This window comes from Polypterus senegalus, chromosome 10 (genome assembly GCF_016835505.1).
Source record: "Polypterus senegalus isolate Bchr_013 chromosome 10, ASM1683550v1, whole genome shotgun sequence".
Classification (NCBI taxonomy): domain Eukaryota; kingdom Metazoa; phylum Chordata; class Cladistia; order Polypteriformes; family Polypteridae; genus Polypterus; species Polypterus senegalus.
Genome location: NC_053163.1, coordinates 82,354,582 through 82,426,670, shown reverse-complemented (window position 1 = coordinate 82,426,670; position 72,089 = coordinate 82,354,582).

The window sequence follows — 72,089 nt, the reverse complement described above, 5'->3', positions numbered from 1 at the left end:
CATACATAGTTTCTGTGCTCGCTGTAACATGTTTTGCATTTAGATGGTACCGTAAGGTTGAAGTGCGTCTGTGGTATGCAAACTCCTTTTTGCACGGTTTGCACAAAACCATGCTTTTATCAAGGCTTCCGTCGGGTAGTCTTTCGAAATGAAATTTGCCTCCAATCAGTCCTAGCAACGCGCTTTCTTCAGACTCCTCCATTTTTGTAGCTCTGATGTGTGCCTCAATGTAATCGATGTACCAGGAAATCATGCATTGACAAAAGTTCCCCTTTGCTTGGAATGCAAAGTGTGATTAAATGCGTTAATTTTTTTAACGCGTTATGGAGCACATGCATCGAAGCTTCTGAGCTGTGCTTGTGCTAAGAAAAGGAAACATTTTAAAAATAACGTAACATTATTGTCAATGTAACCTTTTGTAGGGTCTGTCCCTGAGACTTATCAATTGTCATCGCGAAGCAGAGCCTTACTGGAAATTGGAGGCATTTGAATTGAAATGGGAGATCAGAGGGTGCGAGGAATACAAACTCTCTCCCCTGAGCAACCGCCAGTAAAAATAGTTGCCTCAATTAGGTTCTTTTGCAGACACGTGACCTGAAGTCTCGTGCCGTTACAAAGTCTCAGTGGCTATAAGGTTTTCAGTAATATTATTGGTGTCCCAACCCTCAAAATTAGATTATGCTCAGTAGTGCCTGGAGGATTCAGAGTGTGGAGAAGCCCTAGAGACAGCGTGTGTATTAACTTATGAATTTTTCTGTGAATATTTGGTGGCGGCGTCACAAAGTTGCTTCCGCAAGACTGCGTTAGCTGCGGAGCTCAGCTCAGAGCGAAATGAAGTGAATGGGAGGGGAGATGCTGTTGTAACTTCCCCCCCGCCTTAACTGTCAACCCCCCCCCCCACAAACACAGTCTCTTGAAATTTGCATAAGCACAGTCCTTCACCAGCAATTTTAACTTAGTTAGAAAGCGATCAAAACTTGTTTATACCCTGTGTCCTCTCATTAAACTTCTTTTTCTGCCTTCTCAATTGTGTAAAGCGCCTTTTCTTCAGCGCTCTTTGGAGCTCTGCCTTGTTCTCTACGTACTGCGGTCACAGTCAGTTCACGTGATTACGTGGGAGGCGTGATGATGCGAAACACAACTCCGTCTCCCACGACCATCGAGAAGCAGTCTATTACAGTATATGGACGACAAAATAGGTTCCAGTTATGACCATTACGCGTAGAATTTCGAAATGAAACCTGCCCAACTTTTGTAAGTAAGCTGTAAGGAATGAGCCTGCCAAATGTCAGCCTTCTACCTACGCAGGAAGTTGGAGAATTAGTGATGAGTGAGTGAGTGTATATGTAGATATGTATATGTATTTATGTTTATATGTGTGTGTTTCTGTGTGTGTGCATGTGTGTGTATATATATATATATATATATATATGACAGCAACACTCATAACAATGACAATACAATTACATTGACAATCATGTTTCGTTACTTTTAAAATGTTTCCTTTTCTTTTTCTTAACTTCTTTAACACACTACTTCTCGCTGCATGAAACACGGGTATTTTGCTAGTATTTAATAAATATACCGCAACTGAACTCTCAAATGTACATTATACTAGTGAAGTTAGTGTGGTGAAAATCAAAATTAAAATTACAAAGACTAGTCTTGCTTTCAAATATTTTCACATTTTTATTTAGTTATAGTTTTCAGATATTTTTTCCTTTTTATTTTAGTTTCAGTTAACAACATGATTATTTTATCAATAACTTGAGGGCTCCGCCCTCTGCCTGCTTCGCTCGCCCACCCCCGGGTTTGGTTTACCGGATATACAATTTAAAAAGATTGTTAGTTCATGGGAATTGTTACATATGCATTATTTTCACTTTTATTTTAAAACTTTTGTAAAAACAATACTTTATTTCCAGCCCCAGGCGTGATTACATCTCTTTCTCGCAGGACGTATAACGCTGTTCGCGTTGTGACGAGGGTACGGCTGAGCGCACGCTAAGGAGATGCCGTCGGATCATCTGCTATATTTCTGCTGCTGGCGAGGTGCCTGTTCTGCTTGTCTCGCTGTCCTATCATTTCAAAGCCTGCACAGTAGCTGTCCTTTTGCCACTTCGCATCTCTGTTGCTCATATTGTGATGGGGGTGGGGGTGGGGGGAGCTGAGAGCACAGGATCTGTGTGTGCTACGTGCCTTTACACGACTGAGTGTTTTGCTGGCCGTGCTTTTATTTGATATTGTTTGCGTCTTGTGAGTCTTTTAAGTGTCTTTCAAAAATTTCCGTGAAGATCACATCTCATTGCCCTGCTTTTCTTTTCAAGGATTTTTTTTATAATAGAGAGATGAGATGTTTCCTTTCAGTTTTCGTTAATGGGAGTAACACTTATTTCACATCTGGAATAAACTAAGATAGATAGATAGATAGATATCTGTTTAATTCCCTGCAAAGAGGTAACGATATTGTGAGGTACCAAGAACATTGGCAGAAGAGAGGAAGATGGACTTGTGTACCAAAAATCACAGAACTAAATCTGGCTTATTGAGAGGTGAGAATGTGCTTGGAATGGAGAAAAGATAAAGACTAGGAAATTATATGTAAGTGAGACCTCACAGGCCATTAGTATTTAGCACAGTTGAAGATAAAACATTAGAGGGAGGATAGGAAGGAATACTGGGGCAGCCAGTTATCAGTAATGTATTAATATTAAATAAGAGTGAATAGATGTCCTATTTGGGTACACAGCATAACCACCTTTCTTGTTCTGGTGCCAAACTTCAATACCATATTCCATAATGGGTCCAATGTGAAATGTACATGTCTACAGTTTAAAAATGGCATAAACAAATTTAATTTATAAGGGAGAACAATTGCAGATTTAAGTGGAAACTAGGCCGGAAAGACAAATGACCCTCTCCAGTTCCAAACTGAATACAGCACATAGACCAAGTGATACAATTAAAATCTGGAAGAGAAGCACATATATAACAAATTTTATGGATGAGAAAAAGTGTTTCTTCCTTGCTATCTTTTGCTTTTCCTTATAAAGCTAGAGAGCAAAGACCACTGACCACTTATAAGGAGTAGTGGGTGGTGAATCATAGACAATATGAAGCTGAGTCTGGGAACTGCATCCATCTTGACAGTAGGAAAGACTTCAGCCAATTAATTTTTTTTTTAGCCTGACATAGTTTTGAAGGATATGAAAAGGTCTAAATCAGGTAGGTGAGTCTTAAGAGGCCTTACCTAAATACAGAAAGATGTCAAGATATAGAATGAGAGAGTGCCGGGTTTGTTTTATGTTGCAGAATCAGAGTATGTAGCTTTAATGTGTGAACTGGCTCAGCTAATGACTTTAACAATATAATAAATAAAAGAAGGAAGCATTATCAACATAGCTTGGATCACTTCTTAATTTGAAAAGAGCAAAATACGTCTGAACAAATGAGTAGAAACAGAACACATCCAAACACGACTAGCATGTGAATGTCACTGGCAAAAACTACATTGACGCAGCCATGCAATACAAGCACAAATTAGCAGTGCTCAGAAGAACAACAGACAAAAAGATGATGCCAAGTGACATTACTATCATAATAATGAAATACAGTGATCCCTTGCTGTATCGCGCTTTGACTTTCGCGGTTTTGCTCTATCGCGGATTTTATATGTAAGCATATGTAAATGTATATTGCGGATTTTTCGCTGATTGGCGGATTTCTGCGGACAATGGGTCTTTTAATTTATAGTACATGCTTCCTCAGTTTGTTTGCCCAGTTGATTTCATACACGGGACGCTATTGGCGGATGGCTTAGAAGCTACCCAATCAGAGCACGTATTACATATTAACTAAAACTCAATGCTATAAGATATTCCTCCTGCGCGGTGCTCGATTGTTTGCTTGTCTCTGCCTCTATCTCACCCTCTCTGACATTCTCTGCGCCTGACGGAGGGGGTGTGAGCAGAGGTGCTGCTTGCACAGAAGTTGTTTGCCTAGTGAATACGGACGCTCCTCTAAGAAATGCCGCTTTATCGAGGTGCGTCCAAAAGCACACTTATTGATTTTTGATTGTTTGCTTTAATCTCTCTCTCTCTCTCTGACGTTCTCTGCGCTTGACGGAGATGTGAGCAGAGGGGCTTTTTGCACAGAGGCTGTTTGCTTAGAAGATACGGACGCTCCTGTAAAAAATGCTGAAAGGCTACCTTCGCATTGATCCCTTCATTGCCGCTGCTTTATTACGGTGCTTGCATACTTAAAAGCGCAACAGCCCTATTGATTTTTCATTGTTTACTTTACTCTCTCTCTCTCTGTTTGCACAGAAGCTGTTTGCTTAGAAGATAGGGACGCTCCTGTAAAAAATGCTGAAAGGCTACCTTTGCATTGATCCCTTCATTGCCGCTGCTTTATCGCGGTGCTTGCATACTTAAAAGCGCAACAGCCCTATTGATTTTTCATTGTTTACTTTACTCTCTCTCTGACATTCTCCGCTCCTTACGCGCACTTTGAAGAGGAAGGTATGTTTGCATTCTTTTAATTGTGAGAAAGAACTGTCATCTCTGTCTTGTCATGGAGCACAGTTTAAACTTTTGACTAAAGGGTGTTATTTCATGTCTAGAGGGCTCTAATAATGTTAAAAAACGTATTTAGAAGGTCGTAAACAGGTTTTCTATGCTCTAACTGCGAAAATATTAGATTTATAAATAAAGAATCCTACTTCGTGGAAATTCATTTATCTGTCTGGAGCGGATTAACCGCGATAAACAAGGGTTTACTGTATAACTGTGCGGAGAATATTTATAAACAGTGTGGGAGAGTTTGTAAGGGCTTAAAATATATAAAAATAATCATACAAACATGTGGTTTCTACTTCGCGGATTTTCACCTATCGCGGGGGGTTCTGGAACGCAACCCCCGCGATCGAGGAGGGATTACTGTACTATATATTGAGGACTGCATAAACATTCCATAAATGTGCAAAGATTTCAAAAAATTTTAATTCCAAAACTCAGATTACAACAGTAATAATATGTGCATCCTAACACAAAACTAGATACATGGCAAATTATTTCAAATGTCAATAATCTGTGGGGGTGAATAGGGCATTTCAGAATACAGATTACTACAGTAATTTAAAAATCATTGCTCATTTAATCATGTTGAGCATTTTGAAAAACCAAAAAATTATTTTGAGAAAGAAACTAATGAAGGAGGAGATGAAGGAATAATACTAAAACTAAGTAAAATCATTAGCAATGACAAGCAAAAGATAAAAATTGGGAAAAGGCAAGAAGAAACTTGATGATTAAAATTTCATAAAGACCTAAACAAAACTCTATAGTGAAAGGACAAAAATTGAAGTAACCTGGGGCCTCTTGTATAACGCCATGCACGGAATTCACACTATAACATAGCGTACAGGCAAAATTGGAAATGTGCGTATGCACAAAAAAATTCAGATGCACAAAACCGTGCCTAAACCAACTTCCACACACTTCCACTCCATATATCCTGTTCAGCATGAAATGTAACACGTGTACACACCTGCTGTCTCACTCTGCCTCCTCCCATAATTTTGCATATTTTAATATGCAAATCAATATAAATATCATCTTCTGTTCTGTGTTTGGTTAAAAGACAATGGCAAAAGCAAGTGAAAAAAAGAAGGATTTCAGCGAATGTGAAATGGAGGCAAGGAAAAACATATTACTTGTTGACTTAAGCAGTGGTATAAGCCTCAAAAGCATTGCAGAGACACTCAAAAGTTCAAGTTCAGAAAGTTGCACAGTGCCCAAAATAAAAAAGAAGTGCTCAGATATCACAGTCGATGTGTAAATGCAAGTTGTAGCCTGACATTTGTTTATTTTGTTTCAGACAGTAATACAAGCGTGGTGATTGTGCTGCTATGCAGAGCACAGCAGGGCGCTGGCTGCATACCTCTGCCTTGTAAACAGCTAGGCGACCTGGCTGTGTGAAAACGGACGCTGTTCTGAGTCACAAAATGTAATAGTGGATACTGTAAAAGATGTAGCCAATGAACTAAGGAGTATAAGGGCCATACTATGTGATATTGACCAAAAATGTAATTAATTGGTTAAAAAATAAATGCTGCATCTGATTACCTGTTTCTAAATGCTGCTAATGACATTAAAATGAAGTTGTAACGCTGTCCAATTTGGCTGATCATTTGGTGGGTCAATGTCAAGTTCATCATACAGCATCTCTTCAGGTTACGAGCAAGCCATGATTGTGTGCCACATTATATATGCAGCATGCTACATGCTTGCACAATGCAACATATGTACTGTGGACTATAGAGCAACACATTAATAGAATGGAAATGCTTTCTATTTGCATAAGCAAATTCATTCTCTGAAGGCGCCTTTATTGTGTAACATGGGTGCTGAGTGTCACAATGGATCGATTCTCTGCTCTTTATCCTTAAAAGGACTGCATGCCTTTTGCTGTACTAGTTGGAAAAAGCACCTGTGAGTATACAGAGCTGCTGTTTTTATAGGCATTCCTGCTATATACGATGTAATGCCAGCTAATTCTTTTGGTGATTCATCCCCGGCTGATGTAAGTTGTACAGCACTGCTGCAATAACATTTTGCGTGCAGTTGACTGCTCCGATTACATTTGGAAAATCGAACATTGCTGCTAATTGTTCTTTGATTTTTCCCAGTTCAACCGCAGTGTAAGGAAATCTAAAATATCTAAATGACAAGCAGATAATACCATCCTATACAATTGACATGGCGTGACTCGGTGATGACTGAGAAATACCCTATTAGCAAGCAAGTTCATGTTGAATTGTGGCTGAAAACCCAAAAGTGGACAGAACTTGCAAAGGAGCAGGTAGAGTACAATTTCTCAAAGTCTGCCTTTGTAAAGCCAGTGCCAGTTCAGCACAAAGCTCCAAGATGATAGCTCTTGGAAATTGAAATCGACTTAGAAGCCATTCATCATCGTCGTCTATAAATACGTGCTCTCTTCTAATTCTTCCATTTGCTAAGTCTTTTCACAACAAAAGCAGCCATGGTAGTTGGAATAGTTATATGGTTACAGAATGATTACAATCAAATGAATTAAATTAATTTAATTTATAAACAATATGCTTGGTGAAACCTTCATCATAGATGTGAATCTAAAAAAGAAGAGCAAACCACAGAAACAGAAGCACTGCTTTGACGCTGGGTTGAAACCAAATGGAAACTTATGTACACACAGTGTGAGGCACAAAATGTTTGTGGTTTTACGCCAAGTTTAGTTTTTATACATGTCAAAGTGTATGTGGAAACGGCCGAACACAACATTTTTGTGCATATGCACCGTTTATACATGAGGCCCCTGATGATAACTTTTTTTGGCTAAATAATCACATACAGTAGCTCTTCAACATGTCCTTGATCCACTGTGAGATGCTAGGTGCTGCAACTTTTTACAGAAGCCCCAATGATGCCATGGACCAGATCATACAATTATGTCAACACAAAAAAGTCCTGGTAGCCAAAACAACATGGTGGTCTTCAGTTAACTAAAATGGTGGCTAAACAAGATTTAAAATATTTTAATATATTTAATAATAATAATAAATGTAACAATTTTTTTAAGAAAAGAACTTTTGTTTTCAGTTTTTAGCAGTTTTATCTGATTCGGTTTTAAAGGAAGAAATCATTTAAATAATGCACTAACAAAGGGACCAATAGGTTGCTGGGCTTAGCCCAAACGATTTAATATCATTACAATATGAATGTATTAAACTTAGTATGAACACGTTAAATTTACATTTTTGCCCATTACATGTAAATCTGACTCCTTCAACAAAGAAAGCAATGACTTTACTTCAATCCCAGTTTTAATTTTGAAGCCATGTAAAATTCATGCAAAAGGGATTGAAAAATCTTGAATACATCCCATTGTAGCTTTCCAAAAAGTGCCCCCCAAATCCTCTACAAAGCCAATATTATTTTGAAAAAATTAATTTACTTTTAAATATTGTTTATTATTTAACAGCTATTTTTTGATCTTCCATCTGTTGTTACAGGTTTTAAAGTGACAACAACTGATTTTAAGAATAATACTGTTATGATCAGGAAATACACAGAATGTATTGGGAGAAGCCTAGAAAAATGTGAGACTAAGGCTTGGGAAATAAATATCTAATCAGTTTGATTTATGGCATGGAGAAAAGAAAGAGTTCTCAGGGTAATGAATTCAATAGACACATGTTATCAGCTAAACTAAGATAATTACAGAAATTATAAAGAGAGCAGTCTAACTGAGAAAAGCACTTGCAGAAGAGTGGGGGATCTATCAATAAATAGCTCCATAACAGGGTTCTCATCAATATTTATGCATTGGTCATATCCATAAACATTTACCATCTGGATACCTATATTAGGTAGAAAAGGGCTGTGATATGCAGTGAGTGCATAAATGCATGGAAACAATATGTTCTATCCTCCTGGCTCTGCCATAAATAACAGAACCACCCTATGTGTCACTACCAAGGCAATGAACTTCACCTGAAAATTCCACTTAACAAGAATAAGCATTGGAGTGGTGTGAGCTAAATTTTTTACAGATAAACATCACAAAGACAAAGGAACTGGTTGTGGACTTTAGAAAACAGGCTCCTTTTCCCACCCCTGTCACCATCAGAGGAACTGATGTTGAGGTGGTTGAGGACTACAGGTACCTGGAGGTACACATTGACTGTAAACTGGACTGGTCCAAGAACACCAACACGGTTTTCAAGAAAGGGCAGAGCCGACTTTACCTATTGAGGAGGCTCAGGTCTTTCAATGTCTGTAGGAAGATGCTGACTATGTTCTATCACTCTGTGGTAGAGAGTGTGGTGTTTTTTACAGCTGTGTGTTGGGGCAGTGGGCTGAAGACAGCTGAGGTCAACAGGCTGAACAAACTGATTAAAAAGGCTGGTTCTGTCCAGGGTGTCAGACTGGAGAACCTGGCGGAGGTGTCTGAGAGGAGAATGCTGAAAAAGATTCTCGGTATCATGGACAACCCCTCTCACCCCATGCATGCCTCCTTGATGGGTCATCGGAGCACGCATAGCAAAGACTCATTGCCTCCAAGTGTAGAACCGAACGCCACAGGAAATCTTTTCTACCTGTGGCAATAAGACTGTATAATTCTTCCTCATTCTGTAGGTGATCCTTCCCATCATCACATGCACCACTTGCACTAATAATCTGTAATTTATTATATCTGTTATAGTTTTTTGTTATAGTTGTTTGTTGCTTTGCATAAAAGGAGTTATATAGTTATAATACAAACTATTAGTAATAGTTATAATTATTTGATATTTTGTTGAGAGTTATGTTGTTATTCTGTTTATTTAGTTATTCTGTTTGCACTATTACTACTGATCTTCTTAACTCTTTATTACCTTATCTTTATTCCTCTTGTTGCACTGAGCATGTATATGACAAAAGAATTTCCCTCGGGATAAATAAAGTTCTTATCTATCTATCTGTCTATCTATCTATCTATCTATTTCTATCTAAGAGCTGACAACCTTTTAATTCCCATTTTCTGACTTCAGGGAACTTTAAGTGAGCTTCTTTAAATAGTGCAGTATCAATATGGCAGTGAAGAAGAATACTAAAAGATCATGAACAGATGTGATTTAGGAAACAAACGTTCAAAGAGGTGAATAGAATAATTACCCATAATTATAGTAAATAGAAGAAAACAGAACAGAAAAAAAAAACTGTTCCTGCAGTGGAATCATCACTCCCATCAAAACCCTCAGAAACACAGAACAGAATTCCAGACTCTTTGCCATGTATGTCACAAATCCACAGGGAGGGTAAATTTAAAGAAATCTGAATGAAAAGGAGAACACCTGAAAAAAACACCATCCCCTCCCAGTTCCTTGTGTAAAGACATTTGATACCTTGAGACAAAAGATAGAGCACCCAAGAAATGACAAGAGACCCTTTTAGGTTAAAGGACTTGATCATCCAAAGCAGACATGCTGGGAAATCAAATAAATAGTAGGGGGAACCCAGGCTAAGCTTCAGGGTACACCAGGTATAGCAAAAATGGTCTCAGTCCAATTTGTCTCCCTCCGTTCTAAACTGATTTATAGCACACTGCTGTCAGAGAAACACTTCATATAGAGTCCATAGAGTGCCATGGACATATATTAAAAACCAGATAGCATGGGCATGTGGTTTTGGCAAGCATGTTTATTTTAGAAAGATTCTGTGACCCCTTTCATTCTACAAATTTCAGCTTTAAGTTAAGTAATGCAATTTTGCTGTACAAACTTCACCTACAACACTGTGTCAGGAAAAACATGCACAGGAGTGCAGACAGATTACCTCATTATTAACTTGGCTTGATAGTTTCGTCTTTCAAAACATAAAAGTGAATCTGTATTTGGGATTCAGAGCATTCTTATGTGCCATGAGGAGATTCTTCATCATTTCCCAATAACCCAATAACTTGGATTCATTATCATTTGCCACAGAACTGTGGATTTCTTTGTTAAATTGAAAGTTGCAGAGCAGATTCTCTGGGCTGACTTGGGCATCTTCTACTCTGCCTGGGTAAGTGAAGCCTAAAACTGCCTCAAACAGGGAAATGAAAGGAATGATACTGAATGGGTCAAAAAGTGTGAGAGTTCAGCACTAGTGCTGATCTCTGAAATATGCGAAAGCGTTTTCACAGAGAATATGCTTCTTCACTGATAACCTTGTTTGCTGAATATTTTGCTAGCAATCTGCCATATGTCTGGCTTAGACAAACATTTTTTTTCCAACACCCCATAATGCTTTGCGATGCCAGCAGGACGTCATAGAGCTGTAGCAGCCATGTACAGAACTTTCACACATGCATACTGTAAGATCTTTGCCGATGTGTTTTGAGCATACGTGATGTCATGACCCATTCAGTATTCCAGAATTCTACTCTGCATTCATTAGAAAAAAAAAAAAACTTGCAATATTTTTATTTCAGTGTTACATTAGCTGATCATAATGAGAATATTATGAGTACTGCCACCGAATATATAACACTGATCCCTCTGCTTTCACAGTGCAGTGTTCGGTGACTAATTTGCCTGCATAATTAGCCATGTGCCACAACTATGAGTCAAGGCAAACCTTAAAAGCAGCCTCCTTCCATACTCATTGTCAGAAAATACAGTAAACCCTGTGAAATAATACTGATGAAAGATTGCTGCCATCACTGTTAGAACACCACATGATCCCCCCTTCACAGATGTGTTAAGGGTCAGTTATTGCACACCTTAAACTAGATAAAGAATATGAATATGAAGCTGCCAGCCTCTATTATTCTGTTTCATCTGTTCAAAGTACAATGGAATTTTTAGTCTGGGTGTCTTCAGTTTTCTTTTTATTGTTGTCTTGCATATAGGAGACTATTGTGTTGCATTTATTAAATATTTAATAAATCTTTTACTTTGTGTTTTGACACAGTAGCAGCCCAAAGTGTTGAAAGCAATAGCCTATACAATTTTCTGCTCTTGATAAGCATTACTAAAAAAATGACGATTAAATCTTAAAGTCATTTCAAGGCCACAGCTGCAGAGCTGATAAATCATTTCTTCTATTTTGGGCTCCATACAGTATCAACTTATTGATAGATTTAAGGCATACTTAGATTTAGAAAGAAAAAAAAACTATGTATTCACATAATGAAGTTGAAATGATGTACCAGTGCTTCGGAATCCCCGGTGTCACCTGAATGCCTCTGTGTAACTTTTTCAAAGAGTTATGACTGTTAAACACAAATACTCTTGCAAAAGCGGTATCCTTGACTAAAAAGTGCCAAGTCAACATTTCCCTTGGCCCACATTAACGTCTCATCAGGACAGAGTGTCCCAGAACGCAACACCAGCCCAGGAAACACCAGCTCAGCTCTTTCAGAATATGATATCCCTGTGCTGCACAGGATTCATTAAACTAGCATCATAAAGAGAATGAATGTCAGAAAAAAAGGACAAAAAACAAGACGCAGTGGCATCTATTCTTTGTTACTCTGTGGTAATGGAGTTTTATTTTTTGAAGCTGTAAAAATGTGAAGAAGACTATATTAGCAAATGAAATCTTCATGTAAGAAAGAAATGTCAACATAATATAACCTAAGCTGCAGAAAACTGTTGGTGTAATTAATAATACATTTTTGCTATTGTTTTAACTCTTCATAATTTTTTTACCTTTGCGAACATTGATCATATTTGCTATACATAAGTCAGCTTTTGTTATTTTAATTCAAGGTGCTAATATTAACAGGGCAGTGTGTTACACGAATGAGACAATGTTTTTCATTTTATGAATCCACTAATTCCAGTACACAGTTGTGCTAGGCCAGGTCCTAAACCGAGGGGGATATACACCTTACCCCTGATAAACTGTTTCTGAAGTATAATGAAAAATACTCAGAGTAGATAATTATTCATTATATTTTTTATAAAATATCATAGATGTAATTATAAGATAAATAAGTAGTTTGAGTAAAGAGAGGAGATAATTTAGTCCATTAAAAGAAAGTCCCCACAAAGGGATTTGAAACCAGGACTAACCATTATACCATCATGTCACTTTTATATGTTTTATTATACTCGTACCATATTTACCAACCCATTTAATCTATTTCTGTGTCATTGAGTACTGGGTGCAAAGGCAGCCAACTCATACACACAATCAATTTTATATAACCATTTAAGCTAAAATGCACCTATTTGGGATGTGGAGAGGAAAACCAAAATACCTGGAGAATAAATAAAACAGTGGACATGGGGAAAATATGGAGACTACACTCAGACAGAAACAGGATGTGGGACTCAAACCCAGGAAACTGCATCTGTGAAGCAGCAGGGCTAACCACTGCATGGAAATGTCATGTGACCCTGTGGCAGTTTTAATGGGTACATTAAGAGTTATAGATAAATACACGAATTATTATAGGAAGAACAAAATCAAAGATTTCTCATTAGAGTGTCAGGTGTCCTATTGTTGACTCACTTATTTTTGAGAAACCTTTTTTCTTTGTCTTTGGACAATGCAAAGAACTACATACTCTGGAGTAATCCTGTTCATGAAACAACACTCCAATCTCAGACATTTAAGGTTCCCAGCTTTTCATCTAACCTTTTTCTCCCCAAAAGCAGCAAACACACATAAATAGACTGAGCAGGTTCAGTAGCTCATTTCTAAAATGGCTTTTCAGCCACTCTAAAATCTCAATTTTAACACAGGTAGCTTTCTAAATCCTTGTTGTTTTACATAGGATGCCAGGCCTTGTAATGTTGGACTTAGCTGGTGTGTATTTATTTGAAAAGTATTATATGTGCTGAAAATTGCCATCAGCAGACAGGTGGAAAAGCATCATTTGAATTAACACATTTTATCATACTGTAGATGTTTTGCTGTGCTTTTTCTGATTTTTATCTACATTAGATGCTCATTCTTAAACATGCTGAAATATTCCAAATTTTATATATGGAATTTTATATACACATTTGTTTTATTTATTTTGTTTAATGCTTTGTGTGGTGCACAAGAAGGGTAGCTCTCATAGCATTCTTCCAACTCAGACCAACGTCAAGAAGGCAGTAATACACACAAACAAAATATTTTATTAAAGAAGTAACTTAACCGTAAGGTTAATACAGAGCATATATCAAGTACAAAAAAAAGTAAAAAGACAAAACTATTGTCTTTTTGTGTCTGCCTTGCATTGCACCCAAAAACTGAGTGATCAACAAAGAGCAGAACAATCAGATCTACTAACCCATTAGGTGAGAGTAAAGGAGAAAAGAAAAAACTGTGGCCAAGTGACCACCATTAATCCCTTTAAACACTGATGAACAATCAATACACAAAAAAAGCCACAAGTTATTCAAATCCAGACATAGGCATATTGTCCCAAATGGTGTTACATCACTTTACCTCCCAAAAATAGACATTCACAAACTGCAAAAATGAAGCAAAGTTTACTGTGCAAAATGGCCTATTTCAGATCATAAATGGTCTATAGTTCCTTTGGGTTCTCAATTATTGCCAGCTAAAAGATGGCAAAAAAGAAGAATGCAAAAAAGGACCTTGACCAAAGAAATATGTAACAATTATATCCAATGGCACTAATCTTCAGACCAAGCTGCAGTTCAGAGCAAGTTCACCTTCACACATCGGCCTTTCTGTACATGAAACCAGTTTGATTGATCACCATCTTGCATTAAGGTAATTCTCTTATAGATGCTGCATGTTGGTCCAATTGGTCTTCTGTTCTCCATGTTACATTTTCTCTGGACTCCTGTTTTCTTCACCAGTCCTTCTTTTAAATATTTATTGAAAGGTCAGAAACTTATGATATGCCAGTTGTGATACCTTCCTTTCAACTTAGAAGTGCACTGTCCCCCTATAACTCTTGATGTATTCAAACTGTACATCCACAATTTTTGTGCTAATCTATAAAGAGTATAAGACAAATAATTATCACCCATAGGTGCCACTGCTACAACATCTAAAGGTGTTGATCCCTGTTTTTCAGTAAAGATGGCTTTCCTACTTGCCCACTGATTCGGCACCAGAAGCATTTTCTTTTTTTTTTTCTTTTTTTTTTAATAATTTTTTTGCAATCCATACAAAGCAATCAAGTTTTTACAAAAAGAAAAATTGAGTTAAGAACAGATCGATCCCCACCCCTGAGAGAGCAAGCAAGCCAAACGGCGTAAAATTTAAGGCTTGTAAACATACCTAAATTAATAAATTCTCTGTGCTTCATGACCTTATTTTAAAATGTTACTGATTAGATCCTGCCATGTTTTGAAAAAAGTCTGTACGGATCCTCTGAGTATTTGATTTTTTCCAGTTTCAAATAATATAACACATCGATTTCCCACTGACTTAAAAGAGGAGAGTTTGGGTTCTTCCAGTTTATCAGAATCAGTCTGTGTGCCAAAAGTGTAGTGAATGCAATCACAATTTGTTTGTCTTTCTCCACTTTAAGCCCCTCTGGAAGAAACCCAAACACAGCCGTTAATGGGTTAGGAGGGATTGTGAGTCCAAGGCTGTCTGAGAGGTAATTAAAAATTTTGGTCCAGAATAATGTTCATTTGGTGCAGGACCAAAACATGTGACCCAGTGAGGCTGGGACTTGATTGCAATGTTCGCAGGTTGGATCATGCCCTGGAAACATTTTGGAGAGTTTTAGTCGAGACAGATGTGCTCGATATATAATTTTGAGTTGTATAATTGTATGCTTTGCGCATATGGAGCTTGAGTGAATTCTCTGCATTGCTACTTTCCACTCCTTTTCTGATATATTAATTGAGAGATCTTTTTCCCAGTGTCCTCTTGGATCTTTGAAAGGGAGGGATTGTAAAATGATTTTATATATTGTAGAGATGGAGCTCAGAGCAAGGAATACAAAGAAGTACTGCAGGATTTTACTTCTATTGCGGTCCATGCCTGTGTATGTTCTTCTATTTGTGTCCAGGTTCTTATCGCCTGTATATTTGCTGCCCAGTAATAAAACTGGAAGTTAGGTAGAGCCATGCCGCCTTCTGCCTTTTGTCTTTGTAGGGTCGCTCTTTTGATGCGTGGATGTTTTGAATTCCAAATAAATGAGGTTATTGTTGAATCTAATTGCTTAAAAATGATTTATTAATGTATATTGGATGTTTTGAAATAAAAAGGAGCTTAGGAAGAATATTCATCTTAACAGTGTTAATTCTTCCAGCTAGTGTGAGATGAAGGGTTGACCATCTATGCAAGTCTTGTTTAATTTTTTCCATGCAGACGGTGAAATTTTGTTGATATAGAGCTTTATGTTTACTTGTGATGTTTACCCTAGGTATTTAAACTGTTCTGCAATGATAAAAGGTAGGGTATCTAATCTAATATTATATGCTTGAGAATTCACTGGAAAGAGTACACTTTTATTCAGATTAATTCTGAGACCAGAGATCTTTTGAAATTCTGTGAGTGCTGCTAAGACTGCAGGCACAGAATTTTCTGGGTCCGATATATACAGTACCATATCATCTGCATATAATGAGATTTTCTGTTCCAGTCCTTCTCTGCTAATCCCCTTTATCTGATCAGTATTTCGACAATGTATTGCCAGTGGTTCAATGGCAATCGCAAACAGCAGCGGTGACAAGGGGCATCCTTGTCTAGTGCCACGTTCTAGTTTAAAGTAGTCTGAGCAAATGTTGATGCAAACTGAAGCTTCTGGGTTAGTATACAGTAATTTAATCCATGCACAAATGTTGGGCCAAACCCAAACTTCTCCAATGTAGTAAAAGGTATTTCCATTCAATCATGTCGAATGCTTTTCTGCATCCAATGATAATAATATTTCTGGGGTGTTTGATTTAGTTGGTGAGTATATTACATTAAACAGGCGTCGAAGATTTGAAGATAAGTGTCGGCCCCTAATAAATCCAGTTTGGTCTTGTGATATTACGAGGGAGCACTTTCTCCATCCTTCTAGCTATGATTTTAGAGAGTATTTTAACGTCGTTATTCAGAAGTGAAATTGGTCTGTATGATGCACATTGTAATAAGTCCTTATTTTGTTTTGGAAAACAGTGATTAGTGCTTGGCGAAAGGTTTGTGGAAGAGATTGGTTATCTCTGGCTTCTGTAAATGTTGCTAATAGGAGGGAGCTAGCTGAGCGGAGAATTTCTTGTAAAATTGTGCAGGGTAGCCATCAGGGCCTGCTGCTTTCCACCTTGGAGTGACTTTATAGCATCTAGTAATTCTGATAATGCCAGAGGTTTATCAAGTTCCTCCACACTAAAAGCGTCTATTTGTGGTATCTGTAATGTATCCAGAAATGCATTAGATTGTGTATTGTCTTCTTTAAACTCAGTAGTATATAGGGATTTATAGTAGTCTCTGAAAGTGTGCATTATATTTTTGTGTTCGATGATTTTATCTCCGTTCGTGTTGGTGATTACGAGATTGCGTTGCACTTCTTGCTTGTGAATTTGTTGAGCTAAAAGCTTATTAGCTTTCTCTCCATGTTCATAATAATGATGTCTGGATTTGTAGAATTAGTTGTTCAGTTTCTTTAGTTGTCAAGAGGTTTAATTCTGAATGTAGAGCCTGCCTCCTCCTATGTAGAGTCTCGCTTGGTAGTCTGGCATGTTCTTCATCTATTTTAGTAATTTCGCTTTTTATCTCTGCTACTTTCTTGGCTTGGATTTATTTCTGTGGGAAAGATATGAGATAATCTGTCCTCTTAAGAAGGCCTTAAGAGTTTCCCAGAGTATTCCTGCAGAGATCTCGGGGATGTATTTGTCTCTAGAAAGAATTTGATTTGTTTGGATATAAATTCCATACAATTCTCGTCAGCTAATAGAAGCGGGTTGAGGCCATCTGCGGGGTGAGTGTATGGGGCTTAGTAATTTTAGCTCCAAGATCATAGGTGCATGGTCAGAAATAACAATAGCATCGTATTTGCAAGATTTAATCTTAGGCAAGAAGTTATTGTCTATAAAGAAGTAATCAATCCTTGAGTAGCAATGATGTACTGGTGAGTAGAAAGAATATGTTCTTGAATTTGGGTTTAAAACCTCCAGGGTCTGATAAGTTGTGATCAGTTATAAACTTTGTAATTATCTTTGCGTGTTAGATGCGTTCCCCTGTGGAGGAAGTCCTATCTAAAAGTGGATTTAGAACACAATTAAAGTCCCCAGCCATTATAACTTTATGAGTGTTCAGATTGGGAATGGATGCAAATAAATTTTGTATAAATTCCTTATCATCAACATTAGGTGCATAAACATTTATCAAAATCATTTTACAGTTAGATAAGTCTCCCATGACCATTACATATCTCCCTTCAGGATCCAATACTACATCTGATGCTACAAATGGTACTGTTCTATGTATGAGAATTCCCACACCTCTAGTTTTCTTTGTAAAACTAGAATGGAACATTTGGCCAGTCCAGTCTTTTGCAGCGGAACTGATCCTTGCTTATTAAGTGGGTTTCCTGTAAAAATACTATTTTAGCATTTAGACCTGTTAGGTGAGAGAGTACTTTCTTTCTCTTTAATTCGTGATTCAGGCCTTTAACATTCCAGCTTACGAAGTTAACTGTCCCATCATGGAGACACTGATTCTGAGTTTTTGATGTCATTTTATAGTCTTAACTGGAAGTGAGACAGCTTGGTCTTAATTTCCTATTTCCCCTAGAGTTGTTGCCATGCAGCTTATTATTATGTTGGTAGTTATAATTATAAAGATTAATAGGATAGATTAGGTATAGATCAAGCCTGCTCTCTTTCTCTTCCCCCCTTAACCCCCACCCTCCCTTTTTGCCTCCCCAAGTGAGGCTAAAACCCACTTCACACAGTCCCAGTCCTCTGACATACCCAGAGACAGAGCACGTCCAAAGCAAAACAAGCCCCAATGCAGCGGCGCTTTAGGGTTAAAAGATAGAGATATCTGTTACCAATATAGTCTTTAAAAAAGAAAAAAAAAGAATTTTGCACTTAAAATATATATATAGTCTTCAGCAATTTTAGTGCATTAAGATGATACACCCAGATAATAAACCCGGTGATGGTGTTAAAATGTGTCCAGAATAAGCATAACAAGTCTTAATGCAGCAATAACAATGACAGTAAACCAAGGGTATAGGGTAGAGATGAAATAATTAGAAAAAAAGAAAAAGTAATTAAGCACAATAAAACATAAACAGATAGTGCCCTAGTAATACTAAGTAATAATGAGAATATATGCTGATAAAACCCGTATTTTAAAAAATAGATCAGACAGTAGATTATTAATTCTTGCTTTATCATTAACCGCCATGACTCACTATTATGTATCAGAATAGTCCCGGGATCAGCTTTCTTAATTCCTTTTCTGCTTCTTCCTTGCTAGTGAAGACATAGAATTGACCCTGCCATTCCACTTTCAGTTTTGCGGATACAAGAGGCTGTATTTGACGCTGGCTTGCCGTAACCGCTGTTTAATGTTGTAGAAGGCTGCGTTTAGTAGCTGTTGCTGGAGAGAAGTCCGGGAAGATACGAATGTGGTTATTTTCATATATAATATCTTCCTTGTTTCTGAGGAGTGCCATCACCTCTAGCTTAAATGATAATCGTTCAAAACGAACTATAAAAGATCTGGGTCTGGGTCTAACGGTGTTTGATCAGCGTCGTGTAAGCGCTGCTATCTCAGATTCTGCTTTAAAGTCGTCCCCGATTATTTTAGAAAAAGTTCAGCTGCGAATTTCACAGGGTTTGAACTTTCTCGATTCTCAGGCAGACCTTCAATTCTGACATTATACCTTCTACTTCCATCTTCCAGAGCAGCCAGTCTGTCTCCGAGTTTTTTGCATTCAGAGCTGACATTTTCTGCTTTTTCCTCAGCACTGGTAGCTAGATTTTTGGCTAATTCAATCCTAGTCTTGAATGTCTCCTTGAGATCCTCCAATTGATCAGTAAGCGTTTCAATTTTACCCAGCACCAGTCGCATCTCTATTTGCATTTCTTGTCGCAGCCTTTCCATTGCCTGTTGCAGCATCAGCCGTTGCGTTTCGTTTGCTTGTTGCAACTCCTGCCGCTGCGTTTCGTTTGCTTGTTGCCATTCCTGTTTCAATTCCTGTTTCAGTCTCTCATGTGCATATGCCCTTGCTTTCTCATTTGCCTTCTCGGTTTTCTTTATATCTTGTATGAGCTCAGCGAGCATCACCTCCAGTTTAGACATTTCAATTGTGCTTTCTTGTACTGTAGGTGAAGCGTCAGGCTCTACTGTAGCCGGTGTCCCCGCTATTCCCGGCTCGCGTGGAGTAATTGAGATCGCGGACTGTAAGGCTTTTTCCAGTTTCAGGCGTTCTTCTCCAATCAACTCACGATCATACATTCGCTCCCCTTTTCACTCTCAGCTGGTGACGATGTAGCGGACCTTAGTCCCGAAGAGTCTGTACTTTCACCCAGCTTATCCAGGTCTCTCTCTGAAAGGCTGTATCTTGAGCTAGGGCTTGCTGATCTTAGCTTAGGTGCAGCTTTAGTTTTCGATTCTTTCGGACCCCCTTTCTTGCTGGCCATGTTTATATATGCTTACATATATACTGTAGCAGTCTCCTTGGTTTGAATAGATACAGAATATCTCAGGATAATAAGCAAATAATATGAAAAATAACACCGCTGCTAGCAGAGCTCCACTCAGACGTCCATCTCTTGCATCGGACGAGACCAACCAAGCATTTTCTACACCTACCATCTGTTACACTGTCTCCAGACCATGGCCTCTTTTGTTCCTTTCTGTTAAATGTTTGTCCTAATTAAGTTCCTAAATCCTGTGCTGTGACCAAGCAAGATAAAGAGCTATTGTCAAGCTTGGGTGGTAAAGCTGCACAGGAGACAGGAAGATGGGACCAGATTTCCAAGGAAGATTAAAGTAATCCCTCGCTATATCGTGCTTTGACTTTCGTGGCTTCACTCTATCGCAGATTTTATATGTAAGCATATCTAAAAAATATAACGCATGATCAACGATCAAGTCCAAGCAAGTTTCAAGTGTTAACCATCAAGTCTCGGGTCAAGTCTCAAGTCACAGTTAAGACAAATCAAGCAAGTCCAGTCAAGTCAAGGGTTCACCCTAAGCAAGTCAAGTCGACTCCTGATAAGTTTCAAGCCAAGTCAAGTCAAGTTGCAGTACTCAAACAAACACAGGTTAATTTTTCGATACGTTTATTTTTGCACAGAAAAATTTTTACAGAAAAGATGAACTTATATACATATATTATGTATCTAATTTGCATTGCTATATTTAAATTATATGCATATCTGTGCTACATTAATATCTGAAAATAAAATTATGTTGCTTACACAAAATGTTTAAAACTAAGAAATCCAGTCTAAAATGTACAATGCAATTCAATCTGAAAGGATTAGTTTACTTTCACAACAACAATGTACAGGTAATGTACTCACCCCCTTGTCATCCAATATGTTCATGTCTTTCTTTCCTCAGTCATAAAGAAATTGTTTTTTTTTTTTTGTTTTGAGGAAAACATTTCAGGATTTCTGTCTACATATAATGGATATGTATGGCGCCCCGAAGTTTGAACTTCCAAAATGCAGTTTAAATGCAGCTTCAGAAAGCCCGAAATGATTGGTTATTTTCCAAACAAATTGACAATTTATATACTTTTTAGCCTCAAATGCCGGTCTTGTCTCCTCTCTGTGAAGTCTGTGTGATTCGGGTAAATACACTTAATAGATGTCAAAAAAACAACAATCTCTTTTATATCTTTAATGTCAAAAACATCCTGCAATGCTGTTTTTACCTTTTTTTGTAAAGGGCATTTGAGCTTCTATACATGTTAACTGTGTAAACACTGTGTCTGCACTTTTGCTGCAATCTAAGACTGTATTTTCCCGAATCACACAGACTGCGCAGAGACAACACAAGACCAGCATTTGAGGTTAAAAAGTATATAAATTGTCCATTTGTTTAGAAAATAACCGATTGTTTTTCGCTAGATAAGACTCCTCCTCCTCGGCTGGAATCGTTTAGAGTCTTCTGAAGCTGCATTTAAACTGCATTTTGGAAATTCAAACTTTGGGGTGCCATACATATCGATTATATAGAGAGAAATCCTGAAATGTTTTCCTCAAAAAAACAATTTCTTAATGATCGAGGAAATGTTTTATATATGATGCTTTAATACTTATGCTGTCCATTATAAGGCACAGTAGGGGATTTATCCACTCTTTTTAATCTAACGTTAGTGATGAATCTCGTTAATTAAAATGAACGGATCTTTTTCATTTCAGCAGAATATAAATATAATATATGTTAATATAGCCCAGTGATGAAGTTATGAAGCTTAATCGTCATCTCTGCGGTGGACGCGCAATATACACGTTTCATACATAATATATAATCTGATATATTTGTTTTCTATTTGAACTGGTTTCATTGTTATACAGCACACAACATTTTGTTGTTATTGTGAGTGTACACAAAAAATTATAGACACTTAACGTAACGATTGAGCGATGAAATTATTCTTGTCTGTTTGACCAAAAAGTTTTGAACGAGTTATTGAAGGAGAAGTGATTGCACCGACGCTTTCATCTTTGGTTTTCATGCAGTATAATGTTACACGAGCTGCCATTCAACTAACCACACGCAGTCAGTCCATACAAACGCTTGAAAATGTGCACATTTAATATAGACATTATAGTTTACATGTAATATCGAGAAGCCCTTTCATTTCAAGTTGCACTCAACATTAAAATGTGCCTACGCCACTGGTAATGTTATAGCGTTTTATTTATGAGATGATCATCACATTTCTGATAAAAAAACATGCAACCAAGGCCAAATTATGACAAACAGAAAAGATTAATTTAATTAAGTAGTAATCGTTTTATTAAATTGACTATAAAGAATTCGACTTTCTTACCTTTCCTTGTGGTTTTTGAAGTGGCGGATAAAATTTGATGTTGTGGTTGTCGTGTCTGATACTCTCGCGTTGCATTCTCTGCATCTGGCAAATCTTTTTTTGTTAGTACGGTCTAGTTCAAAGTCCTTATAGCCAAACGTGACTATATGAGGAGCTCGACTATTGTCTGCCATGTTTGGCGCTGTTTGAGTTGTGCAGCGTTCTTCTTCTTCTTCTTCTTGGTAGCGTTAAGAGTTGTGCAGCGTTAAGGCATGGCCAATTATGGTGCTGCTGAGTCATAATTATTTTATGAAATTATTTTATTTTATTAAACGAATTATATTTAAAAGTTCAAGTCATTGTCGAGTCTTCCACTTTAAGTCAAGTCTCAAGTCACTTACTCTCAAGTCAAAGCCAAGTCAAGTCATTTTCCTCTCAAGTCAAAGTCAAGTCAAGTAATTTTCTTACTTCAATCAAGAAAGTCTCAAGTCCTGAAAATTGTGACTCGAGTCTGACTCGAGTTAAGTCATGTGACTCGAGTCCCCCATCTCTGGTCTATTGTAATGGCTGAAACATATGTGATATCGGAGATGCTTGATATCTTTAAAATAATATTTAGGTTTTACTGTATAAAAACAGTGTGCTTACATACATAATTTCAAAGAATCTTACCTAATATCTAGGAGAATACAAAGGGTTTATGCTGTATAACTGTGCGGGAAATGTTTATAAGAATGTGGGAGAGTTTATAAGGGCTTAAAATATATAAAAATAACCATTTAAACATATGGTTTTTACTTTGCAGATTTTCACCTTTCACGGGGGGTCCTGGAACGCAACCCCGCGATCAAGGAGGGATCACTGTATTGCTGGACAGGCAGGAACAGTCGGAAGACATTCAACAGGAGTATATTTTTGGCACACAAGCGCACAGGTAGCAACTGGCAAATGTCCCACTCTAGCGCCACCCTTCAGCTTAAAAGAACACAAAGTCTTCTTCATCGAGCAGGTTCACTGGCTTGGAAGCAGCCGCAGGGGCAGACATGCTCTGTGGGAGAGAGGACAGTAGAGTGAGCCGTTGGGTTGGTCGGGGCTCGGCCTTTTAAATGTTCTAAACAACATGCATGTTACATGGTAAAAGAGCAAAGCCCCAGCTGTTCCCACAAAAGGACAGTTAAGAGTGTGCTTGTTTCCCATTGAAATAATGTTTAGGAGGGGATTTTCGAAGGGCAGCTGTGTTTCTTTGTCATTGCTTTACTGTTTAATAGAGAGTCAGCTCACAGCTAAGAGAGTATCAGCGCGCAGCTGCTGGCATTACACAGTAGAAATACAGAGCAAAAGAGCCACCGAGCTGTCTTTGAGCGACTGCCACTGCCATTAACGTTAGCGATTCAGCCAGAACAAAGGTTACACTATAATCAGCTTCTATCTGTTCTTCTTGTTTTTTATTGGAAAATAGGCCTACTTGTCATGCCCTGCAATAATGTGTCTCAGTTTAACAGCCAGGAATTCTTTTTCCTTCTGCAATTCTGATGTTGGGTCAAAAAACAACTAAAACTCTTAACCATGGCTGCATGCTATGTGCTGAATAGAAGCCACATGATTTGCTATTTGGAGAATCAGACTGTGTGCATAAACAAGCATTTTGATACCAACATAGTAAAAGACAAGCCATGACACCAGCGTATCCCTTTACTACAATCACTGCTAGTGTCAGAATGTGTAAACTAGATGTATTCCACACATTATTTTTTTGTTCAGGTCATGAATGTATGAGTTCTGACTGTAAAAAGCACACCAGAGGGCAAGGAAAACAGTGGACACCAGGGGTGTGCCTGAAATGATTAACCTTCCACTAACACAAAAAGAAAGGAAGAGGAGGGCGACAAGGAGGGCTGACTAGAAGCATCAAAATCTCTTGCCCATAATTTAAGTGAACATAGATCTCAGCCAGGGAACCTTGGACAATGAAAAAGATCCATCCATCTATCCATTATCCAACCCGCTATATCCCAACTAAAGGGTCATGGGGGTCTGCTGAAGCCAATTCCAGCCAACACAGGGCACAAGGCAGGAAACAAACCCCGGGCAGGGTGCCAGCCCACCACAGGGTGCACACACACACAGACACCCACACACCAAGCACACACAAGGGACAATTTAGAATAGCCAATGCACGTAACCTGCATGTCTTTGGACTGTGGGAGGAAACCAGAGCACCCGGAGGAAACCCACGCAGACATGGGGAGAACATGCAAACTCCAGGCAGGAAGGACCCAGGAAGCAAACCTGAGTCTCCTAACTGCGTGGCAGCAGCGCAACCCACTGCGCCACCGTGACTGAAAAAGATCCATCCATCCATTTTCCAACCCGCTGAATCCAAACACAGGGTCACGGGGGTCTGCTGGAGCCAATCCCAGCCAACACAGGGCACAAGGCAGGAAACAATCCCAGGCAGGGTGCCAACCCACCGCAGGACATACACAAATACACACCAAGCCCAATTTAGAATTGCCAAACCACCTAACCTGCATGTCTTTGACTGTGGGAGGAAACCAGAGTGCCCGGTGGAAAGAAACGGGGAGAACATGCAAACTCTACGCAGAAAGGAACTGGGGTCTCCTAACTGTGAGGCAGCAGTGCTACCACTGCACCACCGTGCCGCCCAAATGAAAAAGATTTTAAATGTAAATTGAAAGTAGGCCAGTAATGAATTTTGTATGGGACTGGGATGAGTTGGTCTGTACAATATTTAACTGGGGGATCAGCTGGAGATCCAGTGGTCCAGCAGCAACTAAAGGCTCAGGATGTAGGGTTATATAGATAAGTTATGCCAGGTGTCATTTGCATATCGTGGTAGTTCACCTTGTATTTATATAATCTTGCCTAATGGGAGAATGTACAGTAGATTGAAATTAACAGCAGACCCAGAATACATCCATATGGTACACCATATACTGTACAATATCATGGATTCCCAAACTATAATCACCACAGCTAAGAAAGAATTTTTTTACCTGTTAAATAACACTGAAACCAGTAAAGACACTGCCTGAGAAACCCACCCATTGACTAAGGCAATTAATAAAAATACAGTGATCTGTGGTATGAAATGTTGCCTCAGAACTAGAAGAACAAGAACAGATATGTGATATGCGTAAGTTTTAATGCAGATTTTTGACCAGATCTAGAACATGTTGAGCAATAAGATGCCACAGTGATTAGAGATTTTACCTCAAGAGCATTTGAGTCCTATGCCCTTTTGTTGTCTGTGTAGAGTATGGATGTTGTTCCCACACATTTGTGTAATTTTTCCCAATATCCTTAATATGTGCATAGTATGTAAAGAGGCCTCTTGTGCATGTGTGTCAGTGGGATTTCCTTTCAACTGGTATTCGGGGGTGGTTCCTTTCTTATGCCCAATGCTCACTGAATGAGGCAGTCTTTAATTTTAAAACTTCACCCCAGTTTACCACCAATAGGAGGCTTCATAAGGACATCTCCTTCTGCTGTTAAGGGACCCCAGTTAGACGGAGACTCTGATTTAAGTTTTCACTCAAAAACTATTTTTATTTGCATTAAACCAGTGTCAGTAAATACTATTCAAATGGTTTACTGAAATGTTAACTGTGCTTTTAAATACAAACCTATAGCTCCTCTGAGCAGATCTGACAACAATCTGATCCATCTTACTCCCAATTACAAGCCAGTTATTGGATGGTTACATTAACCAGGATATTGTGCAAGTGGAGTTTGAAGGTTGAATTAGTTCTAAAGGACTTCTTCCAAAAGACAGACAGGCAAATTATGTGAGACAACATTGAGGGATATATTCACTGCATCACAGATTACAAGTCAAATTCTAATTTAATAAATTTTTTGGCCAATTTCCAATTGAACTAATGTTAAAAACTCAATTATATTGAAGACTGCAAAATTCATCACAAAAAAATAATTTTTCATGAAAAAAAACATCAAAGCATTTATTCCTTCTGACCTTGGCCCAAAACATGAGATTAATTTGGATTTCATATTTATGTAACTTGGTTTACTTAACTTTCATCATGCTCTTACAGTAGACTGAAGCTCAAGAACAGTTACTGCAGACCAGAGATATTTTGGGCCAATCTAGGGGTGGGATAACTGTGTCTCAAATTTGACTTCAGTTCTATTTGTGGAACTTTGGAGGTCTGCCACTGATAGACTAGATTGATGATTCAGTTTTGGCTCACCCTCCAGCAAAACTGTTGCTTCCCTCATGTTTATGTTATTCAACCAATTTCCAACATGTTTCATAAATTCATTGAGATTTTACCCTGTGAACACCTGAATACCATAATATTCTTTTTTTTCTCCCATTTGAATGTACCTAATGATTCTTATTTTCAAAAGTGACCTTCATTTCTTCAAACTTTTTATCAAGATCTTTATATATGCTACCATTATGAAAGTTATGGGGTGCACACTCTGGACACATTGGTGAGCCATTTATATAACTTAAATGACGCTTGCTTTTGTAAAGTCTACATTACAAACACTGAGGGGCACCTTTTGGTAACTAAAAGAGATGCGTAAATGTGTATTTAATGTCCATAACCTCTGTCATGAAACACCCTTAGAGTCAGATTACCTTCCCACAACCCTAATCTTAACAATAGTGTAATGCAATGGGTTTCTTGACTGATGTTGTGGGCATTTAATGATGTTGGGGGGTTTCATCACTGACCTCATAGGTACTGTGGGCTGCAATTACACTCTGCTGTGCTAAAGAGGTGCGTGTTTCAGACACTGAGTAGGACCACTGACCCAATTCCCTGGACCTCAAAGTAATAATACTGACTGTGCTCTATGGCCACCAAGGGCCATCATTTATGCAACTCAAGGAGCTTCAACTGGCACTAATGACAGCAGTTTACTTTACAGAAAATGTTGGAATTTCTCACTGCCATTGATGCCAGTAAGAAGAAAAAAAAATGTTGCCATCGAGTTCAGCATTCTGTAGTCAGCTTTGTTAACTGTACATGCTGAAAGTATGTTCCAATTCCATTATAATGGAATCCCTCTAATAACAAATTGTTTTTTCAGTTCTGAGTACTTTGTTTTTAACAGAATTTGACCTGTATATTAACTTCTGCATTGTACCCACAAAAATAGTGCGCAGTTTTCCAAACAATAAGCCCTGAATTACTAAGGAGCTAAAAAGTCTCCTGAATGAGAAGAAGAGAGCATTTCAATCTCATGACAAAGAGTTTCTGAAGGGTGTACAGAGTGTGCTGAAGAAAAATCTGAGTAAAGCAAAGGAAGCTTACAGAGCTATCATAGAAAACAAATTCACTTAGAATCACGTGGAAAATATTTAGAATAGACTTAGTATAATTACTTAACTTAAGGGCAGAGGTGCTAGAAGAACAAAGTTCATCCAATGGCCAGTCTGTCCATACGATCATTACTGCATTAACAACTCCAACCATTACAGGTAGTATGGCCAGTGATGAGTCCACCCTTAACTGTCAGTATGGGCTATCCAAAACTGATAACCAAGTGAGGAAACAATGGAGAAGACTACACACAGGATAAGCTGCAAGACCAGATGCAGTTTTTAAGGCGTGTGCTGAACAACTTTGTTCTCCTTGTTTAGTCTGTCACTGACCATCTTGAAAGTGCTCCTTATGTCCTACAACATAAAATTGGCTGGTCCTGGACCAAATGAGTCTTCCTTGTGAAAGACCACAAGAACGCTCTGCAGTTTACCTATCGGACAAAGATTAGAATGAAAGATGAAACTATGTACAGTATCTGCTCTACAAGGCTTATTCTCATCTGGACAAAGCTGAGAGCACTCTACAAAATATGTTTTTTTATTTCTCCACTGCCTTCAATATCAGGTAGCCATCTCTGTTAAGGGGTAAGCTCAGGGATATGCAGATGGATAAGCCATGGTGTCCTGGATAATGAACCAACTGTCGGGCAGACTGCAGTTTGTAAGGCTCAAAGACTTCTTCTGATGTGAATATGAGCAACCATGTACACCTCAGACTATAAATATAACACTAGATTATGTCACTGGCGGAATTCTCAGATGATTCTGCACTAATGGGTTGTATTAATAAGGGGTATGACGCAGAATATAGCAGTCAGGTAGAGAACTTTCTTGGTGAAAAGAGAATTGTCTGCAACTGAACATCAGCAAAACCAAACAACTGGTTTACCACACAAAAGGGCCTCTAGGCAGCCCACTATTCAAGGACCGGAAGTGGAGGTAGTTCACTGCTATAAGTACTTGAGTGTCTATAACAATGACAGGCTAGACTGGCCTCATAACCCAGAGGAACTATACAAGAAAGGGCCGTCTTCTTCAAAGATAGATACATTTTTTTCCATGATAGGGATAAATAAAGTTCTATCTATTTATATATTGACAAAGAGATACATACAATTATACAATATGGATGGGTTAAGTCTTCATCAGCAACTCCCATCAGCAACAGCAAGACTTCTGGTGAACGTCTATTGTGGTCCAGTTCCTTTACTGGAGATAATGTGTTCTCAAGAAAAAGGAAGATGTGACAAATAGACACACTCAATGTATAAAGAAAACACTTTTTCTTTTAATACTGGTAGAGATGCACATTCAAGTAACGCGATCCCTACAAAATGGCAATATTCAACTTAATTCTTCCTCTTTAGTCCTGATACATGGACTCATACACCAGGCAGAATCTGTTAGTGGTGGTAGGCAAACTCCAACTCCCTCTTTAAACTTTAATAAAACATTCCCATTGCCAAAAACTATAACCCAACAATAAACACAAGAACTGTTTGAAATCCAACATGAAATAAATCATGATTAACAGTTTAATTTTAGTTGCAGCACCGCTTAGCCTCCTGGGACATTAGTGCCGCCCATCGCTACATCATACAGAAAGAGAGAGAGAGTACTATCTGAAAATTTAGTTTTTATAAAAGATAGCAGCTTTAACTCTCCATTCTTGTCTAAACAACCTGGCTCAGCTTTTATCCTGCTAGCAGGACTCATAGAAAGTTTTCTTTTTTCAGAAAAGACAGCAGACAATGTTATAGAACAGCATTATCACTAATCAGCAAAAATTAAAAACAATAAAAAAAGGTTATTTTCTCAAAGACTCAAAGCTAACTTTGTGTTCCAGCTTTCCCAGCATGCACTGTATCTAATGTTCAGCTTAACAAGACTTCAGGCTACAGGCCTATCAGCTGACATCTGTGAGCTGTAACATTTGAAGTTTCCCCTGCCCAGTGACTCATCCAAATATTCCTGCCTTGTGGCTACTGCTGCCATGATGGTTACTGATCCACCTGCTTCTGCCTTGGACAAAGAGGTTCAGGTAATGAAAGAAAAGTTGGATAAAAACACTTGTAATTAAAAAAATACCCTGCAGTATTAAGAAAGTTTCTTGGAAAACTTTTTGTTTTAATTAAATTGCATTTATTCTTCTCTGACTGCACTTAATTCTTGTTGGAAAACTGCAAGTGGTCAGCATTTATCACAGATACCATGACTGCTACTTCTCAGAACAGGTGATTACAATTTAATACCTCAACACACTGTCAGTTTAGACAAAAGTAAATGACCAGTCAGAACTGTGAGTGAATAGAAAAAGCCCTGTGATTTAAAATACTATAAAACAATCCAGATGAATGATAATATTCTTTTAAAGAAAATCATATTTAGACAGATACTAAGGATGCACAAATACTGTAGCTAAACAAGAAAGCTGTCTGATTTAGAGATACAAAAAAATCCCTTCAATCACAGCAGTCCCCTGGGCCTTGAGTTGCTCACTTCACTCAGCCTTAGACTTATGAATTGTTGAAAAATAAATATGTTGCTTTCTACCATTGCTGGCATACTGCCCTTAGCGTAGATATTACTTACTGAGTCCAAGCTATGTTTATCTTAGTATCAAGATTGGATCAAGTTTCTTTCTCATTACCTGTCTACCAGCTAAAAATCTATTTTATCTATGTTTTAGTTTTAATGTGTAATGCAGTAATCTATACTTTAGTACTTACAGTATATAATCTTCCTTTATTTGAGAAAAAAGCATTCCACTCAACTATACATTTTCTTTACATAGTGCATTTTGCTTCTTTCTCATGGTTATTTTAATTCAATTTTCATACTAGAATTTTTTTCATTTAATTCTTTAAAATTATTCAAATAGAAGCTCTGATAGGTTAAGCGACTTGCTCTGGATCATTATGTGCATTATCAAACTTTGCAAGTCATAGATCAACACTTTAGTCATGAGGTCACATTGCATACAAGCTTTTTGCTACACATAAATTTCTCCTTGTGTTTGCATAGGCTTCAATACAAACTTTTAATTTAATTATCAGCACTACCGCATTGTCCTTGTGTTTGTCCTCCTTCAGACATACTATCAGTCTGTTCATTTGCATCACCATTGTGGCACATCTGAGAAATGACTTGATTATTACTAGTTTCGCTTTAAATCAGTACATTTAGCATGGTGCAAAAACCTTGGAATCAAGTGTTTTAATGAGGTACATCTTCTCTCTTGGGTATTTATGGGTACACATACAGTAGACAACAGTAACCTGATTCATAAGGAGGTGCTGGAGAAACTGGAAAGGCTAGCCTCTGTTTTTTATAATTAATTACATAAATGTATTTAAAAGTTCATTATGCATAGGTTTAGATAAATACATACACTGAACACCATTTGAATAGGAAAAGAAGTAGGATCATGTTAGGAATGGAAAAGAGTTACAACTGTATTTGTTGTTCGGCTTGTTAGATACAGATTAATGTTAAGACTGTAAAAATCATGAAATTTGTTAATTTGTTCATTTGAAGTCTACTGCCTTTTTCTTAATGTCAGATTAATAGTAAAGTAGTCATAACTGACTTTCCAAATTATCATTCTAATTTCCCTTAATGTAAAACATTTCCAACATAATAGTATTGGTAAAAAGACCACAGAAGCATCCACTACTTACAAACTATTCCCTCGTCTAAATCAGGGTTGCGCAAACTTTGGTCCATGAGACAAAACTAGCCCACTGGAACCTTTCTTTAAGTTCTCAGATTGTCTTTAAAAATGAGACATGTTGTGGATTTTTTATCTTTATTTGCTATGAGCATAAGCTGTTTTCTCCCAGAATACCAATGAAGTCTACCAGGAGTCAGTATTTGTATTTGGCCCCTTCTTTCAGTTTACTGCTCTGTCCAGATACTCAGCATAATTTGTGTGGGTGTGTTATATTGCAAATTATGTCATTTGTTCACACTTTTTCTTTTAGTATTGATTTTATTATTTTACTCTGGTTTATTGTCTTTTATTCTTTCTAATGCTTTGTGTTTCCTGTATCTATCCGCTTTAGTGTTCCATTCACGAAACATTTGTATCCAGTGTTACAAATACCTGCTGTTTCTTTCTGTGACTCTGTGAAGCACCTTGAGCATGGGAAAGGTGCTATATAAATAAAATGTATTACTCTTCTTATTATTAAATCATTCTAGGTGACTTCTCTGTTTCTTTATTTTTCTCTGTTTACACAGCTCTAGTTAGTTCCAGTCATAGTTCTCTTATATGTGAGGCTTATGAATGTAAAATCCTACTTTTCTCATCCCCCAGATTTTCTTCCTGGCTTCACACATTTTAAGAACTCATCTCTGGAAAAAACACTTTTTACCTTAAACTGATACACTCTATTCTTGTCTCTTACTCAGAAACAGTGCTACCAAAACCACATCCGAAATGGTACTTCTAAATGGTTCATATAATCTTGTATCTAGAAAAACCCCAGGGGTGATGGTGTTGTAGCAAAGCACTTGCAAATTCATGTCACCAATCTGCTTCTTTATTTTGAGCAAATAGCTCAATTTCATTTTTTTAAGATATCGTACAGACAATTACCACAACATTCTAGATGTTTCAAATACACTGCAACAAAGAGAAAGAGCAACAAAAGAGCATTAGTAAAGCAAGCGTCAGATAACAAATATTTTATGCAGTCCTTAACTCAGTTTATTTCTCTTCATTCTGAGTATAACTTTAGTCCCCATCACAGACCTTGTCATTTACTGCTCCATGTTATAATCGGAATCATTTTATTTTTCTTGCTAACATCAAGATTTCCAAAAAAGCTGGCAGAATATGTTAAGGTAGACTGAAGACTGATAAAACAATTGGCATAATGTTACAATTTACACAATGATATAATGTTTGAATTTACATTAAAACGACTCAGCTTTTCATGACCCTCTGCTTGATTTCTGAATTTGGTTTACCCCTTTACCATTTTAGATTTTTGGTGTTCTCTAAGCCTGCCTTATGATCCTCTGTTTGCTTTATGACATTTCCTATTGGTATTTGGACTAAAACTTGCTTATTTTAATGGCAGTTTCGTGCTTTTTTTAAGGTCGCTTGTTTGAATCTGCATTACACTGTGGCTTTGTGCAGCTGGTTGCATTTTATAAAGCAATATGTCATAGTACGGCCTGACAACCCAGCTTTTCATTGTGCTGTGCTATATCTGCACCCTGTACAATTGACACCATATTTTAGACTTGTCTAATTTCTCAGTACCATGTGAAAGGCTGGAACCCAATCAAGGGATGTTTACTGTCATGTAACTAGTCCTGTGTTGAATTAAGCAGATTTCATAATGTAATTTATCAGTGCTGTAAAGTATGCAAAAATTGAACTGTGCAGTGCCTGGTTACAGTCAATATATTGTGTTTTATCACTTCTCTAACCAGTTCTATTTAAAATGGAGAAGATCTGACCAATCATGTTCTGTAATTGTGAAGCTCACGAGCTAGAAACAGCACTATACATCTCTGGGGAGCATTTTCAATTGTCTTTATTGTTAGGCTGAAAAACACTGGGGTAGTGTAAGCGAAAGGCATAAATGGAGACTAATGTATGCATTTTTAAATGAAAATATAGTAGTGTGGACGTTGCCTTAGACAGCCAAACATTGATATTAAAGACCTTAGCCATCTTGCACTGTATTAGGACAACTGTCATTCACATCACTATCAGAAAGGTACCCTATAGCTGCTCATGTTGATAACTTTGTCACTTTTTTTTTTTATATATATATATTGTGGAAAGCCAGCACCCGCACACAGACAGACAGACACCAGAATGTCCAAAGCACACACTTTTATTTTCTTCACCGCACCACAATGCCTTGTCACCAACAACTCTTTCTTTATTTTTCTTTCTTTCTCTTCCTCTGATCTCCACTCCCCTCCTCCCAAGCTCCGTCTCCTTCTTCCCAACTTCAGCTCGTCTACTGGAGGGAGGCGGCCCCTTTGATAATGACCCGGATGGGCTGCAGGTGCTCCGTCTGTTGACACTTCCTGGTGTGGTGGAAGTGTCAGGAGAGCACCCGGAAGCACTCGGGGTGCCCCTGGGATTTCGTTCGGCAGCACTTCCTGGTGTGGCGGAAGTGCTGACATCCAGGGTTCCATAACCGTTCAGGCATCCCTTGGCAGTGGCTACGTCCTCCCATAGGGATGAGCTTTCCAGCTCTCGTGGCCCAGGGGAGGTATCGTCCCTCTCGTGGACCGTCCAGGCGTCCCGGCTGGATAGGGTCCCCAGCCGTCTGGCACTCTATATACTGTATAGGGTGGTCTAGATCTAATTATGCAGATCCAGATCGTCTGGATGACTTTGATTTATGCGGGGATGATTCCAGTTCGGCGCAAAGACAATTTTTCATGTTGTCAGTTCGCACACTTCTCGATGGTCCAGGATTTTTCAGGTGATTTTCTATGTAATAAACTTAATTAAGTTATAACATACTGAAAATTGCATAATTAGGTCTGAACCACCCTATAAATATATATATAATATGATGTTGTACTTAATATGTGGTGTTATATTAACAGTTTATGCAAGAGACATGCAAGTAAAAATTTTGCTTCTATATGTATAAATGTCAATATACATGAACGTGAACTTTAATGTTAAAGATATCTGCTTTGCTGCATAGAAATCTCTCATTTTATTTTATCTTTGATGAAACCTTCACCACTCTTTTAAATGAACTCCTAAATAGCATTAGTTTCATGAGCAGGAGTTTTATTTATTTGATATCACCATTAAACAGATGTCCATACATTTTATGCACAATGCTCAAATAGGACACTAATGTCTTTGTTTGTGCTTCTGTCAGAATAAATTAGGTAAATGAAAGTATCCTCCTGGCCATAATTTTTTTCAGCATATTTCGTTTCAGATATAAAGAAGATAACACAGTTGTACTGTATATACAGTAAGATAATTTCTTTATTATATTTGCAGAAAGATATTTACCCAGAACACAAATGATACAAAATATTGACCATTCTGAGAAGCAGTATTCTATTGATGAAGGACAGCCATTATTCCTTCTGTGTTAGCTATTAGATAGTTACTTATGTTTTAACTATACTCTTTATTTGCACTTAGGAAAAGAATTAGATAACCAATGTTGCAGTGTCCCTGAGACTGAAGTATGGGACATAATAAGCAATAACATGAATGACACTATTTATGATTTTTCAACTATATAAAAAGTGATTATGTTGAAATATGTGCCAAAACCTGTGGATTAAAGATCAGTAACCCTAACTATAAAATAATAAGAATTGTTTGATTCACAGGTAAACCATTCCTTTATAAAACCAAGGGTTTTTATATTGCTTGGCAAATATAAACTGGCCATTTGTGATTTGAGTGTATGCATTGGGGTGGCCTTTGATGGAGGACAGCTCAGTCCAGTCAGATGATAAGCATATTATTCTTTAACTGGCTCAGCTCCACTGACTACCCATAAAATATTGTATTATGACTTGTTCATTTTAGTAGCTCAGATCAACCAGCCTTACTGTTTACCTTGGCCAAATGTCTAAATACCTAAAATCCCCTAATGTTCACTGTTTCAAACATCACTAGGCAAGTTCAAGCCAGAATTCATTTAACTCTGAGGGTCCTGGTCTCTGCAGTTCTCCCTAAAGATCTGTTTAAGAAGCTCCATCACTGCCACATTCAACCGATGTGGTGAAATTCACCTTTTGTTCGTACCTCCTGTTACTCAAGAGATCCTCAGTTTACTTTTCATCTCATACTGCCAATCTGTTACAAGTATCTTCAGTTGATCATTCCTTAGGTTGACTTTTCAAAGATTGTCTGTTGTGTTAAGAATGACCTTGAAGTTTGTATTCTTATTTTTAAATGTACATTAGTTTGATTTGTAAAGCACCTATGCTGGTGTGGTCTTTGAGGGGCACTTTATAAAATTGTGATGGAACAACTTCTCTGTGTTAATTTATACTGGAAGAAATACAGTAACAGAAAACAAGTTCTTTATACATATTTCATGTTTATTTAAAGAAAAAACACAATGATGGAGTAAATAGTGGAAGGACACAAAGTAGCAAAACTTTAGGTTCTCTGGGTCCCACTACACAGATGTTTATTCCTACTTATTCTGTGGCTGGTCCAGTTACCTCCTATACAAAAAATACTGCCATTCGTGGTAAACCAGCTCCCCTGTTCATACCCCCGATTCAGAAAGTAGATGTATGGAAGTACTTTACATTGGACAGGTCAATGTCTGATAGATATATTGGTAAACTGGTAAATATATCCTTTTGATTATCCTTTTAATATTACTTGTGGTGTTTGTCAAGATTACAATCTTCACTTGAAACTTACCCTTTTTTAAAGGGTATACCTTTCAGTTTTGCATATTCTTACAATTGAATCATTTGTTAGCTGAGTATCAAAGAGCACGGAAACAAGCGCATATGGCCTGGACGTGTAGTGGACTTTAGGAGAAAATGTGACAGGCAATATGGTGTAGTGGCTCAGAAGCTGGACTCTAAACCACAAGGATGCCAGTTTAAATCCTACTTTCCTCCTGCTGTGGTAACCTGAGTCATTTAACTGTGCCTACGGATCAACTGTAAGGAAATGGTGTATAAAAATAATTGGTATATTGTACAGCAAAAAATATATGTGTTTTACATTTTCAAAGTAGGTCCGCAGCATAAACTGAATAGTGTAAAAAGATGTTTGTGAGTGAGCACAGAGAGAAATCAAGAACTGACAGTAATGAAAGATTTTGATGTTATATAAATTATTTCAGTTTACCATATGTTTGTAAGCAAACTGTTAAAGAAATCAAGATTTTCAAAGCATTTAAAAGTAAATTGCAGCCAAAGTCTTACCTTTGCAGGGCACGTGTTATTGATGTTGCTGTTTCTAAAAATGGTGCCTCATGGGAAAATTGTAGCTTACTAAGATGACAATATATATTTACCAATTTTGAGATATCACCATCCTAACTATTTAGTTCTTTTCAATTGTCATGAAATATTTACTCACAGATACTTTGGTATTTTGACTGTGGTATGAAAGTGATTAAAATATTATCAAATAATGATATGAAATGCTCTTTTTGGATGGAGAGTCTGTACAGTTTGGAGTTGGCTGAATAATCACCTGGCACTACAACCGAAAAATTAAGAACACTGTTTGTCGTTTTTTAAAACAAAGTCCATGTGTTTCACTGGAATCAGAATGGGTGTTCATTATACTAATTAGCAAGGCTTCATGATTTGATTCTATTTTCTTGCTTCATATTCCAGAGTAAGGGTATCTCTTTCAAATGAAATATTGCTATATGAAGGTGCTTAATTGGTGGTCATGATGTAATGCTCAATGTTTTCCCTCTCCCTCTCTTCATAACCTTTGATTGGCATTAGCAAGGCTTGTTTTGGAAATATTTGAATAAGAAAACTGCTCTTAGACAAAAGCCTTCACAATAATTATTGAAGAATGCCTGTGTTAGAAAAGAATAGGCCATGCCTCTCATGAAAATTCTGTGGCAAAGTTCTCATTTCAACAGTAACTTTTTTTAATTACCATGTTGTTGTTAATCGTTTAGATAGCTGGAATAAAGTCATTTGCTTGTGATATGATTTTTTATGAAGAGTGAGATTTTTTTTCCCCAAATGATTAAAAAATAAATACATAAAAATAGAAAATTCCAGTATTTTCATTTGAGAGGTACATTAGCTTACCATAATGAGCATATTATGAGTATTAGAGCTTCTGTAAAATTTTATTATCTATCTATCTATCTATCTATCTATCTATCTTTTTCCAGCTGATATATAAAATAATTATAGCATGCTGCAGCTATAAGTTAAAATATGCCCACCCCAACCTTGAGTCAGAAAACACACAATAATAATAACAAAAGATGTATTACTATTTCCAAGTCCATTTGATGGAAGAAAAAAGAGCAACACATCTGCACAGATAGATTAGAAACAAAGAAGATGGTCCAGCCACACCCACAGTCACCATGGAAACAAGGCAATTTCATGCTACTGCTATGTCAGTACAATGATATAAAAAAAATTTAAGAAACACTTTGAAAACACATCAGATCTCAATGGGGAAAAATCCTGCTGGATATCTATACTGATATGGACTTGGTAATGTGTTAGAAACAAAAGGATGCCACATCGTTTGATGGAAATGAAAATTATCAACCTACAGAGGGCTGAATTCAAGGACACCCTGAAAATCAAAGTGAAGCAATGGTGCAACAGGCTAGTCCATTTTGCCGAACTTTCATTGCACCAACTCCAAATCATACAAGTTTGTATGGCCCCCGCGTGCTTGGATGCATGCCTGACAATGAGATGACGGATGGTGTCCTGGGGGATCTCCTCCCAAATCTGGACCAGGGCATCACTGAGCCCCTGGACAGTCTGAGGTGCAACCTGGTGGCGTTAGATGGTACGAAACATAATGCCCCAGAGGTGTTCTGTTGAATTTAGGTCAGGCGAGCGTGGGGGCCAGTCAATGGTATCAATTACTTCATCCCCCAGGAACTGCCTCCATACTCTCGCCACATGAGGCCAGGCATTGTCATGCACCAGGAGGAACACAGGTCCCACTGCAACAGCATATTCTCTGACAATGGATCCAAGGATTTCATCCCAATACCTAATGGCAGTCAAGGTGCCATTGTCTAACATGTAGAGGTCTGTGCGTCCCTTCATGGATATATCTCCCCAGACCATCACTGACCCACCACCAAACCGGTCATGGTAAACGATGTTACAGGCAGCATAATATTCTCCAAAGCTTCTCCAGACCCTTTCATGTTTGTCACATGTGCTCTCATCTGTAAAAAGCACAGGGCGCCAGTGGTGGATCTGCCAATTCTGGCATTCTATGGCAAATGTTACTCAAACTCTACGGTGCCAGGCAGTGAGCACAGGGCCCACTATAGGATGTCGGGCCCTCAGGTCACCCTCATGAAATCTGTTTCTGATTGTTTGGTCAGAGGCATTCACACCAGTGACCTGCTGGAGGTCATTTTGTAGGACTCTGGTAGTGCTCATCCTGTTCCTCCTTGCCCAAAGGAGCAGATACCAATCCTGGTTACGACCCTGTCCAGCTCTCCTAGAGTACCTGCCTGTCTCCTGGAATCTCCTCCATGCCTTTGAGACTGTGCTGGGAGACAAAGCAAACCTTCTGGCAATGGTACATATTGATGTGCCATCCTGGAGAAGCTGGACTACCTGTGCAACCTATGTAGGATCCAGGTATCGCCTCATGCTGCCTGTAGTGACACTGACCATAGCCAAATGCAAAACTAGTGTAAAAACAGTCGGAAAAGAGGAGGATGGAGAAATGTCAGCGGCCTCCACCTGTTAAACCATTCCTGATTTGGGGGTTGTCTCATTGTCTCACTCTTATGCACCTGTTGTTAATTTCATTAACACCAAAGCAGCTGAAACTGATTAACAACCCCTCTGCTACTTAACTGTCCAGATCAATATCCCAGAAGTTTCATTGACTTGATGCTATACTCTGATTAAAAAGTATTCCTTTATTTTTTTTGAGCAGTATATATTTTTTTCTTCCATCTATATCTTTTTTTTTGGAACAGTAGTTAATACTGCTGTCTCACAGCACAGATCACATTTGTGACCACAATAATCAGTCCAGCATAGTTGGCAGATGCTTCCCTAGCCCTCAGGAACACTTAAAGGACCACTGCATCATTATAATCCACTTAAAACTAGTTGAATTTCTTCTTCCACACTGACTTTAATGCATTTCATGGAGTTCAGTGAGGTTTCTGAACATTTCCGTGATTTTGCCTAACACATACTGAAGTGAACTTTGCAAGGTTTGCTCATCACTAATTATATTATTTGTATTATTTTTATTTTGTTTGGTTGTTTGATTAATTTGATTAGACATTAAGTAAATGATTTTTGCTAGAAGTGTTTTAAATAAACTAATTAAACATTAATCTAGTTTATTTCTAGGCACAAGCTGTTCCTTTTATGTCTATAACCTAAATCAAAACCGATAGCTAGAAATAAACTACTAGACGGAAGAAGCGGGGTACTGGCAAGAAAGAAAATTCACAGAGACTTGTGGGGGCACTTTTATTATACCATAATCAGTAATAACTGGCGTCAACTGAAGACCCCAACCGCTTAGGAATAACTTTAAATAAAGGAAGGGAAAAGAATTAATAAACAGGAGAAATATAAAAAGAGAGGAAAAAGGGTAGAGATGTGTGTTGCGCTCCACCAAAACCATGAACAATTGCTTGTTGCATGAGTTCTTCTGGGTAAATGCACCCACTAAGCCACAGATCTTTGGTCTTTATTATATTTAAAAAAGCCTAGAAAGGGTTTAGAGTTTTTTGTTTTTGAATAAGCAAAATTTACAGTATATATAGTTAGAGGGAGAAGCTCTTGAGGCAGCCTTCTGGAAAACAACACAGCACAGGAAGTAAAGGATATAACAAAAATAGCTCATTTATTACATAAAAACAACTACCAGGAATACACAAAAGGTACAGTAGGTTACGTATACAGTAAGTAGAACTAAGACAACAAATCAGATCTGAAACCCCTGTCTATCAGGTAAATGGATTACCCATAGGCAATCTCTTTACCTCTTGTCTCTCTTTCTCTCTTCCCAATTGAGCACTCGTTTCTCTCTCCTCTCAACTATACACCTAAATGGTCTATGGGCAGGAGGCATCTCGTTATCACTTCGGAAGTCAGGGCAGCCTTCCGTTTGCTCCAGGGACACCAGGCTAGAACTCACTTTAGTGGCTCCGGGTGTTCCTACACTAACATTAAATGGGCAGGTCACCTAGGCAGTAACCCAATAAAACCATTCTCCCATACATTCCCTCCGTGGTGCTCTGTAGTGACCGGAAGAGACCTGACAACTCTAGCAATTCCTCCTTGGCCGTGTTCTAAGGAGTACAGAAATGAGTCACGAATCCCTGCCAGAAACATGTTTCTCTCTGTCCTTTTGGGTACACATGACACATGCTAGACATACTGTCCCCTTAGCCTGTCCGGCTGCCCTTGTCTTTCTCTTTCCCTGGAAGCTGGGACTTTTGACCTTGTCCTGTGCTAACCTCTTGTCAGCTGCTGATCAATACTCCAAATTCACTTTATATGTGTGTGTTTATGTATGTATGTTTACGGCCATGTTCTGTAGATAGACATACTGTATACCTAGAAAATATATTTGATTAAAGAAAAAACTTTAAAACATTCTAATGCTAGTTCTGGAAAACTATACTATATTGTATAGGTTAATTATTTATAGAAAAATGTATTAACAGACTTTAAAAAAACTGCAGATATCTTGCTTTTTTCAAGTGGGCTAACCAATATTGTCCAATATACTGCTAGTTCATAGTTTAATGTATGCACTACTGTACATTAAAATGGTGAATGATGTCTGTAGCTTCCCTAAAATATGCATATTTGCCTCTGGCTATTTTAACAGATAGACATAATGTGCTTTACAAATGAGAAATAGTCTATTTTATTTGTATTTTTATTCAGTTTCAATTATCCAGAACTGGAAAAATGTACTCAGGTAATGTATGGAAATATGGTTGAATGGATAATTTATTATTACTGCAAGTAAGGAAACTTTTTTTAAACAATAAGAAATAATTCATTTGAACATTAGGTTGTTTATACCTTTTCAGCGACTGAGAAATGACAAGTGAATTATTGTCAGATATTGTGATGATGTTGCTTAAATCATGAATTACTGTCATTGTGGTTTGGCTGATACACTTCCATGATTCATAACTCGAAATTGTTTCTAAAACAAGTTTTAAAACAATGAAAAAGAATTCAAAATACTTCTGAGGTCTGACTAAAATGTATGCATTAATGTTAAACAAAATATTTTTGTTCTTTTTCACTGCTATGATTTTTATTTTCAATAGTCTATGTTTATATTAATTAATTTCTTTATATTTTTATGATGTGTATCATTTTTAAAAAATTGTTAACTGTACTACCTATTTTTGAACTTTACTGCACATATGTGGAATAAAATATAATAAAGTATTACCTATATATATTTATACATTGAATTTATGTGTTTATTCTGAATAAGTGATAATGGTTATATTTTATTTTATTCCTATCTCTTATCAGAATTTACTTTCAAGAATATGGTGAAACATTTTACAGCTATTTAAAGGCAAAAAAAGAATGCAAACCCTACAACTTATGGACCAACATCATAAGTATTTGAAAAAACTACAGAAGAAAAGACTAACAAGTCTAATTGTATGTAGTCAGAATCCTCGTTTTAATGAAGATCACATCTGGAACAAAGTCTTAAATCTTAAAATAAGCAAGGTGGTATTTTATATAAATAAAAATCATTTAATAATGGAGGAAAACTGACATTTTGTTGGAAACTTACTTTGAAAGAAAGAAAGAAAGAAATTTACAGTAATATAGGGAGCCCACTATTTGTCCATGAAGATTTATTGTGTATTGCTATGGAGAATTTTAAATATTAATCAGCACTGCCTTGTTAACTTCTAAAGTAATAAAAGTTCAGAAAAATAATAGATGAGTCTAGAGCTGAGGATGAAAAAGATGATGCTGCAGACTAGGCACAACTGTGAGTTTTCAGTTGCAATCAGCTTTTTATCATAACGGACTGAATTTTAAACACAACCTTTAAACTGTGAAGCTATTAAGGCTGAAGGTACTGGAGCATTTAATGCTGTTTCTGTGTTTGCTCTCCTGGACATCTTAATATATTTTTCTCTCTTCATGTCTAGCATCAACATATGTAAAATATGAAAATGCTACCAAATCGCTGCCTACATTTTGACACTATTTGACAGCATTTCTTCTGAAGGGGAAAGAATGGTAGGAAAAAACGACTGTATTTTCTTCTCACACAATATACAGTATAAAATGTTTAGACAAGGGTGTTCTGAAGAATTTGGAGTGTTTTAAAAGAAGTGCTCACAAAATTCAGCTCCCCTACATAGGTTGAGAGTTCAATTAAGTACAGCACTAGGCAGGAAATGATTTGTCAGTTGTTGTGTTTGCACTCTAGTGCATCCAAACTAAGACATAATGTTATTGTCTTCAGGGTGTCATCCATTAGTTCACCCTTAGACCACATTGTCTACTTTACCTGCAAGAAAATGAATCGATACAGGCCCTTTTATCAGGTCTTCTGGCAGACAACTTACTTTTCTAACTACAACAGCCAACTAAACAATTGCTACAGAATACTGGCCTCCCCAAACTGACTTGATTAACTTTTAGTCATACATCATATAAATCTCAAACCGGTTTAATCCAATTCAGGACCACAAAGCCTATCCCAGCATCACTTTAGAGATCAAGACTGCCAAGTGTCATGCTTCAGGGTATTTTGCATTTTGGCTTTTAATTTAATTTTGTAAATTTTGCTAATTATTAACATGTTATTATTGGTATTTATATGACATTACTTTTTGCTTCTGAAGGATTTCTGTTGTTACAAATGTGACCTTTCCTGCCTGTCTTCTGTTTTGTGCAGCTCCAAGGCCAGAGTGTTGAAGCTCCAGGGTAAAACACTCTTCTTGAGTTTCCCTGGCTGAGTTTACAGCAGGGAGAAACATGCGAGGCTTGAATGCTCCACATTTGCCTTTTATTATATTACTTCACACAGTGATCCTTTTAGCTTAACAAAGAACATAACATGGGCAGAAATCAACCAATGACTGACCAAAAAAACTGAACTCTTGACCCCTCATATTACTTTCATTTTTACACCTCCCCTACCAAAACTCCACCCTTATCCCACCTTCAGAATGATCTGAATGTTAGGTTCACTGTTTTATACTCCCTTTCCAACACTAATTACCCCAGTTGTTACCTGGTGATGACTGGAAGTTGTAACACATTATGCCATCACTTTAATAACATTTTTATTGTTGGCTTTGCACAATTCCTGGTATCCAAGATTGGGGATAATGTGGAAAATTCTTTTGTGGTACAGTTAGCTAACAAAATGCACCATCCAGGCCTAAACACTCGAGTGGAGAGTCGCTCACATACTATAGAGAGTCTATAGCTGAAGGTGGAAGCTGCCATCGCTGCACTTTGTATATAAGAGCCAGATTGAATGTTATTTACTTACTTACCTTTATTTATTTACTTACTTCCTACAGCGTGAACTCACAAGTAGACTGCAGAGCTTTCCATGTACATATAAAAAGTACACATTTATGTGAAAACAGCAGTGCCAGATGGGGGGTGGGATCGTGAACGCGACTGAGAGGATAAAACTGAATAAAAAAAAAAAACAATGCAAACCTTTGCAAAATGTATGTTTTTATTCTAAAATAGTAAGAATAAGAGCAGCTCGCTTCTCAAAACAGACTTGTCCAGGGTCGAACCCATAAAGTTTAGATTACCAGTCAACAGCTGATGCTGTTGCACCACCAAAGAAGTCATATCAAAATGGTGTCAATGTTGCACCCTAACGCAGGTTCTTTTTCTGCAGTTATATTTGTACCTTTTGTGAAAGTATTTATTTAATATTTGGACTTCAGGCTTCACACATTATACACTTCATGTCTACATTTTGTCAATTATTACTAAAACATGAAAACGTTTCTGTTTTAACAATGTGTTTACATAGATTGTTGTAGACACCGAACACAAATGAAATGCATGTGATCCAAATAACGATATAGTATTTATAAAAGGTGTCATTTTGCTTGACTTCTCACTCTATACAACTCTAAGCAACTGACACGCAGATAAACAGACTTGAGCTGAGAAAACTGTGCTGCGGTGGGGGGATGTGATAGCAGTGTGCTTGTTGCTTGCTGCTTATCGACACATTTACAGGACAAAAGGCACTGACGGAGAGGTGCGAAGCGATTTAAGGTGGGACGGATCTACGAGTTTTTTGTAGGCTTTGGTAATTCTAGTGTTAATGCAAATTATATTTATTCTGTTTTTGTTTCACATTTGAAATTTTTTTATCTTTTATGTTGCATTTTTCTTTTCCATTTTTTTGTCTTGGCAAAGTCATTTTGTGCATTTATTGTTGCTAGCAATGAGGTCACTGCTGACTGGAAGTAATGTAGTATAATGTCAGTGGGTTACCACTATTTAAAATGGTGGTGCATTATTTACTTTGTCCAAGGTAATGGGTTCTAGACAAGGTTTGCAGCATATTTAATAAACTTTCAATTTGTAAAAGGTTCTGAATTCAGCTTGGTTTACCATCAAATGAGTTATGGCTTAACACTAGAATTACCAGATCCTACGAAAAAACTCAAAAATCCATCCCACCTTAAATTGCTTCTCATCTCTCTGTCAGCGTCCTTTGTCCTATAAAAATTGTGGATAAGCACCAAACAGCAAGCAGCCTACTATCACGTTGCCCGACCCCGCACAGTTTTCTCAACTCAAGTCTGTTTACCTGCGTGTCAGTTGCTTAGAGTTGTATAGAGTGAGAAGTCAGGCAAAATTACACATTTTATAAATACTATATCGTTATTTGGAACACACGCATGTCATGTGTGTTCCGCGTCTACAGCAATCTATGTAAATACATCGTTAAAACAGAAACATTTTTCATGTTTAAGTAATAATTGACAAAATGTAGACATGAAGTGTATAATATGTGAAGCCTGATGTCCAAATATTAAAGAAACACTTTCACAAAAGGTACAAATATAACAAAACAAGTGCGCTTTAATTCAAAAATATAACTGCAGAAAAAAAAGCCGCGTTAGCATGCAACATTGACACACATTTACTATGAATGCTTCTGTGGTGCATCAGCTGCTGATTGGTAATCAAAAGGTCACAATTTCGATCCTGCACGACTCTGTTTTGAGAAGTGAACTGCTCTTATTCTTACTGTTTTAGAATAAAAACATACATTTGATTTCAGTCTGTAACAGCTGGTGTAATTTATGATACTTGTAAAGGTTAGCTTTATTTTTTTTTATTCAGTTTCATTCTCTGCTGTTTTCACATAAAGACGCGCTATAGATCAACAGTGTACTTGTGACTGCATTCTCGTACTAATGCTTGCGAACTGAAGTGTCTGCGTGCACTTTTCGTGGCATTACACGTGTATTTTTTGAGCATGCCCGTGTCACTCAAACACAGGAAGCTCTGCAGTGTAGTTGTGACTTGACGCTGTAGGAAGTAAGTAACTAAATCCAAACATAACAAAACAAGTTCACTTTTATTCAAGACTATAACCGAAGAAAAAAGAAAGCGTCACAAGTACACTGCAGACCTTCCTTATACACTTCATGTCTACATTTTGTCAATTATTACTAAAACATGAAAAACGTTTCTGCTTTAATGATGTGTTTACATAGATTGTTATAGACACGGAACACACATGAAATGCATGTATTCCAAATAACGATATAGTATTTATAAAAGATGTCATTTTGATTGACTTCTCACTCTATACAACTCTAAGCAACTGACACGCAGGTAAACAGACTTGAGTTGAGAAAACTGTGCGGGGTGGGGGGATGTGATAGTAGGCTGCCTGCTGTTTGGTGCTTATCCACACATTTACAGGACAAAAGGCACTGACGGAGAGGTGAGAAGCGATTTAAGGTGGGACAGATCTACAAGTTTTTTCGTAGACTCTGCTAATTCTAGTGTTAAGTATATCACTTTGTTTTTTCAGTTTATGAAATCTGTTGATTTTTGACTTCAGTTCAGTTAGGACTATGATTCTCTTTTACTCCTGGTCACTGAGACATTATCTTTCTGTTTGCTTTTCCTTCCACTAGCAGAACACATATTATTTGGAAATGCTATGATCGAAAAATGTCCCATTTTGTTTGGCATGTATTATTAGTATCCTGGATAAAATGTCATTTGGAAAAGAGGCAGGAAATCAGCTGAAGTGAAGGTTGTACCTTGTCACACATAACCTAATGCATCATCCATTCTTAACATTATTATTAGATCACTGACAGTAGGCATAGTTCCTAATACACTAAAACAAAACATTACTGAGAAATTAGACCTAGACAAAAATATGCTAAATGAAAAATAACAATAAACAAACAAATTTTGAAAGTCCTTGAAAAATGGGTAGCTTTGCAGCCTCTGCCTCACCTCTTTTCACTACAACTTGGAAAATTCCAGACTAACAATCTCACCAGTCACAGTAAAGAAAGAAAATAAACATACGCTGTCAATGGCTTCTTACTGTCTTCTATTGGACTAAATGATGCAATTAGTTGTTTGGTTTAAGTGCTACTTTTGACATTTTTGACCATACTTTCTTTTGCATTGTGGCTTAAATTAAATTGGGCTCTCCTGCAGTGTTTCTGCCTGGTTTAATTCATACTTATCAAATTAGTTTTAGTATGTATATGACACTACTACTCCATCATTAAAATCTACATTGAGATGTAATTTCCCCCATGGTTTAGTACAAGCGTCATTATTATTTTCAGTTTACAGTCTACTGTTGGAAGATATCATTAGAAAAAGTGATACTGGCTTTAGATGATACTAATCTTTATCTTTCCTTCTGACCTAATTATTTTTCTTGTATGTTATGCTAATTAAATAGTCAATAAGTTTGAAGATTCTGTGAATGATAAATGCTTTTTTAAATAAAGAAACATATCTGTTAAATGGCAGGAATATTATAAACATCAACCAGAATTTGCTGAATGTATACACAGCATACAGTGGATTCAGAAAGTACTTGGAACCCTTTCCTTTCTGCACAAGTAGTATATTGTGTTGTATACTTTATTTTAAAAGAATAGGTTTGCCATTTTTGTCCATCAGTCAAAGTGAGAACATGTTTTTACAAGGTTTGCACATTTAAAAAAAAATCAAAAACTGAAATCCTTTGTTCACATAAGTATTCAAACATTTAATTCAGTGCCTTGTTGAAGCCAGTTTGGCAGTAACTTTGGCTCCGAATCTTCTTAGGTAAGTCTATATAAGCTTTGCACATCAGAATTTGGACATTTTATTCCATTTTTCCTGGCAGATGTCTCAAGCTTTGTTTGATGGAATGGGAAGCTTTTGCAAACTTCAGTCTTCAGGTCTCTCCACAAATGTTGAATTGGGTTTAAGACTAGGCTTTGGTTGGGCCACTCGGGGACAGTCAGAGACGTGTCCCAAAGCCACTCCAGTGTTGTTTTGGTTGTTTACTTATGGTCATTGACGTGCTGAAAGTTGAACCTTCACCTCAGTCAGAGGTGGTGTGCACTCTAGAGTAGGCCTTCTTCAAGGACCTCCCTTTATTTTTCTTTGTTCAATCTTTCCTCAGTTCTGACCAGTCTCTCTGTCCCTGGTGCTGAGAAGCACTCCCATATCATGATGCTGCCACCACCATGCTTCACCCTAGGGATGGTATTAGACAGGTAATGAACAGTGCCCAGTCTTTGCCTGAAAATGAGTTTGAAGTTCTGCCCAAAATGATAAACTGTTAAATGGCTTTTACTCAAGTGTGGCTTCTGCCTAGTCAATCTACCATAAATGACTGTTTGAGGGTGTTTTCCCAAGATGGTTGTCATTCCAACAGGTTCTCTCGTTTCTTCTGACCAAGGCCCTTCTTGCCCAGTTATTCATTTTGGCTGAACAGCCAACTCTAGGAAGAATATATGTGGTTCCCAAAATTCTTCCATTTCAAATTATTGAGGCCACCATACCTCTGAGAACACTAAAAGCTTGAGAAATTATTTTATGCCCTTACCCTGATACACACCTCACCACAATTTCATTGAAGGAAACTACAGAGTCCTTCAAACTTCATGGCTTATTTTTCATTCTGATATGCCTTGTGTATTGTAGGACCTTAAAAAACAAGTGTATGTGCCTTTCTAAACTATATCCAATTAATTCAGTATGCAGCAGGTGGTCTCCAGTCAAGTTCTAGGCACATACTAAGAATAATTTAAGCAAACAGGATGCACCTGACTACAATGTGGAGTAAAGCAGCACAGGAGCTGAATATTTTCAGTTTTTGATTTTTAATAAATTTCCATACTTTTCTGAAAAAATGTTTGCATGTTATGTGTACTTAAGGGTAGACTGAGGTGCAATTTCTTTTTAAAATTAAATCTATAACACAATAAAATATGCAGAAACTGAAGTGATCCAAATGATTCTAAATCCACTTTAGATGTTATCTTTGACACAACTGTTTTACAGCACACACATTATTACATAATCCAAAACCTGCTTTTTCCCAGTAACAAGATGCATGACGGTATTTTGTTAGCATCTCAGATACAAAGAAATGCATTCCTGCATTTATTTCTACGAGAATTGAGTACTGTGTTATTCACAGTCTCCTCAAATAATCCATTTTGTAGTTTTCGGGCTAATTCAGAATGCTGCTGAAACTGAAACTGCAGCTGCACTGCCACTTTTCACCCTCCTCCCATCTGGGAAGTGACTAAAGTCCATTTGGACACGCACCTCCAGGTTCAGGAACAGTTCCTACCCAACTGCAATCAGACTCATGAACAATTAGTAACCTTGTGTCACCTCCACTGCTACCTGCACATATACTTATACCACTGTCTCTATTTATTCCTAGGATTCTGGTTTTATTTATTTACTTATTTATATTAATTTATTTATTGTGTTTGTGTTTTTTTTGTCTATGTTCACTGCCTGCAGGGGCACATGCAAGTAAGGATTTAATTGTAGATGGTACTTGTACACATGACAATAAAGAATTGAAATTGAAAATATCATTAACTACAACCATAAAACTTCACCTCTTAAATCTTTAGTTTACACTAAAGTTTAGGACAGATTTCAAAAGTCCTCTTTTTAACAAACTTTAACTACAGTATCTTAAGTCCCAATTACTTTACAGACCTTATCAATGTGTACATGTTATACACATCACAATCTCAAGGTTGCAGTTTTTAAAGGTCCCAAAGATAAATAAACCTATTGTGAAATTACCTGTCTGCTTGTATAAGAGATGCCCCTTCAATCGTGGCATTTAAATTCAGGCTGAAGACTCAATACTGCTGATTGGGCTCTTTGTATTGCTTGTTTTCTCAAAAACACAGGCCTGGCAATCACTATGAACTGTTACTCACCCTTCTCTTTTCTATTTCTCTTCTTGATATCCTTCTATGGCAACTGCTACATTGACAAACTATTACTACAGTCGAAAGAATGAGACGCCAGAGATGCTGGAAGCCTTGAAACTCAACAGTTACTGTTACAACACCAGTTCTTCTCATTTTGCTTTGCTTTATACAGTTGTGAATTTCAGCTTACTTTTGAATAGGGAAAGGGGAAGAGAGCCCATTGTCCAGGTCATTAAAACTGTTGCTTTGACTATTATAAAGGACCATGAACCCCTAGAGGTTTATCTTTTCCAGGAATGGTGTTAACTGGACTTCATATAAATACAATTTTGTTTATGTTAATTAATGGCATTCTTTTGATTTATGTATGTAAATATCATATGTTTTAGTAATGTAGCATTATCACTCTGTTCCTATTCTTGAAGAAGAGCACTATAAGGGAATAATATAAATCTAGTAAAGCTTTGAACATGACAGGCCATTAAGAATGTGGCATGAATGAATGTGCCTGGGTTTTGGGAATAAAACTTGTGACAGTTATTCATGGCTATAGTTGATTTGTGTGGTCAAAAAAAAAAATCATTGCTTTTAGATATTTAGAGCAACATTCACAATGTCAACATCTATGCAAGGTAAACTTCATCTCAGTCTGGCATAACTTTTGGCCAAACAGCAAAGACACAAATATAACAAGCTTCAAAGAAAAACATCACAACATTCCCTTTTAGTCCTGTCGTACATAAATCTCAGTCAAACTGATTTTAGAATTTAATTTGTGATTTTACTTAATAATAATAACTAAGCAGCTATCAGAAGCACTTAGTGTAGCTGTGTTTGTTCAAAATTACCAAAGTTCTACAGTTCTTAGTTTGCTTCATAGGGCAATTCTGGAATAGTATGACGTGTTCTCAAATAATTCTACGGACCAAATATCTCTGTTTTAAAAGTTTTAGTAAATTCAAAGCAAAACAGACCACACAAAAATAGAAAAAAACTGATACTAAAGAAAAGAAAAGAAAAGTTCTTGTTTAAGAAAAGTTCTGTTTAATGCTTATTTATCTTGTTTCATTTCTCTTTGGTCATATAGTCATATTACATGTAGAGCATCTATATATATAATTCACTAAGACAAGACACCCATGGAAAGCTCGCTGGAAGGGGCGTGGATTCACTAAGCCGCCGACAAGTGAGACACCTATGGCGCACGCAGGAAGGAGCCACGGCCACCAACTCCAAGACCATTGGATACAACGAGAACTCGCAGAGCCACGCCCACCAACTTGGATGCGATAACACAGAAAAAATGGCGTCATTTATATTCGTCTGTCGTCGAGGCCACATGCACCTCAGAGCCACGTTGACTGTTCATAGAGGCATGTTTCTCGCGGAGGTGAATCGCCAAATGCAGTGTGTAAAACGGTTTGCGATGGGTATCCCATGGGATCCTTAAAACAATCCTTTACAACTGAGGTTAAAACACAATGAAGTAAGCAGTCTTTAAAAACCGAGTTGTCGGTTACGACACACGACCGCTTGCACCATAGCAAACTGTTTTACATGCTACATACAGCAATTCGCATCCGCAACAAACATGCGTCTTCTTCACTCATAGACAATTATATGTTGCTCTCTCCAGAGTTCCATCTTTTCATTCACTTTCTGTTGTATCCTCAAACCGTCCCTTTTTAGACAACTGTGTCTTTCCAGAAGTGTTCAACCATCAATAAATAGTTATGCTTAGTTTGTTATGCCACAAGTTCACTATTGTTTTGTATTTTGCTCTCCAGAGTTCCATCTTTTCATTCACTTACTGTTGTATTCTCACACCAACCCGTTTTAGACAACCATGTCTTTCCAGAAGTGTTTAGCATTCAATAAATAATTATGCATGAGATTGAGCGTGTGTCTACCAGCGCAGAGAGGCGTGGGTAAGCCGTTGAACCCCATTCGGGCTGCAAACCGTGGAATTCCCACTAAGTGCGACTCATACGCTCCCACTGGTTACGTCCCTACCCTTTGTACACACCCCCCTCCCACCTCGCTACTACCGTGGTTGGGTGTCTTGGTGGATTATATATAGAAAAGCAGCCAAAACCACACAGAGCAATGAAAAGTCTACGTGAGTCACAGGTGTATCTGGACTGTGCAAAGACGACAAAGATTCAAGTGACGAGTTGGAGGTGGGCACATGAGCAGGCAGTGCATACTGAACAAGAAATCAGCAGACTGGCATGACGGAGGGAGCGGAATGGACGTCCTTCTCCTCTCCTCCCATTCCATCTTCCGCGCCTGAGCGCCGTGCACCCCCATCCCTCCATCTGGCAGGAGAAGGCGCGATGGCAGTCCGCCAGTTTTCAGTCACGGACGATTGTGTGTTGGTTCGTTCTGTGCATTGTTACAATGTTGCTTTTCTTGCTGATTTATTACATTACCGATTTTTCAAATGTTTATTTTCTCCCTGTGCTTAAAAATCATTAAAAAACCGGTCTGATTATGCGGTGTATGGTACAGTTGGCTAGTTCATATTAAAAATGGACAGAAAACTGTATGCCAATCTCTCATTTGCAAACAAATATAACAGTCCATAATAGAGACACTATTTCCTAACCGGCTTAATTAGCACTCTGTTATACAGATATAGCAAGGAAGCTTCTATATACAGGGAGTAAAAGACTATACCATGTTCTAAGTAACTATATGAAACTATATTCTATAGAAATTAAGCAGATAATCTTAAGTAAATTTTAACATTAACCTTAACTCTCTCATTTAGGTTTCTCTTATATTATTCACTCATTGTCAATAAGCTGTTTCTAAAAAACGCAGATCACCTGTAAAAAGAGTGCTGTAAGTATCTAAAGCTTACAAATCAAGACAAAAATAACTTCCTGCCATCCTGTGTGTCTGTGAAATTGGGAATCAGGCTTCCCGTCACAAAGGTAAAGTGATACGCAGATAAATTTCAATAATTATTTCATCTTCACCAAGGTCACTATGTCCTAAAGCCTGCCATACTAACTAAATGCATAAGGTGATACAACAGATTGGATAAAATGTCATATTTTAAAACATTTTATGTGTTAATTTAATTTTATGTACCCTTTATTTAAAGTAACTTTTATACAACACAGTAGCCAGTATTCATATATATATATATATTTATTTTTTTTTCTATTATAAATTCGTTAGTATTATATATATTAATACTGGCCAGTATTTTATATACAATATATGTATATTGTATGTATAAAATGTGGCATGGTGGCACAATGGCTCACAGCTCCAGAGTCCTAAGTTTAATTTTTACATCAGATGACTGTTTCCCAGATTTTCTAAGTCATCCCTCTTGGCACAGAACATTCCCAAAGACACTGCCCAGAACAAAGATAACCTGGTTGGTAGTATCCTGCATATGCCAGTGTGGAAACACAGGTTACTAGTCAACATTAAGTCCTACATGTGTGCCCAGTGCCCTGGAAGGGTAATATACTGACTTGACAAAAAGACAGTAAAAGAGATGAAAATGACCAGAATATGCATAATTCAGTAAACATGCCAGTGTTGAGACCAAAGTTCACATTAAAAAGACAAAAACAAAATGGAAAACAAGAATCAAAGAAAAGAAGCAGTGCAATGATTGGTGACTAGAAAAACAAAATGCACAGTGTGACCTTCTTTCTTCTCATCCCATTTTGTGGAAAGCTATCCCTAACAATGTCAGCATCTTTTAAAAGCCCCAACTATTAGCATATGCAGTTTAAATTTGTCCATCCCCTGTACCTCACCCTTTGAAAGCCTTATGCTATGTGTTTAGCTGCTGATCACATATATCACCTGTGTCCTTTAAATGTTCCTGGCACTTTTCTCCATATGTTTTGGTACTGCCCTCCAGTTTCAGTATTTTAGATTAATGTTTCCAATTGCCTTTCCAGGATATTTTCTGTTAATATTCCCTTTTTGCTTCACGTATTTCTACTTCTGGACCTCTTTTTTGTTACTTTGACTTCTATCCAGTTGGGATTGTTCTGTCTTTATGGGTACCATTGCTCCTAAAATAAACTCTCACTGGAAATCACTTGACTCACTGTCTTTAAACTGGAAATCCTATTTCTATAATCTAACTTTACTCGAAATTTTGGAGTAACGGATTAATGGATGATCTGACTCCGGTATATACAAGTGACAAGCTGCTGTGCCCTGTGTTCAGAGATCTGGTTGGTGAGGTGTCTGTGCCACAGCACTAATTTTAATTATTAATTCCCCCCTTTTCTTATTCTTTCTTCTTTTTCTCATAGGAGGTTGCTGTGTTTGAATAACCTCTCAGAAGTCTTTGTAGGCATCAGTAGCTTTAACTTTATATGGAACTTTTTTTTTAGTAGTGCACCATGTGGTAGGAGAGGTTGTTGTTGCCTTTAATGGTTACAATTTATTTTTTTCTCTGACTCCTAAATGGTTTTATGCTTTGTGGAGGATGGCCGGCTGTTTATCCTGGCCAATACCCCCAAGCCGCCAGGTGGAGCCCTCCTTGCAGCATGGAGGTCCCCAGAAGACCAGCAGGGCATCACGGACAATGGAGTTTTTATGCACCAACCTGCTAGATGTCATGGGGGCCACGAGAGGGAGCTGCAGGGAGGACCGAAGAGTTCTTCGTGCCCTATGACCTGGAAGTTCGTCATAGGAAGAGCGACGGGCTTCCGGGGTGAGAAAAGGACTATTTACCCTGACCCGGAAGGAATAAGGACTTGTGGACTGTTGGGCAGGAACACCTCCGGGTCAGGGAGTATAAAAGGATCATGGGAACTCCCAGACAATGAGCTGAGCTGGGAGGCAGGGTGGCTAAGCGTCTGGGAGTGGAGGATTGGTTATTTGTGATTGTTTATTGAGAATTGTGGAGAGGAGCGTGCTTTGTGCACATTATTATTATAATAAATAATAATTGGATTTTATCTGGTGTCTGACGTGTGGTCTGAGGGTACAAGGGTGCGAGAAAGCACTTAATTCTGTCACAATTGGAGTAGCTTGGGCAGGATTCTCTGGCCGTCAGTTTGGCGGAGGACCTGAATTAAAAAATTTTATTGTGGATAGAATACCCCAAGAAGACAGCGTCAAGACACACAGAAAAATCAGCAGAAACCTCACCTTTATCAAGTCCGTCATGGGGAAGAAGAAGACAAAGCAGAGCGCCAGCAACAGTGGAGGTCTAGCGCTCGACATTGCCTGCGCTCAAGACGAGCCATGGAGCAGCTACGAGTTTCGGGAGAGATTTCCGGAGGAAGATGTCTCCGACAAGGTATGTGCTGGGAATGTACTTTACAATCTTTTTAAAACATGATGTCCCATGTACATACCTCCCAGATGTCCATCCGAAGGCTCTGCGGGAGGCAGAAAACAAACCCGAAGGCGATGGCGCGCTCTCGTTCAGGCAAACGAGCAACCCGAAGGACTTCCACATTATGGGTGCCGGCGAGGGACACGGGACGTACCACGAAGGATTCCAGAAAGGTGACGTTCCATGTCCAGCTGTTTGTGGCTTTGCCCAAGAAAAGACGGACTTGATTCTTCCGAAGGGGAAAGCGGAGGCGAGCTGAGCACCGCTCACATATCAAAAAGGTAAGGAGGGTCGGGAAATGGCTGTTCGGGATGTCGTAAAAGTAATTAAGACAGACCTCAGTCCGCTGAAAGAAGCGACCCGATCCTCGACCGCTGCCTTAGAAAACTCCATTGTCCGTGATGCCCTGCTGGTCTTCTGGGGACCTCCATGCTGCAAGTAGGGGTCCACCTGGCGGCTTGGGGGTATTGGCCAGGATAAACAGCTGGCCATCCTCCACAGCTTATTGAACTTAGGTTTAGAAATTTACCAATTACAGGGTTCCATCTGCAAACTCTGATAACCTGCAACTGCCCCGATTGAGCCTTATGCTGTTGCTCCACTTTTTTGTCATTTTGATGCTTAGTACTGGGAAACGTAACCTGGTGATCCATGAGGCCGAAACTTGACTCCAGAGGTAACTACCTGACCTTAGCCAAAATTGACCTTTATTAAGTGTAAAGCAACTTTACCAGCAGAGGTTTAAATACACACTTTTACAAAACCCACGGTGGCAAGGGACCTGAATACTTACCCAGCCACACTGGCCACAATGCAGGAAGAGGCCACAGTCTATCACAAGGCCCATTGAACTACAAAACCCAAACTCACTGCCAGTTCAAAACTGCCAGTTATCCTGACCTGTACTTCTTTGAGGATGTGAGACAAAAACTAGAGTACTATGTGGAAAACACTTGCAGAAATGGGAAGGACATGGAAACTTCAATGAGACAACCAAGTGCTGGATTCAAACCCAGGATGCTTGGTGCCAGCATACTACCCACACATCGGTTAATTAATCCAAATTAATTTCAAAAAGGCACTTTTAATGATGGGCAACATACCTACATGTTTTTTTTCTATTTGTCACCCAACAGGCTAGGGATAGAGAATGAATTCTTTAGCACTTTTTATTTGGAGCAGAGATTCTACTGTCTGTATATTAGATTGGGAATTCTGATCATCCAGATTTACTATATTAGATTGGAAGTGCAGGGTTGTCTCCCTTTGAGGTTTGAGCATGCAGATAAAACATGACGTAGTTTTGTATTCAAAATGTTATTTGAAAAGTGTTCACATTGGCTGAAATACATGGAATCAGAAATTACTGATTTTTGTGGATTGGCAGAAATATCCTATAAATCCCAGCAGAAGCATAGGCAGTGTGGTCTTGCGATAAGAGCCCTGATCTGCAAACCACAATGGTCTTGGGATATTTGTGATATACTAGAATAAAAATGTGTAAGCCATTTCATAACTAAAGTGCTATACTTGTAAAAGTTTTTGGCATAGAGTTTAATATACAAACAACTATATACAACAAAAGTGCCTTGTTTGTAAAATTAATGAATACATAAAAAAGGTTGGACGTTGTTTTAACTTATGAATTTATTTAAGTTAGTAAGGAGGAAAAGAAAAAGAAAGAAGTAAAAAGTAAATGTTTCAAGTTGGCACTCTGATCTTGTAAGCAACAGTTTTAATGTACTGAAACTGAACTAGTTAACTGAGAAATTATGTGTTATTTAGTACTCTTCAAGTCTGATTCACAGAAATGGAAATAAAAGTACACCATGACTTTGAAATATTTAGAAATAAATAGACTTTCCAATTGCTTTTAAAATACTTTATAAGTCAATTTTGTACTGAGGGAGAAGGTGAATATAATATAACTGATGTAAAAAAGCTTGCATTGATGTGATTAGATAACTAAAATGAGTTGGATATGTGAAGTACTCTGTTTTATTGCACAAATATACCAAATAGTGAGAATAATGTTTAAATAAGGTAGCTTTGATTAAGTATGGGGCCACATGAAGAAGCAAGGTAAAATCCACTTTATGAATGTGAAATTGCTAAGAAATAGAAGGATAGGAATGGATTAATGTATTTTATTCAATAGGAACATTCTGTGAAAGGCACAAAAAAATATGACCAATGAGTACAGACAGAGGGTCATACCTCCTGATTCAGCTTGCTTTAGTGAAGGCATGCCTCGGGAAATTGCAGGCAGTGAATCTCAGGCAAAAGAGCGAGAGGAGGACCTTGGCGGCTGGTGCTTTTATTTGATTGTATACTTTATTTATAATTTCAGTACAGAGAGATAAAAAAAAAAAGTCCTTGAGACGCATCTACTCTTTTCAAGGGCATCGTCCAGGCAGGAGATCAGACTGCAACAGCGAACAATCACTTGCCTGAAAATCATTATAAGCAGAAAGAAAGATGAAAAACTTAAAAACACTTTTATACTGTTATACCCATTTATAATCTGCTAGTTCCAGGGTTATTTTATGTATTCAGTTTGTTAAACAGATGTTGGCATACATTATCCTTTTCTGTTAACCACTGTACAGTATAATTATATTTTCTCTTGTGCTCCTTCAACTGGTTCAAATAAATGATTATTTGACACACTTTACTACAGTAGACGTTAGCCTAATTATTAATATGGTGTGAACAAACAAAAATAAAAAGCCAGGAAGTGCTCAGTTAAAAAGAGCTCAGGTGTACTTTACATTCTCTATGCTAAAAATAGTTTACTTCTTAATATAATTAAATAAGAGTTTGTATTTGTATCCTCTGTAAATTACTATTTAGTGTGCCATTGCACCTGATGGGTTTGAAATGTTACTTTCTTCTGTTAGAAGAAACTGAATTACTGTGGAATGAGATTTTATTGAGAGAAAAGCAATAGGGGTCACCTGAGTCCATGTCCGTTAATGTACATAAAGTACTTTGCATTGACCCCTGACCGTTGTTGTTACATGACTAGAATGAGGTTCAGACTTGTGGCATGGCATGTGTGAAGAAAATCATTTGGTGAAATAAAAGAGCAAGCCTTACCCAGAAAAAAGGAGAGTCATTAGTTGGCAATAGAGAAAAAAGTCTGCCATTGAAGGTGGACTCTAACAAAATCACTTTGAATACAATACAGTTGCATATTGTAATCTAGCTTGTGCAACCTCTAGGGGTTTGCTCAGCAATCCAAAAAACAGGATTCCGGAGAAGGTTTTTAATTCCAACCATACTTATAATGTTTATTAACAACAGTAAGGCTGGTTATTAATAAAATACAAATACAGTTAGACCCTTTTGTCAGCCTTTGGGGTGATTTGGGTAGCCTCTCAAGCAGAGTTCCCCCACAATGGACATCAAGAAAACTGACAATTTTTTTTTATTCCATCTCCATTTATAACACACCTGAGGGAGCACCAGCAAAAGGTGAGACTCTTTCAGTCACCTCTGTGATCTCCCAGAGGGAACGCTTGACATCCAGAGTTTCCAGTTACTCTTCAGGGGAAAATGTAGACCATCTGTGTACCTTCTACGGCATGCTTTAAATCCAGGGCTTAGAGAAAGTGCTCCCTCGGTAATATCACAAGACCAAACTGGATTTATTAGGGGCCGACACTTATCTTCAAATCTTCAACGCCTGTTTAATGTAATATACTCACCAACTAAATCAAACACCCCAGAAATATTATTATCATTGGATGCAGAAAAAGCATTCAACATGATTGAATGGAAATACCTTTTTACTACATTGGAGAAGTTTGGGTTTGGCCCAAACATTTGTGCATGGATTAAATTACTGTATACTAACCCAGAAGTTTCAGTTTGCATCAACAACATTTGTTCAGACTACTTTAAACTAGAACGTGGTACTAGACAAGGATGCCCTTGTCACCGCTGCTGTTTGCGATTGCCATTGAACCACTGGCAATACATTGTCGAAATACTGATCAGATAAAGGGGATTAGCAGAGATGGGCTGGAACAGAAAATCTCATTTTATGCAGATGATATGGTACTGTATATTGGACCCAGAAAATTCTGTGCCTGCAGTCTTAGCAGCACTCACAGAATTTCAAAAGATCTCTGGTCTCAGAATTAATCTGAATAAAAGTGTACTCTTTCCAGTGAATTCTCAAGCATATAATATTAGATTAGACACCCTACCTTTTATCATTGCAGAACAGTTTAAATACCTAGGGTAAACATCACAAGTAAACATAAAGCTCTATATCAACAAAATTTCGCTGTCTGCATGGAATAAATTAAACAAGACTTGCATAGATGGTCAACCCTTCATCTCACACTAGCTGGAAGAATTAACACTGTTAAGATGAATATTCTTCCTAAGCTCCTTTTTATTTCAAAATATTCCAATATACATTAATAAATCATTCTTTAGGCAATTAGATTCAACAATAACCTCATTTATTTGGAATTCAAAACATCCACGCATCAAAAGAGCGACCCTACAAAGACAAAAGGCAGAAGGTGGCATGGCTCTACCTAACTTCCAGTTTTATTACTGGGCAGCAAATATACAGGCGATAAGAACCTGGACACAAATAGAAGAACATACACAGGCTTGGACCACAATAGAAGTAAAATCCTGCAGTACTTCTTTGCATTCCTTGCTCTGTGCTCCAATAAACACATGCTATCGGCAATACACTAATAACCCAATTGTACTCCACTCAGTTAGAATCTAGAACCAATGTAGAAAGCATTTTAAGATGGAGAAGCTTCTATCTGTGGCACCTCTGCAAGAGAACCACCTCTTTCAACCTTCGCAAACATATGCAGTTTTTAATATCTGGAAAAAATTTGGAATTAACTTGCTTAGATCTTTATATAGACAACGTCTTTGCATCCTATGAACAATTACATTCCAAATTTAACATTCCAGCTACACATTTCTTTCACTATCTTCAAATCAGGAACTTTGTTAAACAGAACCTTCCCAATCTTCCTCATCTTGCACCCTCATCCATGCTGGAAAAAATATTGCTCAATTTAAAGGACTCAAACACCATCTCTACAATATATAAAATCATTTTACAGTCCCTCCCTTTCAAAGATCCAAGAGGACACTGGGAAAAAGATCTTTAAATTAATATATCAGAAAAGGAGTGGAAAGTAGCAATACAGAGAATTCACTCGAGCTCCATATGCGCAAAGCATACAATTATACAACTCAAAATTATATATTGAGCACATCTGTCTCGACTAAAACTCTCCAAAATGTTTCCAGAGCATGATCCAACCTGCGAACGCTGCAACCAAGTCCCAGCCTTACTGGGTCACATGTTCTGGGCCTGCACCAAATTAACATTATTCTGGACAAAATTTTTAATTACCTTTCAGACAGCCTTGGACTCACAATCCCTCCTAACCCATTAACAGCTGTGTTTGGGGTTCTTCCAGATGGGTTTAAAGTGGAGAAGGACAAACAAATTGTGATTGCATTCACTACACTTTTGGCACGCAGACTTATTCTGATAAACTGGAAGAACCCAAACTCTCCTCTTTTAAGTCAGTGGGAAACTGATGTGTTATACTATTTGAAATTGGAAAAAATCAAATACTCAGTTAGAGGATCCGTACAGACTTTTTTCAAAACATGGCAGGATCTAATCAAAAATGTTTTAAAATAAGCTCATAAAGCACAGAGAATTTATTAATTTAGGTATGTTTACAAGCCTTAAATTTCACGCCGTTTGGCTTGCTCTCTCTCTCAGGGGTGGGGATCGATCTGTTCTTAACAAGTTTTTCTTTTTGTAAAAACTTGATTGCTTTGTATGAATTGCAATACAATTAATTAAAAAAATAAATAAATAAAATAAAATAAATCCAAGGCTTCATTTGTACCACTCATCTCCACTACAAATAGGAAAAAGAGGCTACAATTTGCACGAGCTCACCAAAATTGGACAGTTGAAGACTGGAAAAATGTTGCCTGGTCTGATGAGTCTCGATTTCTGTTGAGACATTCAAATGGTAGAGTCAAAATTTGGAGTAAACAGAATGAGAACATGGATCCATCATGCCTTGTTACTACTGTGCAGGCTGGTGGTGGTGGTGTAATGGTGTGGGGGATGTTTTCTTGGCACACTTTAGGCCCCTTAGTGCCAATTGGGCATCGTTTAAATGCCACGGGCTACCTGAGCATTGTTTCTGACCATGTCCATCCCTTCATGACCACCATGTACCCATTCTCTGATGGCTACTTCCAGCAGGATAATGCACCATGTCACAAAGTTTGAATCATTTCAAATTGGTTTCTTGAACATGACAATGAGTTCACTGTACTAAAATGGCCCCCACAGTCACCAGATCTCAACCCAATAGAGCATCTTTGGGATGTGGTGGAACGGGAGCTTCGTGCCCTGGATGTGCATCCCACAAATCTCCATCAACTGCAAGATGCTATCCTATCAATATGGGCCAACATTTCTAAAGAATGCTTTCAGCACCTTATTGAATCAATGCCACGTAGAATTAAGGCAGTTCTGAAGGCGAAAGGGGGTCAAACACCGTATTAGTATGGTGTTCCTAATAATCCTTTAGGTTAGTGTATAATATCACCTAGCTACCTTAGTGGGTCCAAACTTTGTAAAACTAAATGAAAGACTTCATGGAAACTTTAGTGCTTGAGCGATGCAACATAGTTCAGAATTTGGTTGCCACGTGTACAACAAGTAATATAAAGTCAATTTTTCTCACAGAAAAAGAATGTGATTTTCCTCCTGCCAGTTCACCTAATGATGTATTTTGTTTGACCGGCATAGTGAAAATGTGGTTATGAATGTTACACACTTATGCTGGAGCATCATCTGTTCCCGAGGTGATGGGACATTATAGCCAGATTTATGTCAATAGAAATTTAAACACATGGATTTAAGAAATGTATACTTAGTAACTAATTTATAAAATTATAGACATACTATGTAGAGTGTATTTAAAGTTTACTTAGCATACATGCCTTGGAAAACTTAAAAGGGTATTAAAGACACACAACAGGCACCATCAGGCAATTCTTGTTATACGTTTGTTTATTTGCCCTTACCGATATATCGTTAATCCAAGAGCTACAGCTCAATCCAGGCTTTTCGGTTACTGCATATAGTTTAGCAAATCCAACCAATTGCAAAAAGTCATTTTAAACAATTTTACTATGATTATGGATATATGAAGTAAAATGAATGTTTTCACTAGAGTATTAAAGCATGATTCAGATGACAAGAGGAATCTAATACAACCACAATATTTATAAGCACAAACAGAAGCATTATGACTATGATTTAGAACAATCTGTGTTAAACATCTGAGATTTAAGGTTGCTTTACACTACATGAGCTGTCCTGTGATTTTCATTTGTAGCTTGGATTTTCCTAATCTTATCAAGCAGTGTCAAGTTGCGACTGCCATTCCTTTAGTGTGACATCCCAAACAACTCAGCCATAGCAGTCTGCAACTCAGTACTACAAGATTAAAAAGGTTTGATTTTATCTTTTGTCATATGGATGGGCTGCTCTATGTGTGAAAATTAACAACCAAAAGGCAACAGGTAGATGCTCAATGCACACAATGCAAGCACAAGGGAAAAAGGAAGACAGGTGTTCTAAACTGTGCAAAATAGACAAGAGGCTTCTATGTTTAGTGTCTAATATTTGTCATAACATAGGACAATGGAAAAAGGAAATGCTGGACCAAATGCTAAACTCACCATACATGGAAAATATTCATACAACCACCAGTGATGTCAGGCAGCACATTAATCTGACCTCACCAATCAGCTTTCATGCTGACCCACTTCGATACTTCCAGATTCTTCTTGTCTTTGGTGGGGAGCAGTCCTTAGACCTGATCTGGAACTCAGAATCTAAGTAGATTTTATCTTTTATATTTTTAAAGGGGTGTAAAATTAGATGAAAACAAATAATGTCATATTTTCCTTATCTACATGGCATTAGTTAAAGTTAATGACAACATTTAACTTAATTTTAATATCTGACAACAAGTAGTTACTGATCCATTAATATTCTGAGCCTCACCACTGAAAATGTATGTCTGACAAGCAGCTGAATCGAAGATTGTTAAAAAAGCTTCTACACTTACTATTTTTACCAGTAGACCACACCTCACTTATCTGAAACTCCTAGCAGACAATGGAATGAAAATTGCTCAGTGGGCCTAAAAAACATAAAATGCAATATCAATGCTTCTTTAACTGGCAGCACTTTTTTAAAACAGAATGTCAAATTTTCTTTGTCATTGCAATAGATAGATAGATAGATATTAGTATTGTAGGAAATTACATGTCCCTAAATAGGCCAAAGCTTATTTTTCAGTGAATGAGTAATACACCTAAGAAATGACTACCACACTTTAAAACCCTTGATTTGTGTACAACTTGTCATTTTACAGAAGGCAAAACCTATTTTCTGTGCAGCTACATTGAAGCATCTCTGTTATTATTGCAACAGCTGCAGCGATTCAATCAATTAATATGGTAGATTTCTTGTGTACATCGTGACTCATGCTGCTAGGACACATTGATCCATGTGTTTAGGCATTTACTAATTTTATTTTGAAACTCCAACTCATTGATTCCCAGTATTATAGAACTTATTATATTATCGCCAAAGAGTAATGTTAAGCACTGAGAAAATGAACAGCAAAATTCTAATATTTTAAATAGACCAGCTGACAAGGAAGGATTTATAACGATAGTTATGAACACAGACATGTATATAACTGAAGACATAACAACGATAAATCATATTATGAGTAACTTAAGAATCTGAAAGTAATTTAGAAGTGTGTTGATTACACATTACAAAGGAATACAGTAGACTCTCAGTTAACTGGCACCCACTGGGATTGGTAGATGCCAGAAAAGTGTAATTTCTGGTTGCTTGAGAGTTACTATTAAAAATAGGCTTAATAGTGTAGTCAATAGTAATTAAAAGCAAATGAAATGCTATATTGTACTAAATATAAAATACTATATTGTACTTACCATCAAATATAGATCCTCATGGCTTAGGTTTTACTAATTTAACTTTAAAAAGTAATTATGTAACAGTTTAATAATAAAAATAGATTTCTGTTAACAATAATTTTAGTAAAATGACAATCAATAAACTTTTTAACCTAATGAAATTCAATAACACTAGCCAACCCACGCCGCATAATCAGGCCGGTTTTTTAATGATTTTTAAGCACAGGGAGAAAATTAACATTTGAAAAATCGGTAATGTAATAAATCAGCAAGAAAAGCAACATTGTAACAATGCATGGAACGAACCAACACACAATTGTCCGTGCGGCGCTCAGGTGCGGAGGGTAGAACGGGAGGAGAGGAGAAGGACGTCCACTCGCTCCCTCCATCGTGCTAGTCTGCTGATTTCTCGTCCAGTATGCACTGCCTGCTCATGTGCCCACCTCCAACTCGTCACTTGAGTCGTTGTCGTCTTTGTACAGTCCAGATGCAGCTGTGACTCACGTAGACTTTTCATTGCTCTGTGCGGTTTTGGCTGCCTTTCTATATATAATCCACCAAGACACCCGACCACGGTAGCAGAGAGGTGAGAGGGGGGTGTGTACAAAGTGCAGGAGCATCTAAGAAGACGCATGTTTGTTGCGGATGCGAATTACTGTATGTAGCGTGTAAAACAGTTTGCTATGGTGCACACGGTTGTGTGTTGTAACCGAAAACTTGTTTTTTAAAGACTGCTCACTTCATTGTGTATACGACTGTAGGTGAATGAAAAGATGCAACTCTGGAGAGGGCAACATACAATACAGCGTTTTATACGCTGCATACAGCGATTCACATTCGCAACAAATTGTTTTACAAGCTGCATACAGCGATTTACATCCGTGACAAACATGCCTCTTTTTAGATAGTCCAGTCACGTCCATCCTCGTTCTCGAAGCATACACACCGCCTGGTCATGTGGTGCCTCTGTGTGAACCGGTCAGGCATAGAGAGGATCAGCTGCCGAGAGAGCGTCTCGACTGTTGCAGGGCCTGCATTGGTGAAGCAGGTGAGACAGTAATGAAACAGAGGCACAGGACTTATTGGTTTTTAAAGACTGCCTCCTTCATTGGGTTTTAACCAATGCACGGAATGAACCAACACACAATCGTCCGTGCGGCGCTCAGGCGTGGAGGGTGGAACGGGAGGAGAGGAGAAGGACGTCCCCTCCGCTCCCTCCGTCATGCTAGTCTGCTGATTTCTCGTTCAGTATAGACTGCCTACTCATGGGCTCACCTCCAACTCATCACTCGAGTCGTTGTCGTCTTTGTACAGTCCAGATGCACCTGTGACTCACGTAGACTTTTCATTGCTCTGTGCGGTTTTGGCTGTCTTTCTATATATAATCCACCAAGACACCCGACCACGGTGGTAGCGAGGTGGGAGTGGGGTGTGAACAAAGTGCAGGAGCATCTAAGAAGACACATGTTTGTTGCGGATGCGAATTGCTGTGTGTAGCGTGTAAAACAGTTTGCTACGGTGCATGTGGTCGTGCGACGTAACCGAAAACTCGGTTTTTAAAGACTGCTTACTTCATTGTGTTTTAACCTCAGTTGTAAAGGAATGTTTTAAGGATCCCATGGGATACGAGTTGTCGTCGTATCCAATGGTCTTGGAGTTGGTGGGTGTGGCTCCTCCCTGCGTGCGCTATAGGTGTCTCACTTGTCGGTGGCTTAGTGAATCCACGCCCCTTCCGGCGTGCTTTCCATCATTGTCTTGCCTTTCCATGGGTGACTTACCTTAGTGAATTATATATATAGATAACTGTTTTCTTTCTTGAAGTAATTTAATAAAAACACACACTTAAAATAGTTACAGCAGAGCAGAGTTTACTGAGTGAAAATCGAATCCCAATCTATATAATAATATAATAATGTAGCTGGGAGGGAATCAGGAGAAGTGGATGTGGGTGGTTTTGGATCCACATCAGTAGATGATGCTATACTCAAAAACTTATCTCCAGCTTTCTTGAATAGTGTACAAATATCAGCTTGTTTGTAGGCCCTACACCTCTCATGCAAAGTCATGTTTTGCAGGATGTGAAGCTGCATAACATGCTGACAAGTGAAGAAGGGATGTTGTTCTGCAAAGGCTATTACAGATTCAAATGCTGCCATACCACTCTGCCTGGATACTTTTTCCACCTCACACCCATCGTTATCACTCTCTTCCTCTTCTACAACATTCACTTTACCACGATTCACAACAGCTTCTATTATGTCTTCTGTATTTAGTGCATGATTGACAACAAGCCAATTGTAAAGCTCATCACGAGACAAATTCATTTTGTTATTAGCAGAATCGACTAATTCACAGACTCCGTCATAAACACTGCTACAGGAAATTGCAGTGTCAACTGGAAACTCCTAAAATTTGTCGTTGGATGAGGAATCCACAGTAAACACAGCTGGCCACAATTTTCTCCAAGATTTCTGTAATGTTTCCCTTCTCACAGAATTCCAAGCACAACACACAGTTTAGATAGCATCCTTGAGGTTAGATTTTTCTGAAAGTCCAGAATTATCCCATCAAAATTAATTATTTTCCACAGGAAGTCACACCTGTAAAACATTTTTTATATTTTGTATCACCCCCGATCCATTGGTTAGATCAAACTTGTGACATTAGCTGGAAGATAACATACGAAAATGTTGCCATTAACAAGTTCTTCAGCAGGAGGATGTGCATGACAGTTATCCAGGAACAACAGAACTTCACTATCCTCTGACATTCCTTTCTTTCTTAAATTTTCTTTGACACTGGAAACAATTGTATGGTGGAACCACTTCTTAAAAATGTCAGCGTCCATCCAACTGTTCCTCTGTGGATGATAATCCACAGGGAGGTTAGTTATGCCTTTAAGGCATATTGGATTGGCAAATTTGCTGATCACACATAACTTTACCTTATGACTTCCTGATGCTTTTGCACAGATTAGCACAGTTATACACTTTTTATTCAGCAGATTTCTGCTCACCTGATAAATCTAGCTTATGAATGCCATGGTGAATCTCGAATCGAGTAAGCCAACCACTTGAAAATGAACATTGGCCCTCAATGTTCAGTTTCTCATGAAACTCTCGCTTTTTCCTGCAACATAGGTCCAGAAATACAACTATTCTGAGACCTTTTCAATGAAAACCACTCATACAGGGCCTGGTCAAGCAATTCCAACTTCAGTGCATGAAGAGCATGATGCTGTTCCACACTCTTGTCACTCTCTGACTTAGCATAAAACTCCTTTATCTTCTGAGACTGAGCATTAATGTCATAGATTTTTGATAAACTGACATTAAATTCCTTCATAAGCACTGTGTGATTTTCACCCCTCTTGAGCCACTTGCATATTTCCATCATTTGCTTGAGGGTAACCAATACACTCTTATGCTTACTTTGTTCCTATTTCGACATACTTAGGGTTGGGTGAGCGCAAAAAATATGAAATACACAAAATACCAACCAACCGTATTATAGTCAAAGAAAGGGTAGATGAGGTTAGATCATATATTTACACATGAGGGAGAGGTAGACAAGCATGTGGGATGTGAGTACTGGTGTGGGAGGCACAGTCTTACACATTGGGCACAGGCACACGGTGCACCAAGTTTTAATTTACATTTTCAAGAAATCTATTTAATTTCATTTTAAGAACTATTTCTTTGATTTTTTGGCAGGTTGCTTGAGAGTGCCACTTGCTTGAGTTCCAGTTAATGAATAGTCTACTGTAGTATATTAATGAAAAAGAACTGCCGTTTTTATAAAAGAATGCCATCTGTATTTTTTTTTTTTTTTAATTTAATGTCAAAGATTCCTATGGATTTGACAGACCCCTGAGAGGCCAATAGTATTGATGATAGATTCTGTATTGCAATTATTTACTGTATTTGTAGAGATAAATATAAAAGCACAACATAACACATGAATTTCATAACCACATCAAGACAGTTACCGTCTGTGCCGTACGTTTCCATCTTGTGTTAATAGATTAGGAGGAAACTGTGGAGGCAATGGAGCTATACATGCAGTAAGCTGGGAGCGGAGTGAAAGAAAGCCCAGCCGACATCAGCAGGACTATCTGCTTAGCCAAGGAAGAAGCCTTCTTTACCATAGGCTGATAAGAAACTGCTAATCTGCTGTTTACATTGCAGGTAAACAGTTTTTATAAATGAGAGATTTCAAATATATTTGCAAAAATTTTGGGCTATTGAGTGTAGATTGATGGGAAAAAATGAAAATTGTTTCCATTTAAATAAATCTACAACACAAGTGTGCAGAAAGAGAAGAGGTCTGAACACTTTTTAAATCCATTCTACTGAGATTCTTTATGGACAATTACTCTTGACTGGATTACTTACCAGTTGATTTGGATAATATTTTTCAAGCGCTTCTTTGTTAATTATATTTATGTAAATGTTTTTCTTAATATACCCTAACAGTTAAGAATACTTTCTGCTTCTGTTTATGTTATTGTCTTTTTCTTTTTGGACAAAGTGTCATTTGATTGGGGTTACCAGATACCTGTGAACCCAAAGGAGGACACCGAAGGTCATAAAGGAGTACAAAGGAGAATGCATCCTGTTCTATTCACAAAACTGTGTGTTACAATGAAAATATTAAAAACAACTAATTTGACAGGTCACAAAACGAGTCTTTAAAATTAAGTTATAGTATAACTATGCAGTTTCATATTTTTAGACGAGGAGTCTTTTTGCAGCAGTTCATCATTCTGGCAACATAGGCGTGGAACTCCAGACAAGAAACATTCTTAAAATTGTAATTTGTAAGAAGAATTCCTCTCACAGTCAGCAGACAGTCTATTTCTTTATTTTGTCCACTGTGCATTGATCAAGGAAAATGCTGTTTCAATGTTGGCATTATACCCAGGAATACAAAAGAAAAATTAGCAGATTTTAGGCAGCTTTGAGTAACTGGCTTCATTTGCACAACTTTGAAAGCATGAACACCGCTATTCATAAAGAAGACTGTCAAAACACGTGTCATCTTTCTGTCCTGCAAATGATTTCAGGTTGCAGTGCTGGTGAAACAACTGAACATCGTCTACAACAATGCCCTTTTCGCTCATGTACTGTACGCATGGCAACAGATCAACGAATGTACTGTCTTTAACTTTGTTTTAAAACATCCAATAAACACAATGAAATTTATCGAGGGGTATCATCCACTTTTCAAAATAATCAATGTGCACTTGGTCTTGCATTCTTCATCTCAATTGTCTTCACACAGTTTTTTCAGAAATTCTGTCACTTTCAGGGAAATAAAAATTTCAGTCTGTCTGCTAAGCAGAGTTTGCTTTGTTGACTGAAGGATGGTACAAACCTCCAACGCTGATGTTTCTTCTCTTTCAATAGCTGCAATTTTCGCCTGACATACTGACATCAGCGAATGCAGAAACCACAAATATAGTTCTGAAAAAATTCTTCATTAGTATTTATGATTTTATGCTGTGAAAGTATGCTTTCAGGGCGGGGAATAACTACAACAGCCTTTCAGTTGCTGGAAATAGGCTGGGTAGCAAGAAAGCCATGTTTTGTTTTGATTAAATCTAGATGATTTATGTAAAACTTTGAGATTGTATTGTGTGATTTTATCCAATAACATGGTCAAGTCAGTGATTGATGAAAGCTGGACATTTTCACCTTTTTTGGCAATGCCTGCCTGATTGAGGACACAATGTCATAAAGGAGGACATGTCCTCCTTTTGCCCGATGTCTGGTAACCCTGCATTTGACAGATGGTTAAAAGTTGCACTGTTGTTTCAGAGATATAGACTCATAATTTAGTAACAACTAAGCTTTTAAGGTTAAGCTACAATATGCACCCTGTTCAGATACAATGCTACTAGTTCTTTGGATATAGAGTAACTAAATACAAAATATGCTTTAGGACAACAAAGTGGATACAGTCACTGATGTCTTAAACTCAAAGTAACTGTTTTTTTTCCGGTATTCATTCAGCTCTTTACATAATGTATATTATATTAAAACACAACTATTTTATTTTTAACAATTTTTTGCCAAATTAAGTAAGAAATAATGGGTTCTTCATGTAGTCAGAATATTGCTAATGTATACATTTCCCAGTCTGAGGATAGATAGATAGATAGATAGATAGATAGATAGATAGATAGATAGATAGATATTTTTAAATGCTTAGAAAAATACTGTGCATAATGTGTAAATGTTTGGAAATGTCATCATCTCAGCTATGTTTGTACTGTAATATGATTTTTTTAAGAAAAGGCCACAAATGAGATGAAGAACAGGTAACTAGACAATATTAATGTTATGACTGTAATACCCTTCTAATTATTTTACATTAGTCATTTATTCATATATACTCTAAAAGTGTGTACGCAAATGTAGTTAGCCTGTTTTATGCAATAATAGCCCCTGGCTTACTGTATATATCAATACAGCAATATTATCAGCTGACCTTTGATGTGGGCTCATGATTACTTACACACTTCTTCCTTGCAGGTATTTGAGACAGTTGTGGAAACTCAACTATTGCAGCACTGTCCTGAACAGCTAAAGTGTCAAGACAAGCCGAATAAAACAAATTCTTTTAGACAAAATAAATGTAGGTGGCTTCCTATACTACATAAAGTACAGGCTTGAATACAAGCAACCTGACAAAAATAGAAAATTAAACCAACAACCAGAATTAATATGTTCCTGTCTGTTTAAAGAGAAAGAATAGGAACAGAGCACCATTTACTACACAGTGTAACTCAGAAATCAATAAGAAAAGGAGCAGAAAATCTATTATTACCACTTTGAAGTATATGAATGCCCAGGGCAAACATAATTCTCACTCAAGATAAACTCCATGGGAAAGTACATATAGAGATTGACTCATTTAAACTGATCTAAAACTGCTATTAAAGGACTGTAATTAACTTGACATTGAGGCGGTAGTTTTTGTAGCATAAGTAGAAGAAAGTACTGAGACCTGAACCTGAGGTAACACCGGACAATGCAATACATATTACCATATCACACAAAATAAAAAAAGCAAATCTTAAAAGAATAGAAAACCAATTTAAAAGCCCATTCTAAAAAGCACTCATTGAGCAGAGGTTCCTTGAACATATCAATGTATTTTGATGCGATACTGTAATCTTGATGTTGTTCTATAGTGACGAGAGCCCCTGGATGTTTTAATATGCTAGCCTGCAAAGACGCGTAAGTATCTCTACATTGTTGATAGACATTCATATTGAATTCATATTTTAAGACAGTTTGGAAAGGTTCTGTTACGTATGTTGACTGTAATCACAAAAGAAAAGTGTATAATGTAACAGTTTTCAAACATTTTTACAGGAATGGGACCATTTATTTTTTAATAAGTATTCAGAGATCAGGTGGTTTGTGTTAATTTGCTAGCTGGGTTAGTGAAAAATGGCAGGGTGTATTTTGACACAAGAAAAAAATAAAAGCTATTAAACACCATCACTACCCCATATCAATTCTTGATGGCGTAAGTGGCCTGAATGGCAATATAACACTCAAGATACTCAAAGCCCTTATGTTTTAAGAATTGCGGATCAAGATGGATCACTACGCTAACAATTATCCAAGTCACTCACCTTCAACATAGTGCTGTACTTCACAGGGAGTCTTGAAACAGTGTAATGCTGCCATGTCTAATGCCTGTAGATTGAAGAAACCATAAGAGAAAAAAAATGAGAAGCAGTAATAGTATAAAACATACACTATGAACATTTTATGGTCAGTTTTTGAACTGTTATTCATGTAGGTTTAGTAAAGTCATT